General features: G+C 36.9%; 1 protein-coding gene and 1 long non-coding RNA gene across 3 annotated transcripts; one reads left to right on the top strand and one right to left on the bottom strand.

Annotated features, from left to right (window-relative positions):
- Positions 1-29,900: 29,900 nt before the first annotated feature.
- Positions 29,901-66,704, bottom strand: SLC39A12 (solute carrier family 39 member 12). 2 transcript variants are annotated; one of them, XM_083823603.1, is made up of 15 exons: positions 66,648-66,704; positions 65,797-65,973; positions 65,010-65,180; positions 63,528-63,880; positions 59,297-59,578; positions 55,712-55,919; positions 53,392-53,594; positions 48,758-48,929; positions 45,912-46,084; positions 44,464-44,616; positions 43,176-43,286; positions 40,466-40,529; positions 37,287-37,445; positions 35,672-35,859; positions 29,901-30,374 (listed from the first exon to the last, which is right to left on the bottom strand). In XM_083823603.1, exons 4-15 carry the CDS (start codon positions 63,795-63,797, stop codon positions 30,246-30,248), a joined length of 2,112 nt encoding a protein of 703 aa, XP_083679729.1. In that variant the 5' UTR covers positions 63,798-63,880; positions 65,010-65,180; positions 65,797-65,973; positions 66,648-66,704; the 3' UTR covers positions 29,901-30,245. The 2 variants fall into 2 exon arrangements, with proteins under 2 accessions (XP_083679729.1, XP_083679728.1); XM_083823602.1 differs by lacking the exon at positions 66,648-66,704 and having other exon boundaries at positions 65,010-66,260.
- A 179-nt stretch (positions 66,705-66,883) lies between these two features.
- Positions 66,884-71,701, top strand: LOC310893979. Its single transcript, XR_014579450.1, has 3 exons — positions 66,884-67,444; positions 68,766-68,838; positions 70,955-71,701. It is a non-coding gene; the product is annotated as an uncharacterized lncRNA (long non-coding RNA).
- The last annotated feature ends 388 nt before the right edge of the window (positions 71,702-72,089 follow it).

The raw sequence follows: 72,089 nt of genomic DNA, 5'->3' as shown, positions 1-72,089 counted from the left end.
TTCTAGTAAGTTTATTTCATTTTTCCTCCTGATATTCTACCTAACTGTTCTTTAGTAATAATTTTCATTTATTGCCTTGATGCAATGAGTGGCCACAGTTAACCTCAAAAAATAACTGTTCCACCCCTTCTGATTAGCAGTTGAACAGCATTCTCTAACCTTGAAATGTGCAGTGAAAATCCTTCAGCTGAACATATACCCGTGCTGTCATCTCTCTGCATGCTGTTTTTGGCCACATCTGCTCCAGGATAAGGGTCAACGTGTAAAAACAATATGCAGAGATCTCAAATTGCTAGTCTTTCTCAAGGGAAAAACAACCTGCTATGCCTAACCACTTCTCAGCAGACAATCACTCTGCTGCATTTCTCTTTTACACTTTTATCTGCAATGGAGAGGTGTTGTGCATGCTTATTTGGACTTTTCTAAACATGCAAATTTTAGGAGACCAGAAGAAAAAACAAGCTCTTTATCAAGGGGGAAAAAGAAAAGAACAAGAACAAAACCTTAGGCTGACAGAGAAGATACCCCCCCCCCAAAAAAAAAAATATGTTGTTGTTGTTTTTGTTTGAGATTAGATGTCCTTCCAGAGCAAGGAGCATTTCACTTCGCACATGTAACTGTCCTTTGCCACCAATACAAGAATGTCGGTGTCCAGCATTGTGTTCTTACCTATGCACGCATGTGTAGGATTGATATAATCTATAGCAATCACCTGAGTGTGTACAAATAGGCCTAGAAAGGTTTGCTGATATCTCTGTAAATGCAGCTAAAAGCTAAATTCTTAGGCCCAAGGGAGGTGATTAAAAACTTGCATATAGGCCTGTGAGCTTACAATGACTGCTATGAAACTACTAAAATGCTTGCAAATGAATGTGTGTTTAAAGCCCTGATACAGCAAATTCATCAGGAGCATCAGTTAAAAAGAAGTGCTGGCTACCAATACTCTGTGCTACTTTCTGCTTAAAATGCATTGTAGCTAGTAAATTCAATACTGTGAAAACACAAATTCAATTGGTTACCTGGATTTAATATCTCAGAACAGACACGGTCCATCTTCTCTGGCAATAAATTGCAAGCTGGCTGTCAGGAGTGCGAACTAAAGAGAGTCTCCTTATTTTTGTACTTTATCTTTCCCACAACAAGTCTGAACAAAAGCACTCAGCTAATCTCCAGACAAGCTTACTTATGAATCTATTATCAGTCTGTATCAAGACACAACACTGGCTGGCAGAATTTAATGAGCGGATCTGTCCTTCCAGCTTGCGTTCACTATGCTTTACTCTGTGGGATATAGGTGAGATGCAACAAAACCTTGATTGATATGGTTATGATATATTCTATGTATTTGGGGGAGAGGGAAGGGGGGAACATGACACGGGACAGTATTAGGAGGAGCAAGCTTTCTCCATGACGGAATATATGAGCAAGATACTGGCAAAAATGTTCTTAATGCACAGGAAGGCTCGCAATACTTGCAACAGCCACAACACCTACTAAGCACATATTTTTCAACCCTTTTCAAAACGTGACCAAAAAAGGCACGTTCCTGCTCGCTAGCTGTTCATTTTACAAAAGGCAATTTTGTTGTCGATGGGTTGTGTACGAAGCTCGTGTTTGATGAAGCACTTCTGCAGAAGTTGCTTGATTCCGTTGATATTTTCTTTCCTTTTTCTTTGCCCTCCTGTCATAACTAAGACCACGTATCTCCTTTGTATCTCCAGTCCTTACCAACTATGGTGTTCCTATTTATAGTGTTATTGCTCTCTTATTATTAAATACTTGAATCACAAGAGCACAAAAAGGCTTTATAACACTCTCACCCACAAATATGCTGAGCCCATGTGAGTTACTGACATGAGAGACAGCTTTTAATAGACCATGCGGACTGTGTCCAAGGACGGCATCCGAGCTCTTCTCAGCTCTGTAGTGTTGGCCTTTCCTCTACCCTTCATTGAGCCCCATGCTTAGCTTGGGTTTTTCTGTTTTAGGGAGGACTTTCTTTTTTGTTGTTGTTGTTCCCCACCCAACAATCACTAATTTGTGGCAGCAAAGCAGGACTTCATTCACAATGAATGGTGTAAGAAAAGACAATGACAGTCTCTAATCTATATGAGGATTGCAAAACCATCAACATGGCTGACAGTTAACTCATTGCTACCAAGGTTGTTGGCAGCGTTAATATGCCTCAGAGACTGCAGATTTATACTGCATGGATCTGAAGCACAGGTCACTGGTGGCACAGCTCCACGGTACCATCGAGCTGACTTCAATGCCTGGTGTTTGCCAGAAGTTGCTTCCCTCCCTCCTCGCCTTGGCTGTGCTAACCTGATCCTCCACTGCACACCATCGTGCTTCTCCCAGCATGGAGCACTCCATTCAGGAATTGAAATTAAAATATAGCAGAAAATGAATTACCTTTCCATAGGGTTAATTCTCTGCTGCTCTATCTTCATGAGCCATCGTACCGTCAGATAAGTGCAGCTGCTGGGTGGAGCGGGGGGGGCAGCAGGAGCACAGCACTCTGAGCAGGGCTGCAGGAATTCCTTCCTGGCAGCACACCAGCCCTGAGAACAGCTCAGCTATAAACATCAAGCTGCAAACAGGGTCAATTTTGAAAACATTACTGCAGAATAATGTTGGTTTGGCTTCTGAAAAGTAATTTTTGGTAAGCACTTTGAGTTTATGCAGCAAAATGAGGGGGAAGAAGGCAAGTCTTTAAGCTTTTGTTTGTTCCTCTATTTTTTCTCCTTTACTGCTAAGCCTCTTTTACTCAGCTGCCCCACTATCCTGACCAAAATTGAAGTTTTCTCATTTTGTGAGAGAGCAATTTTCAATAAATCTTTACCAGCCTTCGAGTTTCATAAGAAAAGTGATTCTGGAAAAGAAGGTATCAGCAGTCACATTAATGCCATAATGTATATTCTGTATTGGCCACAGTCAATTAGTTGCCATCAAACTCATCTTTACTTATGCATTTCCAAAGTAAAATGTTGAGAGAAACTTTTGTCTGCCAGAAACATGAAACAGTGCATAAGACTTTGCCATTCTCCCCTCTGATTCTGTGCTGTCCTGCTCCAACATCCTACATTAAATCAAGAGCACTCATTTAGTATGAGCCATACCAAGCCTGTTACATATTTTATTAGGATAACTGTCCTTAAAGTGTCCTTCAAAATCTTAAGAATTAAAGATTGGGCTGAGATGATAGTTTTTACTAGAACGTCGTAGAATCATAGAATCATTTAAGTTGGAAAAGACCTGCAAGATCATCTAGTCCAACTGTTAATCTAGCACTGCTAATCTACCACTAAACCATGTCCCTAAGCACTGCATCTACACATCTTTTGAATACCTCCAGGGGTAAGACTCAACCACTTCACTGGGCAGCCTGCTCCAATGCCTCACAATCCTTTCAGTGAAGAAATCTTTCCTAATATCCAAACTAAACCTCCCCTGGTGCAAATGAGGATATTTCCTCTTGTCCTATATCTTGTACTTATCACTATGGGATACCCTATGACTTCAGTAGAAAATAAAAATTACTAGAAGTTTAACAGTAGTCTTTTATTCCTTGTCACGTGAAAATAAAACAAACTGGTAAGCATCAAGCAGATTTGCTCTACATTTTGTAGCTTAATATATTTTTTTCAAACTATTTTGAAAGCATGTATTCTATAATACACTTTCAAATACTTTTCATGACACTTTTCTCAAATCTGAATGGTTTCTTAATATTATTAGATGCTAAAACAAAACAAAACAAAACAAAATCATTTTTTTTGTCTCCATTTTGTAGGAGAAACAGCTTGAAATAAATATAATACCTTCTTTTGAAACAACATTTTTTTTGTCCCATTATTGAATTGCACTAACAAAAGTAATGGGATGGATCAACTTTTAAAATTAGGATTCTATTAAGAATCAACACCTGATGTTGATTCTTAATCGTGTGTAAACCTGTACCACACATGACATTAAAAATCTAGCGAGACAGTACTACCCCTGCTGGGTACAACAGGAACTGCTGCTCATAGTGAAAGCCATTAAACCCATCCACATTCTTTGATTAGTTTCCTCAATGAATAATTCTCAAAAAGAGAGAAAAGAATAAGAGCCTTGAAGCATTGTTTATTCAGGGAGGGAGTGTTAGGTTATCTGTGTTCTGAAAAAGCATTCAACACAAAAATAAATCTTTAATTTTGCTTTAAAACGTCCCTTAATAGAAAACTTGTGTAGAACTTGCTTCTGTTTACATTCTTTATGATATTCTGTGGTGCAAATGGTCACTGAAGACGTGTTACTGCCAGGCTGAATTAACTTCTGTGTGTGAGTGGAAGTTAGAGCCAGATGGGCTTTCCCTTTTAGCAAAACAGGAAGAAAATCTAATTTCAAATAGTGATAGTGAGCAAAGTCTTGATAATCTCCTCCTCAAGAGTGGAAGATGATCATGGTCTTTGGTAATTAGTAAGTTTTCTGTACACTAAATGATTTTCTTCTGAGAACAAAATTAATTTGCGATGAAATTTTACAGCCTTTATTTGGGCAACATTCAAATCAACTTAATCCAGTTGTTTTCTTTCTTTTCTTTTTCTTTTCTTAAATATCCTGAGTGTGCATCTGTTTATTTACTCTCAACGTAAGAAGTCCTGAACTTGGAGTTGCTATAAGGAGAGTGTCAGTCATGTATTGCTAGACCAGCATGGTGGGACTGTGTCTGTTCAAGGAGTCATTGAAAACAGATATTTTTGAGTATCATACTAACCAAAGCCAAAATTAGGAAAGAATTTGTCAAATAAGACAAATCTTAACATTTTAGATTTGACACTCCCATTACCCTACCACAAAAATAAAAGGCTTTAAATCAGTTGTTGCAGATTTGATAGTAACATACATTAATCTATGTTTCCCCATGAGTGAATCACTGTGGAGCCCATGAAAGCTGAGAAACTCCATCATCAATGTCTTTTATTTTCTTTTAATGTGGTTTCAGTGAGATGGATATATTTAAGATCCCCAAAATAACTAGTCAGAGACAATTTTATAGCATAGCTTTCTTAAGTAATGCTTGACATTGATATTTCTTTAAATTAACCTAGTTTGAGTTACATGAAAGAGTTTTCTGAAGATTGATGAAGTCAAATATTTTCCAAATGAATCTTGTTGGCTTCCTAGCTGATCTTGCAGCAGGATCACCTGATCTTTCATTTGCTGGCATCCGGATTTGGCCAGAGAAACTTGGGTAGAACCCCAAAGTCAGCCATGTTCTAGAGGCTACGAAAAGCATGTTTGGATGCAATCCTGAAGCCTGGACCTACTGACTGCAGTGGAAATGTTCATGTTCACCCAAACACAGAAACATCAAAAAAGAGAACAGTTCATGTTTATCTATTAATTGGGCACTGGACATTTCTACAGTTTGAGTATTCCTGATTTGTGAATGAGCTGTATATAAATTAGTACCAAAAGGAATCTTGCAAATCATTCATGTTTCATTAGCTTCACAGAACTCTTCATGAGTTACGAGGTGTAATACACTAGTTTGTAATTGGATGCCAGAATCCAAAACAACGAGTTTTCTCTTCCATTGGATATACTTCAGTATGGCTTATAAACAGTAACACAATTCGTCCCTCATACAAGTATTCCAAAGCACTTTATACAAACTAATTAAATATTTACTGTAGCAAATATTTTGATATCTTCCAAAAGCTCATCTACTATTCAATGCACAGCAAAAATATGCTATCCTTTCTACAGGCTGACTCAAAGCATTCAGAATAGATAAAACATACTTGAAAAAAGCAACACTGTGTACTAGGGTAAGTTTCCTAACAATTGAATAATATATTGGTGAATGGTTACTTGCATAAGTAATATGGCCAATGTCATAAAAATTACTTATCAGTGTGAATCATATGACTAGCTGCTAAGGAATTTGCAGTTTCGTCCACTGTGAGGTTGTTCTCTTTGAGAAAAATCTCTACCATGTGCTTTTACCAAAAACAATATTGCTTAATTCAGTTTTGCTATATATGTCACCCAGCATAAAGGAAACAATGACAGTAGACACAGTGAGATAGTCAGGATAGAAATTTCAGCTTTTTGCAGCCAAACTATTGTTCATGAATCAACTCCTGGACTCCTGCTGTTTCAAATCCAGTACAGTAATATAAACCAAGGCTAATTTTTGTTTCTCACTCATATGTTGAGTGCAATAGTTCTCAAACCATTAAAGTGGCTATTTGATCATTCTTTTGGCAGAGGCAGCAATGTCCTAAAGCAGACAGCTGACGATGGTCACCCATTCAGCCTCTCCAACTTCAATTGCTGCATGGCTCTTCCAGGAGAAAGTATTGTTTTGACTTCAGTACTTGTTCAGCCACTACTATAAACTAAAAGAACCCCATAAGAACTTTCACCAGCATATGTATACAAGATGCAATCTTTTTTTTTCTTTCTTTTTCTAAATAAGCAAGCTTAAAGTTGCGATAAGGACTCTTACTCGCATTTCTTACCTGACAGTAATGCAAAAAGAGTGCATACCAATCTATAAGGCAGAAGGTGAAGATCACACAGGAGAAAGAAACTTCTTATATGCCTGTAGTTCAGAGATTTCAAAACCATGTGCTGCATATAAGTGCTCTTCATAAAGTGCTGCTATAAAAATGCATGCTACTCCACACCGTACTCTCAGTTCACTACATATCTGAGTCTCTGCTCTGTTTTTCTTGGATTGCACATATGCTATTGTGCAATAACAGTCTATAAACTCTATTTAATTAGCGTTCATGGTGCTGTTTGCAACTGCAATAAAAGTTTGTTTACCATAAGCCAGAATAGTGTTTATATATCTCTTCATTTGCATACCAAAATTCTGTGTTGTAAGAAAATTCACCAGTCTTCTACATTTGCTACCATGCTTCAATCAGAAAGAGAAAAACAACTTCAAGGTAAGTGTCTTACATGCACAAAGAGTATGTATTCCAGTACATTTAATTCTTTCATTACACTGAATTTCTGATTTTTCTAATTGTCTTGCACTGTATAATTTAAATGCAATCTTTTTTCAAGCATTTTTATTTTTGTTTTTTTAAACAAAATGAAACCATTCACAGATGTCAAATGTTGATTAGAAATAATAGTATAATAAGCCAGTTAAATTACAACTTACAGATCAGGAAACAGAAGTACAGAGCAGTTAAATGTTTCTAAGGTGAGCTCATTCCTGCATTTTAACCAAACCAGGCATTGAATAAATTAAAATGTCCTTAATGACAGGAATCAGATCTCCAGATTTTTGTCTTTTTGGAATATTTAACCATTAGATTAAAAACTAATATTTATTCTTCCCCTCATCCCTGGTCCCAAGGAGCCTTGTTTGCAGAAGAGACTATTCTTGATGGTTACAGGATTCTCCTGACAGATAAAGACTGTAGATCTAAGTACCTGTAGAGGTGTTTCTTAGAGGAAAAAAGTTACCTTACTCACAAGTCCAAACCTAAAAGGAAATATAGATTTGAGTTTAGTGCTTCTGAGACCACTTGGCACCCCAACAGGGTCTTTCAGGTTTGCATTTTAGTGTTGTGCAACCTCAATACACTTTAGATCACATTTTATGTGCATAGTCCAATTTTAGATCAGACTTTATCTTTAGAATTAGCTTAAATTGCAGAGATACTACATGACTTCTTTTAGAGGAAATCCATTATGATTGTCAAATAAAACAAAACAAAACAAAACAAAACAATCCATCTCCAAGCAGGAAAATAAGACAAAAAGCATGGAAAACATAAAACACAAACCTGATATTGCATGCCTTAGAATGTCCCTTTGTGTTTTTTTGGGGGTAATAAACCAGTTATCAGAATAGAAACCAAAATATCCTTAAAAACAGAAAGAAAACTCTATCAGTACAGTTACTGTATGTCTAGTTTGTCTGTGCACATATATATTTTTACTGACAAGCAACATAAATATTAAAATAAAGATTCCTTGTAAATGTAGTGTGCAAGTACCAACATTATATCTGCAAATATTTGAGAAAATAATTCCTTTTCCAGAAACAATTCTTAAAATAAAAAAAAAAAAGTCCAAGAGGTAAAATGATGTATTGCAAACCACCAATGCAAAGGAACATACTGTATTGACTAACATTTCCACATCTTACTAAGCATAAGCTTCCGTAAGCAAAATACTTAAGAATAACAGATACAACACTATGAAAGGGAAGACTGATGCATTGGAAGTACAATTTCATTACATTCAAAGTTAGGGATCAGATTTGGAGCCATATTCAACAAGTGTAAATGATAAATTCCTTTATAAAGAAGTTTATATAAAATGAAACAAAACAAAACACTTTTTTACAAGGGTTAGTTTCTTAAATTTATTTGCTGCCTAACTATTGTCATCACACAAATAGGTGGACTCAAACGTATTTAGAATAATTAGATGCAATTACTTGATCACTGTGCTTATTATTAAAAAAAAAAAAAAAAAAAGAGGACTAAGTTTGACTGGCCAACTTTATTAACAAAAGCATACAGTAAAACCCACCTGTAAACCTTAACCCAGGTTAAGCTCTTTGTGATCCAAAGCCCACTTTGGGGAATAAATTAAACAATTAATAATACTAATGATACTTATGATAATGATGATGAAATAATAATAATTAATATTATTATTAATAATAATAATGATAATGATAATAATAATATAATGTTTGTAAAGTAAAACTGTGCTTGCAAGACATGAAAAATGAAAGCCCGGACAGAAGTGATATTTCATAGAATCACAGAATCTTAGAATCAGGCATGTTGGAAAAGACTTCTAAGATCATCTAGTTCAACATTAAACCTAGTACTGACAAGTCCACCACTAAACCATGCTACTAAGTTCTACATCTACACATTTCTTGAAGACCTTCAGAATGGTGACTCAACCATTTCCCTGGGCAGCCTATTCCAATGCGATACAACCCTTTCAGTAAAGAAATTTCTCTTAATATCCAACCTAAACCTCCCCTGGTGCAACTTGAGGCTATTTCCTCTTGTAATATTGCGTGTTGCTTGGGAGAAGAGCCCAATCCTCACCCCACTACAACCTTTTTTAAGGTAACCGTATAGCACAGTAAGGTCTCCTCTGAGCCTTCTTTTCTCCAGGCTGAAAAACCCCTGCTCCCTCAGTCGCACCTTATAAGACTTGTTCATAAACCCTTCACCGGCTTCATTGCCCTTCTCTGGACATGCTCCAGCACCTCAATGTCCTTCCTGTAGTGAGGGACCCAAAACTGAACCCAGTACTCAAGGTGTAGCCTCACCAGATCAGAGTATAGGGGGATGATCACTTCCCTAGTCCCGCTGGCTACACTATTTCTGATACAAGCCAGGATGCTGTTGTCCCTTTTGGCCACCTGAGCACTCTGCTGGCTCATATTCAGCCAGGTATCAACCAATACCTCCATTTCCTTTCTGCTGGGGAGCTTTCCAGCCACACTCCTCCTGACCTGTAGCGTTGCATGGGTTTGTTGTGCCCCAAGTGCAGGACCCAGCACTTAGCCTTGTTGACCCTCTGTTGTGGTTTAACCCAGCCTGCAGCTAAGCACCACACAGCCGTTCACTCACCCTCCCCCTTCCCTCTCTGGGACGAGGGAGAGAAACGGGAAAGTGAAGCCTGTGGATTGAGATACAGACAGTTTATTAAGACAGGAAAATAATAATAATAATAATGATAATAGTACTACTAATAATGTGTACGGAACAAGTGATGCACAATGCAATTGCTCACCACCCGCTGACCGATGCCCAGCCTATCCCCGAGCAGCCGGCCCCCCCACCCCGGCCAGCCACCCCTATATATTGTTTAGCATGATGTCAGATGGTATGGAATACCCCTTCGGCCAGTTTGAGTCAGCTGTCCTGGGTCTGTCCCCTCCCAGCTCCTGCTGCACCCCCAGCCTGCCCGCTGGCAGGACAGAGCGAGAAGCTGAAAAGTCCTTGGCCTGGTGTAAACACTGCTCTGCAACAATTAAAACATCAGCATGTTATCAGCGCTCTTCTCATCCTAATCCAAAACACAGCACCCTACCAGCTACTAGGAGGAAAATTAACTCTGTCCTAACTGAAACCAGGACACCCTCATACAGTTGGCCTTAGCCCATCAGTCCGGCCTATTTAGATCCCTCTGCAAAGCCCTCCTACCTTCGAGCAGATTGCTGAGCAACACTCACACCTAACTTGGTGTTGTCTGCAAACTTATTGAGGGTGCACTCCATTCCTTCATCCAGATCATTGCTAAAGATATTGAAGAAAACTGGCCCCAGTACTGGGCCCTGAGGGACACTACATCCAATAAAGGATGAAGATTCTCCTTAGTCCTCCTTTTCTTGTTTATGTATTTATAAAAACATTTTTCATTGTCTTTAACAGCAGTAGCCAGATTGAGCTTCAGCTGGGCTTTGGCCCTTCTAATTTTCTCCTTGCACAGCCTCATGATACCTTTGTAGTACTCCTGAGTACTGCCCAACCCCCCCCCCCCCCCCCCCCCCCCTTTTCCAAGGGTCATAAACCCTCTTTTTCTCCCTGAGCTCTAGCCACAGCACTCTGTTCAGCCAGGCCAGTGCTCTTCCACACCGGCTCATTTTTTGACATGTGAGGACGGTCTGCTCCTATGCATTTAGGATTTCTTTCTCGAAGAGTGTCCAGCCTTCCTGGATACTTTTGCCTTTCAGGACTGCCTCCCAAGGGACTCTGTCAACCACTCTCCTTAACAGGGCAAAGTCTGCCCTCTGGACGTCCAAGGTGGTAGTTCTAACGTCAACACCACCCCTGACTTTTCCAAGAATTGAGAACTCTATTAATTCATGATCACTGTGACCAAGACAGCCTCCAACCTTCACGTCACCCACAAGTCCTTCTCTATTTACAAGCAAAAGGTCCAGTGGGGCACTGCCCTTTGTTGGCTCATTCACCAGCTGTGTCAGGAAGTTGTCTTCCACACACTCCAGAAACCTCCTAGATCATTTCCTCTCTGCTGTGTTGTATTTCCAGCAGGCATCTGGTAAGTTGAAGTCCCCACAAGACTTCAACAAGGGCTAGTGATTGTGAGACTTCTCCCAGCTGCTTGTAGAATATTTCAACTGCCTCTTTGGCCTGGTTAGGCAGTCTATAACAGATGCCCACCAGGACATCTGCCTCACTGGCCTTCCCCCGGATTCTTACCCATAAACATTCAACCCTTTCATCACCATTATTAATCTCAAGACAATCCAAACAGTCCCTAACACAGAGGGCTACTCCACTGCCTTTCCTTCCTAGCCTATCTCTTCTGGAGAGTTTGTAGCCATCCATTGGAGCCCTCCAATCATGCAAGCTATCCAACCTTGTTTCTGTGATGGAAACTATGTCATAGTTTTCCTGCTGCACAGTGGCTTCCAGCTCCTCCAGCTTGTTGCCTATGCTGTGTGCATTGGCGTAGATGCACTTCAGTTAGGGTAGCAATCCTGCCACATTTTCAGTGTAAGAAGCCCCAGTTCCTACATGACCATTCCCAGGCACTTTGGTGACTTCTAACCCATCAATGTCCCTTGTGCCTTTGCTGCTGCATTGCTGTTCATCCCCTACCACAGGGGCAGCAGACCGATGGACCTTGCTAGCACACCATCCTATAACCATTCTTATACCACCCCCAGGCGTGTCTCTGTCAAGCCTGGTTTTATCCCTTTCCCCCTTCAAATTGAGTTTAAATGAGATTTTGATGAAAAGTTATTGTTTTCTATAGAATATAAAACATTTTCCAAATAGTTTTAGTCTTTCTTTAACCATTCAAGCTAGCAACTGAATAATCATATTGTTAACATGTGAACCAATCCCAGTCTGACAACGTAGACCACATGATCTGTGAAATTTCTTTGTATTTTTGTCAATCAGAACCTACAGTTCTCCATGGCATCTGTGATTAACAGCTATCAGCCTTGTCAAGAGATATTTTCATAATCTCTGCATGGACTTATATTGATCTCTGTAAAAATACCCCAACATGCTATTAGTATTTTTAATAAATTACAACTTCAGATGGATTGCATCTTCACATTTCTAGGGAAAAAATGGAAAAAAAAACATAAATTGTTAAATATTTGTCAGTAAGTGGCTTTGCTGAAAGCAAATTGTTGCAAATTAGAAATCCAAATTATTTCATCACCTTCTTCCCTGTTTCAAAATGATTTTGAAACAGCACTGCTGATCCACAAAGATTTATGAAGCCAAGGGTAAATGAAAGCCTGCTGTGGAACAGCAGTTGTCCTATGACAAGACGATTTGGCTGTGTGAGGGAAGGTGTCTCACAAAGCCTCCTTGATCAGTAGAAGGAAGCCTGTACTGCAAACAGGCAAAGAGATCCAGCTCAGACAATAAAAAGCAATGGGGCACAGCCAGGGCTGTAAATCCTGCCCAAGCTGGTAGTGCTCAGGTGTCTGGCAGGGACTGCACTCTGTCCTGCTGCAAGTATGCTTCTTCTGTGCTGGCCAGCAATTTAAAAACCACCTCTGATTTATGGTTGTAGCCTGTGTGATCCCTGGCTGTGGTGACTACATACTACCTCTAACATTTCTGCTGTTTATTTTTCTTTTTGTTTTCGAGGGGAGTTGGTTTAACTGAAGATTGCTCCCTGTGGCTATGACTACATACATGGAAACTATGAGGCCAAAATGCCCGAAGTAAATACATCAGGATTTCATGAATGGGAAGTGATGCTTGTTAAAGAGTGTATTCTCTGGATATTATGAGTGAGTCTCACATGCAACTTCTGTTAGCACTAATCTGCATGCATTTAGAGCAAAAACAGATTAGACTCCTGTGGTGGTACTTTCCGGATTGTACTATAATCAAGAGAATCCATACAGAATTATCACGTTTCCTGCAGCCTAAAAATGCATGCAGCAAAATCAGTTCATACAAAAAGCCATGTAACTACAGCTATTGAAGCTGTTTAGGAAGTAATATACTGTACCAAAAAAGCAACTACCACATATACCACAAAGCAAGGACATCAGGACTGACTGCATTGATGATAAAGTTCCTGGAACATCTGACAATTAATCTTAGTTTGGAAAGATTTTTAAATGTTGGCTTACATGACTAATTCCCTTTCACTCCAGTGAAATATTATGCGTATGCCAAAAGACCTTTGCCTCTACAGCAAGAACTTTAAAAGGAAAACATACTTAGAGCTATACATCCCACTTAGAAAGGGCCAAAATGTCAAAAAGCTGCATTGTGCTGATATATATCATGGGGAAAAAAATAGCTATAAGGGGAACAGCATCAAAGAACAAGGCTCATTGACACAGGTTAGTTATGCTCCATTTAAGGGTTTGAAATTTATTTGACAGCTGCTTATACACACCCACCAAGTTGGTATGTTGAGTAACACCCAATCAAGTGCAGCGTGTCGGAAATACTGACCCAATAGCTGCTTAAACCATCAAACACAGAAGGAGACCTTACAGAGAGAAAATATAATTTGTTGCCTAATGAGTCTGGTCATTTTCTTGAGGTTAAATCCTGCAGTCAACTCAGTGGTGGCTCTTGCCTTTTCATCAAAGCAACAGTATCTCTGTTGCTCCATGTTTTTACATGCTGTTCCATGTCCATGTGCTCTGGTATTTAATCTGACTTTAATTTCTGTTATCAATGCTCTTTCACCAGTGTGTGTGTGTTATTACTAGAGCTTTAGAGAATTTTCATTGTGGTCATTTTAAATGTAGATGGGTTTTAGCACTCATAACCTTCTCAGATTAACTACAATGATGTGAACACATTTCTAACAACACTATGCTAATGAGCGAGAATGCTGCTATTAAAAAAACTACACACATTAACATTTCCAAAAATAACATTTCAGTGGTGTTACTCGTGAGCAACAAAACTTTCCTGAGAGACTTGTAACCATCATACCCATGTTGCCAGTGGTTGTGTTTCTAGCTGGTACTGATGGATGATCACACCATGCTGTAACAGGTGTAGAAATAACTTTTTGAAAAGGTGGTCTTTATTTCAGCTCCAAAAACTCAAATCAAGCTTAATAAATTATATCTAATTGAGTTGATCATATAAAAATATTACTAATTGAAAAAAAAAAAAAAACAACCTTTCTGTGACTTCAGCTGTCTTGGAATGACTACACCTTTACAAGTAGGCCAGCTGAATAAAATCTATTTGTGATATCTTGTTAATTCAACTGATAAACTCCTGTAGAGAGCTCTGAATTGAGACAGAGACCATCCAAGTTCTAACTATTTAAATAGTCATTTAGAATAATCAATTATTTTCAAATCCCTCATATATTCTATATAGATGAACTATTTTGGAATGGTTATCATAAATCTTCAAGAGAAAAGGAAAACATTAATGATATAAACATTCACTCTTTCTAAATAGTCATCTCCTTTACAGGTCATAGGGAATGTTTCAAGCTACTGTAGAATGCATGCTTTAAATATATGCTAGCATTGTAATTGGCTTTAAAGTGATGAGTCACTTGGATTCCAGCTAAAACAGATCAGTTTGTATAGCTGCCTGCTGGGGTAATGAGATAGGATACAGACACAAGCCACCTTTTGCCCCTTAGATTTTATCAGGAATGGTTTTTAAGTGCTCTTGTCACATTTCATATTAGCATGAGTGCAAGAAGGGATGCTGAAAATTAGGTCAGGTTCTCTGAGCATTACCAGATCAGTCACTCCAGAAAGGAGATCAGATTTTTAGAGCGTGATTGCTCCAGTGCTCTGGGCTTCTATGAAGTGATTAGGCAGAAAAATGTGTATTAAAATTACCATAAAATGAAGCTGGTTTAATCTGTATTAAAATTACCATAAAATGAAGCTGGTTTATTGCATTTCTCTATATTTGCTGGAACTATTGTTCTTCAGATAATTTATAACGTTTACTATTAGATAGCCCTTTTTGTGCAGTACCTTGAAAAACAGGTTGAGGTATTGAGTCTACATTGCTTGCCTTTATGGATGTAATAATGTCATACTACAATACTAAAGAATCAAAGTTTGACTTATAATCAACAAGCCTGAGTGACACATTCATCTCATTCCTACCTTCATACAACTTCCCTGTACAGTCACAACTGGTAGAAACTTGAAATCTGGGACGGTAAAGTAGCAGTGCCCTACCTGCCTGATCTGGGTACTCTAGGGAAATTCGTCACCCTCACCCCAATATTCTGTTATATTGAAGGTTGAAGGACAAAGCAGGAAATACTACAGGTACATTTACAGTTTTTTTTTTTGTTTTGTTTTGTTTTTGTTTGTTTGTTTTTGTTTTGTTTTGTTTTTTCCCCCATTTCTCTGTAGTAACTTCATGTGAATGCAGCTTAGCTTACTTAGGTTGTGATCCTCTAAGGAAAAAAAAAATCTTCAAAGATTTTGTACCAGCCATTATTTAAAATACGCAAACCCTAAAATAAGATTTTATCAGATAGATATTATTATTTCCTTACAAAAAAAAAAAAAAAGAGAGAGAGAGATTTGACATATCTATCTAAGATTCCAAACCTCTACATAATATTGGGTAGAAAACAAAAAATTTTCAGGATAATAACCTATTTGCCACACAGCTTCCAAATTTTCTCTTCCATTATCTTAAAAGCCTCAGGCAATTTGATCTTGCAAGGAATTCCCAAATGAAAAGCACAAATACAGTTAAAAGAAAAGAATGTTTTAAAAGGAGAAAAACTAAATATTACTTCAACATTTTTGAAGGTTTAAAGCCGTTTTCTCATTTGGTCTTGGCACAGTGCTTTATATGAAACAACAAATGTAAATATTTATTGCAAAGTCTGGCTCTGTATATCCAAAAATCCTGAGGATGACAGCCAAATGTCTTGTCAATTCATTGGGAGATCCCAAACAGAAACAGGCCTTCTTTGTTGTGATATCCAGTGCATAATAATGGAGTAAGTTCTCCTGCCAGAAAATAGCTATTAATTTTCTTTTCTACTATCTTGGATCTGGCCCACACCATAAATAAATGGTTAGCATGAAGTATACAGTATTCCTAAGAATGCATTTACTACCATTTTCATTAGCTCCAGATTTTCCAGACCGTAAATGTGTTCTGTGGGCAAACATGCAGTATACAGGTAGGGGTCACTTCACAAAAAATGTTAGTGTTTTCACTTGACTTGCGATATCAAATGTTGTTTGCTGTGAATTTATGAGCGCCATGTATTGAAGAAATTACAACATTTGAGAAGAAATTAAAACATTTGAGAAATAGATACTGGTTTCTCTATAGAAGCCATAGCATCAGCTTCTGGTTTATATTCTCTATATTTAATAGATGTCAGGAAACAATATCTGAAAAATTCCATGGTGAAATCAGAGGGGATTACAAACCAGTGAGATTATAATGGATTTTATGCTAAACCCTCTATACTGTCATGAAAAGGGTAGGGGTTATTCTTCTTATGGAAAGTGTTTTAAATATTTCACATTAAATAAATGTTTTGATATATTTATTAGGGATTTAAGTATTACTGAAACTTAACATTCCTTGGAGTACTTAGAATTGTTTGCAGTTCTGTAGTTGTTTACATCATATGAAAGAAATTATATTTCATTTTACCACAGCAAAATACGATTGAGTCTGAAGGTGACCAAAAGCTTTTCAAGACTAGCTGAAGGTTGAACATTTTGGAAAAAGAATAACAGGAGCAAACATTGATGCAGTAAACCAACTGAATGTCCTCCACTTTAACTTTTAACACCTTTGTGAAATGCTAACTAGTTGCAGTCACCTGGAAGATCTTTGAGAAAGTATGTGATTGAAGTATTAGAAGTACTTGAAACAACACAAAAATGCTCGTGTAGGTAACAAGTCACAGTCAGTGAATTCTGCAGGTAAAGAAGATTTTGCTTGTTAGAGAGCCATTTTCTCATGTGTAGTCTGCGTTATTAAACACCTTTTAGAATCATAGAGTCATAGAATCATAGAAACACAAGGTTGAAAAGGACCTATGAGATCATCCAGTCCAAGCGTCCACCTATCACCAATGATACCCACTAAGCTACTAAATCATATCTCATAGCACCTCATCCAGGCACTTCTTGAACACTGTGAGGGACGATGACTCCACCACCTCCCTGGACAGGCCGTTCCAGTGCCTGACCATTCTTTATGAGAAAAAGTTTTTCTTGATATCTAATCTAAATCTCCCCAGGCGCAACTTGTGGCCATTTCCTCGAGTCCTATCATTAGTTGTCTGAGAGAAGAGGCCGACCCCCTCCTCATCACAACCTCCTTTCAGGAAGTTGTAGAGTGCAATGAGGTCTCCCCTGAGCCTTCTCTTCTCCAGACTAAACAATCCCAACTCCCTCAGCCACTCCTTGTAAGACTTGTGCTCTAGAACCCTCACCAGTTTTGTTGCCCTTCTCTGGACATGCTCCAGGGCCTCAATGTCCTTCTTGTAGTGAGGGGCCCAAAACTGAACACAGTACTCAAGGTGCGGCCTCACCAGAGCCAAGTACAGGGGACAATCACTTCCCTAGTCCTGCTGACCACATTGTTTCTGATACAAGTCAGGATGTCATTGGCCTTCTTGGCCAATGTCTTAGTCTTTAGTCTTCTCATGTCCCATATTTTTACTGAGTACTGGTTATTTTCTGCACTGATGACATACTAAATAAGGCAAAAATGCTGCTTTAATTCCACTTACAGACATCTACAGGTCTTCTGAAGGGATCACAGTTGTACACATTATCTCATTGTACTATAATGATTCTCTTAAGTGGGTACAGATTTCTCATCTTATATTGGGACCCTGGAGGACACTGGGGGAGCCCTGTTCTCTGCCAGCTGTTTTTTTCTGTTGAAATGATCCCCTTGAGTCCATCCAGCGTTCTAGAATTGCTTTATACAGATGAAATTCAAAGACTTCACATAGAAGTCAGGCCTGAAACTGTTACAGGACTGATCCAGGCACTCTGAAAACTGTTCTAATCTAAAGGTCTGGGGTTTATAAAATTTGTATTAAATTAAAGTAAACAATTAAAATGCATTGAGATCACCTTTGAGATACATTAGTTTCACTATTATATTTCATTATTCATGTTTATCTTCAATTTCTTCCTGTTTTCTCTCAAGGCAATCTTTGAAATACTGGGGACTATTGCTTTAACTGAGGCTGCATTCACTCAGATAAAGAGACATCTTAGCAACTTGGCATTTTTAAGCGTAGGTTCCAGAGTTCTGAACAACTTTGGAAAGACAAGAAGTGCTATCCAAATAGAAAACTTTATCTGATGGGCACATTTGAGGATTAACAAAAGCATGGAAAGCTCACAGCACGGTTATAACTGTGCAGTGCAGGAAACTGAAGAAGTTTATTGATAGCAATTAAATTGTTAACTTTTGAAAATGTTATTTTTTGAATTTCAGATTTCCAAACAAGCGTATTAATGAACTGATTTTTGGTTCATTCTCTTATTTGCATAGCTTTGGTAGAAATGGATATCGCTGGAGTTGATAGTACGTACAATTTGCAATTTTTGTTTTTCAAAAAGGCTTACTTGTTTAAACTTTTAAACATAAAAATCTGTAGTTCTAATACTCTTTGTACAGCATAAACTGTACTAATTTTCAGGGTTGTGGACTGGTTGGGAGTGTTAGAAAAGACGAAATAACTATGCAGTCCATTTCATCTCTCATTCTCCTTTCTCTATAATCTATAGCAGTATACAGCGAATATTGTACACTGTGGGAGCTGTACAATGCTGGATGAAAAGGACAAAGGTGGGGGGAAAGTTCCTGTATGTCATGACCTTGGACCAAAAGCTTGCAACATTTGCTTTTGTTCTGGAATTCCAGAGCTCCTAAACTATTAAGATGTTTGGAGCAGGAGGAGTTAAGCAGAGTTCAGGCACCTAATTTAAAAGTTGCAGTCCTGGAGCATCCACTCAATTAATGAATAATCTCTGGAGGTACATAAGTGTAATGAATAACTAATTTGACTTGTAAGCTTCATAAAGTGGGTGAGTGGGTGTTGTTTTTTGTTTGTTGGTTTCTTTTTCTTTTCTTTTTTTTTCTTTTTCTGTCACTGTCTGAGCAAACCAGAAAGTATCTCTTAAGGATTCCAGATCTAGAAACTAAGCATTTTCTGTAAGGCCCAGTGAAGACATGCATCAAACTTGCCAAGTTTGAAGAGGCCTATGCATGAGCTGGCCTCTATAAATAAGTAAGTGTGGTCACTATCTTTTCTAGAGATAGTTAAGAGATCCCCTTCCTTATGCAAGGTGTCTAATGCCTTTGGGGAGAAGATGCCTGGAGAACTTTGCTGGGGATAATGGACTGTTGTTTTCATCAGGAGGTTGAAATCCCCATCTCTTACTCCTCAAAGGACTATGCTGCGCTACATCAAGCTCATTGGCCATTCTAAGGAATGGTGCTCCTATATTCCCATTAACACTCCATAAAGATTGATTTAAGGTAGTAGGCCAGAGAGAAGGCAATGAAGGAATATGACTAACATGGTACAAATTGGGAAGAGTGGTACTCCTAGGGGTTGTGCTGCCATTTAGAAACCTTGACAGGCTGGAGAAACGCGCAAAAAGGAATCTCATGAAGCTCAACAAAAGTAAATGCTAAATCCTGCCCCTGGGGAGAAATTACCTCATGCACAGGCTGGGGACTAGATGGAAAGCATCTTTGCAGCTTTACAGCAAAGTCTTTGGGGATGCTTTTGTACAACAAATTGGACATGAGCCAGAAATATGTCCTTGCAGCAAAGAAAGCCGAAAGCCTCCTGGGCTGCATTAGAAAGAGCATTCATTGCTAGCAGGTTGAGGGAGGTCACCCTTCCCTTCTGCTAATCAGTGCTGAGGCACACCTGGACTACTGTGTCCAGTACTGGGCTCCCCAAGAAAATAGACACATAGACACTCTGGAGCAAGGTCATAGAAGAGCCACATAGGTGGTTAAGGGCTTGGAGCATCTGCTGTACAAGGAGAAACTGAGAGGCTTTGGACTGTTCAGCCCAGAGAAGAGAAGGCTTCAGGGGATCTTATCCATGAATATGAGATTGGTGATTATTCCATTATATCTGGCAATGGTGTGGCCTCACCTTGAATTTTGCTTGGAGTTCTGGGCTTCACAATATAAAAAGGATGTTAAAGTACTTGAATGAATCCATAGTAGGACACCAAAGCTGGTAAAAGGACTAGAAGATCTGTCCTGTGAGGAGAAGCTGAGGTCACCTGGGTTGTCTGGTGTGGGGAAGAGGAGGCCGAGAGGCGGCCTCATGGCTCTGGGCAGCCTCCCAAGGAGGGGAGGCACAAAGGGAGGTGCCGGCCTCTGCTCCCTGGTGAGCGATGGCAGGGTGCGGAAAGGGCACAGAGCTTTGTGAGGGGAGGGCCAGGCTGGGCATGAGGAGAAATGTCAGTGTCATGAGGGTGGTCACACACTGGGACAGGCATCCTGGAGAGGCAGGTGGTGCCCCATGCCCATCCATTTTCAAGGGACGTTTGGACAATGTCCTCAGTAACATGTTTCAGCTTGTGGTCAGCCCTGAAGGGGTCAAGCAGTAGGACTTGATTTTTGTATCTGTCTTTCAACTGTCCTGTCCTGTCCTGTCCTGTCCTGTCCTATCCTATCCTATCCTATCCTATCCCATCCTATCCTAAACATGAAAGAGAAAAGGTGACGGAGCCAGACTCTTCTCAGTGGTATCTAGTGACAAGACATGTCATCCTGGAAATACACGAAATTTTATTTAAGCATAAGTAAAAAAATCATTTTTACTATGAAGGTAACTGAATACACGTTGCCCAGAGAGGGTATACAGTCATCATTCTCAAAAATTCTCAAAATTGAACTGGACAAAGCCTTGGGTAACTTGCTGTAGCTGAGAATGCTCTGAGCAAGCGGATTGGACTAGTCAACCTCCAGACCTGACTCCGCTTTGGTTCTCAGGTGTCCAGACTTGTGTCTAGATTCGTCTCTAGACTCTAGTCTGCTCCAAGAACAGTTTCTGTTTGTTATGTTGCATACTCCTCAGAGAAAATGCATAAGAAGTCTCTGGTATTGGGACTAGAATCCCCCTAACTGGTGAGCATTCTAATTTGTCATGCTGATTTATAAAATTTGGCAGAAAGACCTCCTTGAGACAGCCTCTAGAAAAGAAGAGTAACTTTGTTCAGATCTTTGAAAGATAAGATGTATATCCTCAGGAGAGATTTATATCCAGTTTACTAGATCCAGACCTCAGCTGATAGGATAATATGACTGAAAAGTCATGGAAAAATCTGTTCTGGGGAGGAGTTTCCCTCTTCATTAGATTTTCCCTGAAAGAGCTTGATCAATTCCCTTATCATTTAGGTAGGTAATAAGAAAAACTGTATAATTAGAGTGATAACAGTATATGAGCATGTCGCCAACAGGTAAAGAAAAGCAATGTAGTGCCAAAATCATTACGCTGTCACTCATGATAATTATTTAGTAGACACGTAGTCACAGAGATATCCAGCACTGCTTTTCTCTTTCATTGCAAGAGGTTCTTCCTAGAGCTAAAAGTCACAAGGACCCTTTTACAATATAAGGTGTAATACCATGCATTTAGAACTTTACTTTCAACTTTCTTTCTCTCTCTCTCTCTCTCTCTCTCTCTCTTTTTCCTTTCTCTTTCTCTTTCCTTCCTTCTCTTTTTTTCTTTCTTTCTTTCTTTCTTTCTTTCTTTCTTTCTTTCTTTCTTTCTTTCTTTCTTTCTTTCTTTCTTTCTTTCTTTCTTTCTTTCTTTCTTTCTTTCTTTCTTTCTTTCTTTCTTTCTTTCTTCCATTTGGAGAAGATTAATTAAGGAAGAACTATTTGCACCAGCCTATCTGTCACCAGAAAGCAATAACATAAGGCAGGCAAAATTACACTGGTAGACTTACTGGAAGGGTATTACATGATCAGGTTAAACTTAACAAATTGAGTTTGCTTCTATTTTGCTAAAAATCAGTTCCACAATGGATTAGCTAACAAAATGTCATTGTAGTGACTGAAGGATGCAAACCAGATATAGGTTTGTTGAGCGTGTTCGTAGAAGAGATGTTTATATCTTACATTTTAAATAGACATAGGGGATAAATGAACATGCAATGTGTTTTCCATCAAACATACTGCCTAGGAACTTTCAGTGCTCAAGAAACCGTGCTGGCTGTCGGCTGTATTTCAGATGATCTCCTTATCATGTAGATCACAGCAATAGAGGCTCTCTGCAGACTTATGGTTTTTATTTATTTATTTTGTTGTTGTTGTTGTTACAAAGACATGAAAAAGTGCATGTTTGCTTTTGTTTCAAATAGTATAAAGCAGAAATTATCACTTTTAGTAATGTTTCACCAGTAAAAAAAAAAATGACCTGAGAACTCAGAAGTGGTTTATGCATTTACACACTATAATTCTCAGTAATTCTGGCTGGTTATTAAAATCATTAGAGAGTGAACTCTGAATCTGAGGCTATTTTATAAACATATGTACAGCAAACGTGAATGTCTCTTCTGCCAAGGCTTTCTGTTTCTTACCATGCAAACCACTACCTTTGCTGAGGAACAAACTTGACAATTTGTTGTCAAATGCAGCCACTTCTGACATAAGTAGGGCATAAATAAGTGCAGAAGAAAGGAAGGGGACTTTTTACTATTAAAATATCCATTTTGAACATACAGACAAGTAGTTCTTGAGTAAACTACGGACCTACAGGTTTGTTCTTACTGTCTTGAATCTGGGATACCTTTTGTGTTGTGAATCCTGGAGAAAGATATGAAATATATCATATATGAGAGATACATGAGAATCAAACAGTCTAACTCTTGTTAAGGCTATGGTTTACATTCATGCCAGAACTGTAAGCTGCAAGACTGTATTGTAGGTTCATTAGTAGCTACTTCAGGTCATCAGCAATTTTCAGTTCACATTGCTCAAATCAGATGGCTATCCATTATTACAAACTGTTTTTCTATGTCTTCATATGTAATGCTAGCATGCAGTAAAAGTGAAAGTGGTTAGTTATTGTTTTGCAGAAAAATAAAAAAAAAGATTAGGCACATGTCCAGTGTCAGCTTATGTCTCAGCTGGGAAGCAATGACTTCAAAAAACAGTGATTGAAGAAGTGCAGGAGATCCGATCATTTGAATTCTGGTGTAAACTTACTGCTGAATACCACTGCTGGTATTTGTACCATTAATTAACTCTTTTTATTTTTCTTTTGTTAGGTATGCTCAGAAAGCTGGAATGTGTTTTCTGATATCAACAGAAAGCAGGTAGGCACTTCCTTAGAATTCAGAGCATCCTTTCGGAGGTCCCTCCAGCCCATAATCCTACACATGCTATAATTATGAAATGTCTGGAAAAAGATCTAACAAATTAGGTTTTGTCCACCAATACTGAAACTTAACACATAGCAGAGCTTATTCTGGGGGGAAGGGAGTCAAGGAGAAGAAGGGAAAGAAAGAAAGAAAGAAAAAAAAAGACACCATAGCCCTTGAGTGAAGTGCATGTAATTATTTCTAAAAAAACACATCTCCATAAAGGAGACTCAAGGTCGAGGGTGGAGGGTTATTTAAGTACAATACAACCTAAGAATTTTGATGGCATATTAAAATATTACGTGCTAGAAAAGAATTTTCAACAGTCATGTGCTTTCTTAGTACACTCTAATAATGCCACATAACACTATGCCAGACAGTCAGCTACTCTGTTGTCTAGACAAACGGCATATTCATGTTAATTACAAGCACAACAAGCCAAATTAAAAAGTAGGGGGTTTGGTAGTAGGAAATGTTAGAAGATGGACTATGCTTTCATAAGTTTTTTCATTTCTCATTACTTCAGATGGAATTGAAATCTTGCTCATGAAATTGTACTGATTTAATCAACTATGAATATGTATTTTCCAAAATATATGGCTATGAACATATGGATCATATTTTCAATGCATGTCTCAAGTTTGAGAGTTATTAAAAGTCATCTGTTTTGTAATATTTAAACTATTTCCAGTGTTGAAACTCTACTTCTTAGACACGATATTTTCAAGCAACATTTGTAGAGAATTGTGTGGGTTTAATGTTTGCCAAAGAGAATGAACTACAGTGCGGAGGAGCTGATTTGCTTTATATATTTGTTGTTTCTTTCGGCATTTACCCTATCAACTACAAGAACTTTCTCCCTAGACGTTTCCTTGTTCTGGCTTTTCTGGTATGTATCTGTTTTGCCCTGTTTGTCTCCAAGTGGAAAAGGAGATGCTTTGCATTTGTACACGATGATGAATCACGATGCAATTTAGAGTGCATCACCACTTGTATTCATTTCTTCACCAAATTAAAGAAGCAGACTTATTTTCCATTGCATCTTTCTTCTGAAGCCTTATTCAAGGTGCACTAGAAATTATCATTAGTGAGGTCTAGGAGACTGACAGAATGATTCTAATATTCATTGGACTCCTTATGTGTATAGTACTTCCAGAATTAATTGCATTCTTCCTTTAGCTCAGCTGTGGATGTCATTTTCTATCTATGCTGCTATGCTGTCCTGGACATATTAAACAGATGTATACTGTCCAGTTATGCCCTTCTGAACTTGCTGATGATTACAGTTACTTGCTTTTGAACTGTTGTATCATGCATATAGATGACTTCTGTGCGTGAACTTCACAAATGCAATGCCCATACCCTTTTGGATTAGGACAGCATCCAGAAAGTAGGTCTGCTCTTGCTCCAGAGCTAAAACTAAACATTTGCACAGAAATATGAAGATGACTTTGAAGTCCTGAAATTAGGACACAGTACAGTTGCTATCGATAAAACCACCCAAGACCACCAAGACTAAACCAACACACTTCAGCATGGATACAAAAGAAGGACTTGTCCTTATGTCTAGTGCTCATAGCAGTGTCTCTCGAATAAGAAGAATAAAATTGCTGGCACCATGGTGTAGATAATAATCTCTACTTCTGCATAGGTCTCAGTGAAATTTCCAGTGTTGTGTTGCTCTTTCTGAACTTCAGAAGTCACAAGTATTTGCAACACATAACTCCAAAACCATCAGTATGGATGTTGAAAGAGAATGACAGGTAAGAGCACATATATAGGACTAGTTTATGGATTGTGATATTTGCATACCAGAGACAAGCAGGTGATATGGCAAATTCTAGAAAGTCCTTGCCAGAGAAGCCAAAAAGAGTTTTTGTGAGAGGTGGTGTGCTGGTGGATATCGTGTCTGGTAGGCAATGACAGAGACACCTGGGATACTCTGAAACAGTAGTCTGGCCGGGACATGGGTGCTGCTTGCCCACCACCTACCTTGGTGAGGGCAACCTGGGCACCTACCCAACAGACCAGTTGTCCTGATGATTCCACTTCAGTGTAGAGGCCATGAAAAGAGAGCAGAAATTACTGTGGTTTTAAATTAAGACTCAGATGTGTCACAATAATCGCCTACTCTAGTCACTTATACCCACCTCCTCTCTGTCATGGGATAGGCCAGGATAGTCTCTGTTGGCCCCTGGGAGAAGGATGAGGAAGGGTTCCCAAGCCAGCTTCAGTGGGATGAAAATGATGTCACATACAGACATGTCTACAGCACTGGATCACTGGGGTGCTGTGGAGTGCACAGCCCGAGCCTACACTCACAGGGTTATCAGCCAGATCGCTTTCACGATATCCTTGGCATCCAAAGCCAAGACTACTAGTACCGTCTGAGAATTTGCCCTGAAGTGAGCCCCTTCAGGACGCCGCAGAGACAGCTATAAAACCTTTGATCCTTTCTCTGCAGCCGTCAAAATGCCCGCTGCGGTATGGGGGAGCTGCAGGAAGGCCTCTCGGAGAGAGCTGTGGAGCTACCCTGCCTGCTCTGTCTCCTGTCATCTCTGCAGAGGAAGCAGCGCCAGCCCTCTGCGATTCCCGCACCCCCACCAGCTCCAGGATGTTGTTCTGCGCTGCCGGCGATGGGAGCTTGGCAGTGACTTCAATACAATGGGGCTGCTATACAGCGTCTCCTGTTGTGCTCCGGACCGTTATCAGAGACATAAAAGGAAGAAGGCACTTCTTACATTCCCCTGCATGACCCGCGGCAGCAGTGCTGCATGTGGATCTTCTGCTTCTCTGGGGAGAACGGAATGAAGGTGGCCCTAGTAAAATAAATTACAGGAGTTTTTGTTTTGATTAAAGCCATTGTGTAACTACTGCTTGTATTTTCTGCAGTCACATTCCTAAGGCCGCAATCACAATAGAAGGCAGCTTATTTTTAAGATAAGACTTGACAACAGGTTACGGTAAAGCAAGAGAAGCTAATAACATTGACAAAGTAATCCCTAATTATAAAATTATCAGCCCTAATCCTCACTTTGGTGTAAACCTGTTCTTGGTTTCCAGATGCAGGCCAAACATTGTTACAATGATAATACACATTCTCCAATGCAATGGCAAAGTGAAAGAAAAACAATCCAAATATATTTGCTAAGGGTGGGTTGCTGTATCAAAACCAACCATGTTCTCCTACATTAAAAAGGCATTTTTTTTGTCTCTGGATAAATGCCACCTTCCTGTTTAAAGCATAAAATACAACAGCAGAATAGATGGCAGTATTTAAAACATGCAGATGAGCTCCAGAAACTTTCTAAGGGCATTGGGATAGCTGGCTGCAAAGAAGGTACTATTTATCTTAAGAGTCACTGGGTAATGTGTAACATATACAAAAAAAAAAAGAGATGTACAAAGTCAAATCTCTTATGCTTAGGATCCCTTATAGTTTGGAGTTGGAAGCGTTTTTTATGAGGCCTTCTACCACTTAACTTCCAGGAAAAGATACTGTAGCAAACAAATTCTTTCAACCTTCCTTTTTCTCTCATTTTCTGTGTATGTAGGAAAGCAATTTTTTTTTTCATCATGAAAGTGTCTGAAAACTAAGAATAGATGAAAGAGAGAAATACTAACCCTCTTCTTGCAGAAAAAATCCTGTATCTATAGATTCATATATTTTAGGGTTTCAAAGGAACATTATGATTATCTAGTCAGAACTGCCTGACAGGCTGTAAAACCTCACCAAGTAATCTCTCCATCAAGCACATAACATCTGTTTGAGTAATTGCATACCTCTTAGAGAGATACCCAGCCATGATTTAGAGGCTGCAAGTGATGAAGTTCTGCAGCCCTTACTCAGGATTTGACTCAATGAAAACATTGGCATATTATGCTCTCTGTCTGTTAGGTTTGGAGGAACAGAAAGAAATATCTGGCTTTAAATAGAGCCTTGTTTGAAATCTGTATGAATAAACTCTACAGCATTTAAAACAAACAAAAAGAGAATGCATCGTAGGAATACTTTTGTACCACCTTCCCTCTTGCAAGGACACAAAACCATATTCTTCCCTCTTTTTTCTTGGGCTTTCCAGAGAACGTTGACAAAAAGATGAATCCTTCAGATTTAAACTGATCTAGTTTTCAAATTCAGTGACCTATAAAATAGTTTCCAATACCCTGTAAAATGCATCGTTCCTGAAATACAGTCTAGTTTTGCCTTATGTCTGGTAATGCTCCATCTTCAGTATCCAATTTTAAACATACTAATGCCAGGAGAATTAAAGCAGAGTAACCAACTTTAAGCAGAAGCAAAAGTTCTCTCATAGGTACTGTAAGAATTCAAACGTCTATGGGCTAATGAGACTGGGTATTCAGACTTGGTACCAAGTCAAAATGGTGACTGAATTGCTCACGTACTGATAAACACCACGGAAACACAACAACTCTGCAGCAGAAATAGAGTAACTGGCATTCTGATTGATGCATTTGTGCATGAGGTGGAAGCTGTATGAATACACTTGCTTGTTTAGTGTGATGAAAAAAATCTGATAAATATATATGTAGCCAAAAGATAGTATTTTCTGAATGGATTGATGCAAATGCAGTGTGCTCACAGATCATGTCAGGATGTGAACCTATGCTTGTATGCAACTTTAAAGAACACACTGCCAGAAATTACTTGCCCTCTCTCTGACACATTGATGATAAAAAAATATTTCAGAATATAATAATATTGCCAAAACATGATCATGTCGGTAATCTTGTTTCCTGTTGTAGTGAGCATTAAGCATATATAAACAAAGCACAGTAGCTCTGCTCTTTGAAATAACAAGTTTCCAATATTCATTTGCACCATCTGATACAAGAATAGATTTTGCTTACGTCCAGTGGTGTCCTTCTATTGCTTGAATTGACTGCCACAGCTGAAGGTCATTGAATTTGTGCCAATACAAACAGATGAAATACTGGAAAAACATTAAAAAAAAAATCTTACCTTCCTAAAAACAAGCACAAACTCCTGAAAAACGAAACCTTTGAAAAGAGAAGCATCAGCTAGGACTTCTCAGCTGACTAGGCAGCTTTCAAAGTTAAACCCACAGAAAAAAGCAGTCATAATATTTGCACATCTACATAAAACAGGTTTGTATTTTACTTTGGGACTTTAAACAGCTTGGTTCATTTCCCTAGCCAGATAGAAACTTCCTGTGTGACCTTGGATAAATTGTTTGTGACAAGGTTTTTGAAGGTATGTATATGTACACTTAGATGTGCATTGGGGTATTTGCTAGAGATTCCCATAATTTACAGGCACTGAAAATGAGTACATAGCTACCTTTAAAATGATCTAAGGGTGGCCTGTGGAGGACCAGGAGTCCACAAGCCCATGAACCTAGGCTGTTCTAAACAATAAAAATCACACTTATTTTCATTTTAAATTTTGATGTTAAGGTAGTATGGTGCCCATGAAGCCTTTGAGAACTGACACTGCTCTAATATAGAGTCTGATCTCTGTAATATGGGAATAATTGTACCTTCAGTAGAAGTTGTGAAATATATGCACAAAACATTCTGAGAGTCGAAAAGTATCATAATGTAGCTGTTTTTCAAAGTTAATTAAGACAAGGAAGAAAAGTATGCACCTGTTTGCATAACGAATATAAGTTCGTTCTGTAACTTGCTCTCCTTATTAACACACATGAGAGAAGGGAGAAAAAATGCGCCTCAACTCTCCTATAAAAGCATAAATTAGGTAGGGGAGTATTCCTTTTGCCAAAAAATGACAGCATCTTGGTAATAGAAATCACAGAGCTGAGTGCTGCTCAGTACCTCCTGGAAGCTGCTCAGCACCTCAGAATCAGGACATAATCTGTATATTTGTTTCAGGCTTGATTCTGTAACACAAAATTAAATGAGTCATCTGTAACTTACGCAGAATTCCCATGAAATCAAGAGGACTAATTACACAAAAATCACTCAGTTAGAAGGAGTCAGACCCTAAGAGAGCAAAACTATATACACTTTAGACAACTGAAAAAGTTCTTTGCACAATGCACATCGCATTTGTATGAATAAGCTAATTGCTGGCTGGAAGGCACTATTGGAGTTTATTAAACATGATGGCTCAAAAGCAACATCTGGCTCAAGGAATCCCTTGATTTGAGAAGGCTGGAAGGGATATTGGGGAAGAAATCCTTTCAACTTTTCTTATAATCTTTCTCAAACATCTGTCAGGAGTGGGAGCAGAAGGTGGTTACTATGACAATTATTATGGTCCAGTGCTTGACTGTCACAATTCCATCATATGTATGACAAACTATGCGACAGTCAGAAAAGCACTTACACTCATCATTTTTTACCTACTACAGTGGACCAGTGATTTACGACTAAGAAGGATCATTATGCTGGCAAAATAAATAATGAAGATACTATAAAGAGATTGCTGTATGCATTTAACAGTTTAGTTTTGTTATACTTTTTAGTTTTATGTAAATACATTTATTCCTATGAGGCAACAAACTTTTCTGTTTCAAATTATTCAAATATGGTTAGTCCACTTTAATTATTGCATATAAAAGTGTTTTATTCTTTCTTCAATCAGACTGGCAGAGATCACTTAGAGCATTCAACTAGAACAGTCTCAATAAAAAACTAATCAAAAGCTCCTGTGAGTTTGAGCATGGGATCTGGTAAACTCAGTAACAAATAAAACATAATTCTAAACATTCATGTCTACAAAAAAAAAAAATCATCTGAACAATAAGTTAATAAAGTAAAATAGTTATCTACTGTTCAGATATAAAAATCCCAACAGCTTAATTTATATATCACTGTAACAGACATGACAAAACTGTGAATAATGCTATCCACTGTTGTAAGTGGTACTTCAAGATTTCTGATGGAAAACTCATATTTTAATTTTCTGTTCATATATAGCCAAAAGTAAGAGGCAGAGCCAGCCTAATAGTAATCCAAGGTTCTGTAGGAGAAACATCAACCAGGGTCGCCGTGTCTGAATATGAGTCATTTCAGGAAGCTAAAAAAAGAATAAAACACCAGAATGAGAGCCAGATATATTCATCTCTGGGAAAAAAAGTCTTATGGGAAAACAAGACAAACTTCATTAAAAAAAGAGTTTCAAAATACTGTGTTTCTGAATATAGCTATTAATCTGTTGCATGTTCTGTACATTGTAATGACACAGATCTTGACTGTGAAATATTTAAATTAATAGAATTCTACCCATTTTGGTTCTTTTACTAATACCAAAAAGAAATATAAATGAGATTCCAAGATTTCTTAACTTCTCAATAGTTTTTAGTAATTTTATACAGCTGTCTGTAAGGAAATGCTTATTTAGTAAAATTAGTGATTCCCTTTTGTGGAAATAAACTAGTTTGAGTTATTTTGTTTCTGTACTATATATAGGGTCAATCCTGCTCTTTCTGAAATAACTGGCAGCACTCCTATTTACTTGGGCTTTGGTAAGTACATAAGTAGAAAACAGTTGTTTTTTTTTTTAATATGCTGGAAAGTAAATACCTTTAATATTTTTCTGTGAAAGTTTTAAATCAAGTAAAAGAGCAGCAGCTGTTTATAATCATATTAGAAGCTACTTACATGTTGACCTTCCACCCTACGTGATCTTTTATCGAAGTTTTAAACAAAATGTATGTCTCAATAGAGCCTGTGAAAATAATGCCTTAGGCTCAGACTCTTAGTATTCATGCATTGTGTATTGTGGACACCAGGGGAGATACTAACAACTGCTGCTATTTTCGCATCCATTTTGGAAATAAAGATAGAGTAACTGCCTGGCACTGCACTTTTTAATTTTTATTTTGTTGGTGTTGTTTGTTTGTTTTTGTCTATTTTTTTGAGAACTTCAAAACAAATTAAAATATGCAAAAAATTGAGTGAGTTGTCCTGGCACTTTCCCATTGCTTTGCCTTCCTGCTCCACTCACAGCCTATGCTGGAATGAAGCCACTTATTTTGTTTGCTCTTTTAGAGCCTCCTCACACACGCTGTAACAGCATCAGCCGCTGGGAGACAGTGGAGTGGTGCTGAGCAAGGAGGCTGATGGGGCACATTTACACCTATTTGCTGTTATGCTCGTCCTTCCCTCTGTCGGAGTGGGGTCTCTGGGTCTGCTTCTTTGGCACTCCTCTTTCTTCGACAGTTGATATGGGCCCAAATGAAGGCTTTAGAGTGAAAAATCTGCCCACACTTTAACATTTTGCATAAAAATAACAGGCAAACCCAGAAGCCTTAAATCTTTGCAACTACTGGGCAGCAGTTTAAATTATGGTACAAATCTGCATTTTAAAAACTCGTGCAGTTATATTTAACTTATATTTAAGGGGCTTCAGAAGCATTTAACCTAGAGCAAATGTAAACACCTCAGAATTCTGATGTAAATCAAAATCTGAACTGTCATCTTGTAAGTGTTCAGAGCATGTGGTTTTTGTTTTGTATATAAATAAAAACGGTTAATTACAGCTTAGGCCTGAATCCAGGCTTTCAGTCCAGACCTTTGTTCTTTCTAATTTATCTTTATAATCAGTCTATTTTATCTTCTTCCCCAGCACATAGATGAACAAGTTCTCTGACCATGTACAAGAGAAAACTTTTCCCCCTTCCACTGCAAAAGCCACTATTTTCTCTTATTGGTGTCACTGTTGACTTATGGTATACACATGACAAAATAGGTTGCTAAGAAAGATTTAAAAAGGAATTCTCTGCAGGCAGTACCATTCCTGTGTCCAGTGCAGATCTCTACTCCCTCTACTTAACCTATATGCTTCTTAAAAAATGCACAGATTATTTTTATAGCTTTACCTAGTGTGACATCCCTGCTTATCTCTTTGAAAATAAAAGCTAACTGCTGCCACAGTATCAGTTATGGTTCCCCTACTCTTTGTGAACTTGCATGCACAGAATGCGTGTGGCACAGCAGGGAAATGCTTCCAGTTGGGAAGCATAAGGCTATTCCATTGGCAGATGCGCAACACCAGAATTTAACAGCACCATAACCAAGCTGTTGGATGCCATCACACTTGCTAATGCTTGAAGTCTGTTGGAGGCCAAAGAGTTACTGTTAACTGAAGGACTACTCTACTCTTACTTCAGCTTATATTTTTATCATGAGTACAGGAAGAATTAGTAAGCACCATGCTGACTGAAGGTATGAGGGCTCTAAGCCATGGGCTGGTTAAACACATGTTCTACCAAGCTGGGGCACATATGGTATGGCTGTGCTGTTGTGCCACAACAGTACAATAAGCCTCTTTAAAAATACCCCTTTGTCTCCAAAATCCAAAAGATAAGTTTAAGGTTAGTCAGAGAAAACTTTAGTTAGGTGCCTCAGGCAGGGAGTGGTTGGCTAGCTCACATTTCTTTGATACCTTTATTCTCTTTCTTGCATCTATCTTCCACCTTCCAAATTAGACAGTAATTTTTTTTGGTCAGTAACCATATAAGCCTATAGGATTTGATCTCCCAGTCCTTAGGGTTTAATACAATACAGGTGAATTCATAAATATTTATCCATAATGGTTACTTCATAGATACTCATTCAAAAGGCTGATTAAGGATTTGCAGGTTTGTTTCTCAAGAGGAAAAGAGGACGTTTTATCAAAGAAACAATTCATTAGGAGTGAGTTGGTCTGTTCCGCTCCATGTATCGATGTCTCAAGTTTTATTTCAGATTAAATGAATGTTAAAGAAAAGATATGCTTTTGATGAAAGGATCTTTGGAAATAGTGCAATGATATGATTATAGTTATGACCTCTAAACAGAAGGCAAGCACAAAAATCTCACTATACTTTTCATAAAAAGCTGCTTTTCAGGGGATTTAATTTTGGTTAAAAAGAATCTAAAGACATGATATTATGGGTTTTCACTTACATGCATATCTTGAAGCCAACAATCAGTTCACATTGTAATATTTCACCTGTGCATACACATTTGCAAATCAAAATATTCCTCCCTTCTACCTTCCCTAATTGCTATGAAGATGAAAAATTTTGCAAAATTCCTTGGGGAAAAATGATGAAGGCTATAAATCATTTTATCCATTGTCCTTCCCCTCAGATTTTTAAAATGATTAGTCTATGCTGCTTATTAATGGAGCTAGAATGCCATTTTTAGGAATGAAAAAATATTTAGTTGAGCACAAAAGTAGTTTTGTACCAGCTTGATTGTGCAGCAAGCTCACAGTGCTGTCTTGTGACTGAACCTCCCTCTCATATCCCTCAATGTTCCACAATGCAGAGATCAGTGAAACTGTTCAGTCTTATTTAACTAACACAGGAAGTATGTGAAAGTCCATAAAACAAATTCTGAAAATTATAGTTATGCTTTGCACACCCTTAGGTATTTGTACACCTTTGGAAGGAACATTGATGATTGCTGTTTGTTGATGAGAATGCAACAGAGAATGAAAGTTATTTGCATGCAGAAAATTGAAAAACATATAAAGCATGGCTGATTATCTTTTGAGATATACTATACAAACACATGAAATTTTTCAGATCAATAGATTCCTGCCATGCTACAGGAATTTTTTGAAATAAAATAATATCTGTGATACTTAGCACTTGCACTTTTGGCAAACAGATGAGCAACCCAATGGCAGTTCTTTTGACAAAATGCAGAGAAAAACTGATCGGAAGCCCTACTGTTCATAGCAGGGAGGTGAGGGAAGTAAGATCTTTCTCTTTCTCTCTTTCTCCTCCTCACATCAAGAACAAGGTTACAGTGTTGAGCTGAGAACAAGAAAAAATGTGCACCCTCTTTCTGCATAAATTTGTGTATTTTCTTGGGCTTTACATCTGGCACATTGCTTTGAAGACTTGGGAAAAAATGTGGTGTTGTTCTAGGAGCTTGATCCTCCTGATCCTTCTCTGAAGGAAAGATATGACTAAGTCCTTAACCATGTTAATAAATCCGTGCCTATTATTCAATAGGAAGGCAGCCTCACCTCCAAATTTCTCTGTGTCAGAAGAAGATACACAATGGTATCTTGGTACACAATGTTCTTGTCTGTTATTCACTACCTCAGTCAGGACGGTTGAAACATCCACAATCCTCAGGCATTCCCTCATAAACTCTTAGGAGCATTTTATATTCACATTACTTATGTTACAGTAGGAAAAAATGGACTATAAAGCACCCAAGGTCTAAGGCCAATGATTACAAGTAGATTTTTTAATGGGTTATAATACTAACGTGGCATATGAGGTTTCAAGTATAATTCCTGAACCTGGCAAATGATATCATAGGCATGAGGTGAGGGGTGGTAGTAAACAAAACAGAGACAGCCAGATTTGGGAAAGGCGTGGTAACAGTTTATGAGGAGAGAAACCTTTTTTTTTTTTTTTTCAACCTCTGGACCTAATGACTCGATGTACTCAGTCTTTGTTCAGAAGCTTGAAAACAATTTTATCTTAACATACATTAGTTAAAGAGCCATGTGACACTTAAAATTATAATAATCTAGCAAGGTAATTAAGTTCTGTGTTATTATGAGTGTAACGTTTAGGCATCTCTTCAATAAATTATGTGTCCTGAGACATGAGTGACTCCACTCTGTTCTTCCACAGCCCTTAGGCCTCTCTCTCCCAGTTCTCTCTCCCAATTTTTTTTTGTCTTCAGATTTTATTTTTATATAGTTAGATCATTGCTATTGAACTGGGATTATAAAAAATGATGGAAAATATGAAAAAAATAGACAATATAATAGGTTTTTAATTGCTTAGGAACTCATCCAAACCTCTCTGAGATAGAAAGGCAGGCCACAGAGAGCACAGGATAAGCATCTTGCATCTTAGTTCAGAAACTGCAAATTCATGTTGAAATAATGGATGAAGAATATACAGAGAAAAAAAAAAGTAACAAGAAAAATGTAACCAAATATAACCAAATTATTCAAGATTTAAAAACAAAAACAAACAAACAAAAAGCAAAAAAAACCCTGCAGGTTCAATTTTTTTTAATGTTATTTTAAGTTATCTTTAAGCAATTCTTCCAGACCTAAATATATATTGATTTATATCAATGTATAAATCCTCTTTTAAAAGTCCTCTATGCCTTTCTCATATGTTATTCTCTTTATAGCCTTTATTTCACCTTTTTATTACTAATCACACCTGTAATGGCAGTTACACCAAATAAAACCAGGCCATTGATCTAAGCACTGTACACATACATGGCAGGTGTGTTCTTCCCAAGAAGCCTATATGAATATTTTTTCCCTCTAAGTTCATCTGACACTCATCTGTAATGTGGATATGTTAAAAAGAAAGTATAACAATAGGCAGAATTTCTCACCATTTCTGCTAAAGATAAATACAAGAACATCCCAGCGGTAACTGTAAAAATCCAGTTTTGAATGCATGGGTCAGTTGAAACAGAAAGGCCAATATAAAGCCCTAAGAATGCTGTTAGTGCACTTATAAAATTCATCAAAATTGCAATCTTTGTGGGGAGCCCAGTACTTAGCAGCACAGCAAAATCTCCTGCACAGAGAAAAAAGAAGACAGAAAAATCATTATTTAGCTGATAAATGTATTTCTAGGATTCTTTGTAATAAAACATGAAGTAAAATAATTAAGATATGTACAAAGAAGACAGTGAAGGATGGAGGACTGCCCTTAGATTTCTATAGAATTGGTTATAAACTCAACCTGTATCAAAAAAATAATAATAATAATTTGTATTTGTTTAGCTGTTCCTAAAGATAGCATACAGTATACAGGAGTGGCTTCTGTTAGTTCTCGATGTTCTGTGATATTTCCAACTTGGATACATGCAAAAGTGAAGTCACATGCTTTCCCAGAGTTTCTAAATCTTTCTTGATTGGGAACTTGCCAGTTAAAATCATGTGAGTATATTTACAAGGTCTTTGAGTGCTTTACAGGTGCTGCAAGTCAGAAAAAACTATTTCTGTCTGATTCCAGATTGAGGTCAATTGCACTGGTTTTAGATTTTTTAAACTGTACATCAGAATCCTATCACATATTTTTCCTTCTAAAATAAATGATCTTATAAGAGGCCCACAGCAATAGATTGTAAAAATTCTTCTCTATCCATGTGGAAATATGACTTAGACACTGTGGTACCATTGCACCAGAATTAAAGTCTGGCTTTGGAGTTAGGTATTCAGTACTTTTACATTTTCTTTGAAATTTAAACAAGAGTTACCAGTTTTACAAGATTTCCCCATCCCACCTTTTTGTTTGGGGAAGTTTTCTACAGAGACAGCAAAAGAAATCTCCAGAAGGAAGGAGGGAGGGAGGGAGGGAGGGAGGGAGGGAGGAAGCTGAACCTAAAGTTCTCAACTCAGTCTTGCCATTATATGTATGTTAATCATCACAACGTCAGGAACAACTTCAGCCATACTGAAAGATTTACAATAAGGCGATAATTGGGGAATTTTTTCAATAGAACTATCTTACTGTCCTGTCTGCTTGTAAAATAGGTCATACATCTTCTTTTATTATCTTGTTATTCTTGATTAGTAGCAGGAATGAGGGTAGCCCGAAGGTTGCATTGTTAAATAGCTCTGCTGCATATTAAAACTCGGATAGGCCATTGTGTCAGGAATGCTTGTTCTTGCACACATGGCTCTTTCTCACAACTTACTATTTTTTTTGTTTCTATACACATGAGAATAAAGGGCCACTCTGATCTGACACCATTTACATCTGAAGAAGGTGAGATGAGATGGTAGCCAATATTTATGGCAGAAGTCTCCTTTTTGTGAAGGGGAAAGAGAAGTACATAACCTCTTCATATACCCATCTGATACGTTCCACCTCACCCATTAAAGTTCATGATGTTATAAGCAATTTCTACTGACGTCATACAGGAAAGAATTCTGTGGAAAAGTTGTAACTACAAAGCCAATCAGGAAATAGGAAAAATACACATATATATTTCTTACCCATTTCATGAGGAATTTCATGGCATAAAATAGCAATAGTCGTTGTCACACCTGTTTCTGTTGAGGATGAGAAAGCTGCTCCTATTACCAAGCCATCAGCAAAATTGTGAAGACTGTCACCTACCAGAACCATTATTGCTAACAAGCTAATTTTCTTACCTAGGAAAAAGGAAAAAGAATCAAATAACAAAAAAAGCCCAGAAGTTTAAACATAAAAAAGTATTGTAATTTTTGCTAGGTTAAAATTTATTTATTTATTTATGAATTCACATATAACATCATGAAAAGTCACAACAGTTAGAAGACAATAGTGCTTGTCTGTTCTGTCCTTGAAATTATACTTCCTTCAATACACTTGAAATGAAAAAGGAGATTGTAGAATAATTTAGAGATTAAAATACCAGGAAGATTTTTTTTTTAACTTTTTTTTTTTTAGGTCAACTCTTTACACAAAAAGCTAGAGTTCAGTTTGATTCCAATTTTATGATAAACCCTAAGTGTTTCCATACTCTTTTTTTGGTTGATGAAATTCACACAAGTTTTCCTGCATCCTAGATTATTTTTTTCCTTAAAACTGGGAGGTTTTCCACCATCACTCTCAGAATTGCACAGTGCAATGACGATGAAGTCTCATGCAGCTGATCATTTTGATACTGTAAAGCATTTTAATAATGAGTTATATTTTCAGGGTCTGTTTTTTATGAGATTGTATTAAGTGGAAAAATAGAGATGAAAGGCAATAAGCCCCAGAGTGTCACTATTAGCTCAGTGTCACAGCATGTTCATTTCTAACTTTTGTTCCAATCAATTAATAGCAGTTATGCTCATAGTATTCCTGTCTACAGCATCACTCTTGGACGCAGATGGCTGTTTTTCCTTCCCATACTGTTCTGTGAGCTTAGTGTGGAACAGCACATTTGATGCTCATGACATCAAACCAGACTTCTTGAGAGGAACGGCGCTACTGGTGATACAAGTACTGAAATCAAGCTAGGGAATTGGACAGTCTCTCTGTCTAGCCTGTAATCCAGACAGCTGGGTAGCATGCTGAGCAGATTCATGACGAGGGATTTTTTCTCTTCAAGTAGCAATGAAGCTCAATATTTAGGCTCAATGTCTAGGCTTTGCAACATATTTCATAGGCTCCGCTATTTTATACACAATCGTAAAAGCAGGGCATTAGAAAATGCCTCTCAGGAAACTTATCCACCTTACCTCTATGCAGAATAGACAGCACACTTTGCAGAGGGTTGCTTTTATGATTGAAAAAGCAGGCTCACAATTTGGACCTTAAGCATCATGTTTTTTCCTGGCCCCACACAGACATAATATGACAGTCTAAGGAGGTATGCAGAACCATCTGAGTATTGTTATTACATGGTTTTACTTCAGTAATGTTTTTCCAGAGATGACCATTTTATAGTGATGGGAGAGATGTTTTTCTTACACAAACTGGCTAGAACTGAAGCTTTCAGACTATTATAAAAAATAATAACAAAAATAAAATAAAAAGAAAAAAGAAAAGCCAACACACTGCACATAAAAGCCTAACAACTGTATTCAGAAAATCCTGCCCAGTTGCCTGGGAGCTCTGCGGGTTCAGAAAAATTGGCAGGCTTGTTAGATTTTCCTGCCAGCTTACAGAGCCAGACATGGATGTCCCCAGTTTGCACAGTTCTTTCTAAACACTATAGGCAGTTTATAATCAATAGTGCAGAACATGAGTTACAGAGAAGTAATAGATTGCTGCACTACATTAAGTTTGTGACTTGTAATAAGCACTGGTGAAGTCGAAATCAGGGTCTGCCCTGAGATATTATTAGTCTCTTTTACTCAAGTAGGTGATTGTTGAAAAAGACGTAGTATAATTACTAGAACCCATTCCAGTGTGTTGTCTATAATATAACAAAGGGGTCAGGTTAACATGATGGAGCAATTGCAAATGTAAGCATCGTGAACTTACTTGACTGAAAGTTAAGAAGATTCACATATAAACAAATCTGAATGATTTTCTTCATTTACTTTCAGCCTATTTTAAAGCAACTTTGCTACTAGCAATTAACTCCCCTGAATTATGTTGCTGCAACTGTAACTATTAACTATCAAATTACTACCGTAACTATTTCTACAAAGCCTCTTCTTAAACAATCCTAACTTTATTTTCTCTGCTTAAATAAGAGGATTGATACTCATAGCAAATTCTCTTCCATAATTTTCATAAAGCTAATAGGTGCAGGACTACCACCAATGTTTTTAAAGTTTTGAATAAGAGTTTAAAGCAAATACTTATCGATACCACCAAAGCAAAGAATATAAGAATTACTTTGAAGCTCTCTGAAGAACACAGGTTGTCCTAAAACGGAGCCAGAGAGCCAGCCTGAGTGCAGAATTCTATACATGTAATAAATCGCTTCTGGTTTAAAGGGGCTATTGCTTTACCATGTAAAAGAAGAAGGAAACAGGATTATACTAGTATAATGAGCAGAAAAAGAAAAAAAGAAAAAAAAAGAAAAAGGAAAGGAAAGGAAAGGAAAGGAAAGGAAAGGAAAGGAAAGGAAAGGAAAGGAAAGGAAAGGAAAGGAAAGGAAAGGAAAGGAAAGGAAAGGAAAGGAAAGGAAAGGAAAGGAAAGGAAAGGAAAGGAAAGGAAAGGAAAGGAAAGGAAAGGAAAGGAAAGGAAAGGAAAGGAAAGGAAAGGAAAGGAAAGGAAAGGAAAGGAAAGGAAAGGAAAGGAAAGGAAAGGAAAGGAAAGGAAAGGAAAGGAAAGGAAAGGAAAGGAAAGGAAAGGAAAGGAAAGGAAAGGAAAGGAAAGGAAAGGAAAACACAATAATTACACTACCTTTAAAAGTAAAGGCCCTATCAAAATTTGCAATTATAAATATTTGGTTTATATTAAATTTTGAATGTTTCTTTTTAAGCAAAGGATTTAGAAAAAATAGTTTGGAACAATGAGTAAACAAACACTAAAGCATGGGCATTATAAGATTAATGAACTTCACAATTACAGAGTTGGCAGCTGTAAAGGTCTTTAAGAAGAGATTTAATTATGTAGCCAAGCACCATCAGATGTGGTGATGTAGCACATAGCAAACACTGAACTAAGCCAACTTCACACTTTTAATTCCATCTTAGGTCTTAAGACTTCTCTTATTGCTTGCCTAGCCTTTTTATTGATACTAACTTTTTGTGTTGATCACCTTATTGTCTGGAGGAACTTCAGTAGACTCAGAATCTTCTGGGCTTCTCTAATAAAAAGGAAAAGATGATCAGTGTTAAGGGGCTCTTCCAGCTGCTGCTACAAATATAGGAAAATATCAAATATATTCATGCATTTTGATATAAAGATAGCTGCTGCTTTTTGCATAGATACAATTAAGATTATTTATTGAGTGCTGGCAGTGTGATTGATGCTGCAGAAACATAAAAAAGAAACCTCCCTTGATCAGAAAAGATTACAGTCTAATTGAGGTAAGAAGAAAGACATTCATAGGCACTGTTGTAACCCCCAAAAATCACATTTCTGCTTGAATACACAAAAATCCAAGCCAAATGCAGAACTAAAAAGAACATAATAATTCCAACTTTATCTTTCAATTTTGTCATAACAGGATGATTGTAGTTTCCTGGTGGATAGTGTGTCTATAGGATTTCCAAGGAAAAATGTGTATATACCAGAATATCCTTGGTGTTCCATGTTCTTCACATTTGCTCTGTGAAAACACAAGACTAAAAAAGATGATCATAGGTAGGTTTCACAATAGCTGCAAGTACTGTAGCTGAGTCCTCCTTCCCTGCTCTTCCTGTTGCTTGTAAGGCTTTTCATTTTAAAAGCAGAAAACGCAGCATATGCAATTATTAAACTGTAGTCCATCAGGATGTGTTTTGTTTACATTGAGACTGAAAACTGTTCTGTCAAACAGAACTCTTGAAACACTTCCAGAAAATAGGAAAAAAAAATAAAGGCGGGGGGGGGTGGTACTTTTTTTTTTCCCCTTCATAGTGGCACAACCTCCAGTGCCCTGCCTCTTGGCCTTTCAGTTTGGCTCTGTCTTGGCACCGGGCTTCCCTGGCCAGGCATAATAGCTCATGAGTACAGTCCACTGTGAGGAATGAAAATTAGCCTTATTTCACATGAGGAAAGAGCCAGTAGTTTTGTCCTTACCCCAGACAGTTAATCTGATGCATCAGCCCTAATGTTTAATTAACAGAGACTGAGAGACTGCAACTGTCGGAAGAGAAGTAAGAAGGTGAGGAATCTCTCTCTCTGACCGCTTAGCTTACTGGGGCTTTTTTTTCTGACTAGAGAAATTATTAGAGATTTGTATAAGGGTGAGATACACCAAAAATTATTTGTCTGAAACTAGAAAAAAAAAAAAAAAAAAAGAATTTCTAATCACTATCCTCTCTCTTCACCCATCTGCCCCCCCCCCCCCCCAAAAAAAAAAAAACAACTTATTAAGGCTACTATGGCAGCCAGTGAAGAGTCAACAACTCTTTGTTGAAGTGAAGTGAAGTGAAGAGTGCTTTGTTAGGGTCAGCAAGCAGCACTCCAAAAACTATAGCTGGGGTGCGTACTGGCTGCAAAACAGGACATGTTTCTTGGCTGGTATTAGCTTGATTGAGAAGTGGGATTTGTGCTGTAGAGGCATGAGGAGGGAAAGGAAAGGATTTGTTTTTTAAATTCTAGATTTTAAAGGAAAAATAAAAGTCTTCAATTCCCATGATTGCAGCCAGTCGTATGAATTCCAGTAATTGTTCCACTTCTCCTATAATATTTATCCACATGCCACTTCTTTGAACTCTGAGTCAAAACTGCAAGACTAATCACTGACCTGAAGGATTTATAAGCTTTTCTTAGTCGATCAGTGTTTTTCTTACTGTTACTCACATGGTTCTGAAAAATTGGCTGCTCTTGCACAAACTAGCTAAGTCAGGCTAGTTCATGTGATATACATAACTTAAAGTTGATCTTGCAGCTGAAAGGAATGACTAGATTGTTCATTACCATAAACAGGAAGCTATGACAGGGCTCACAAATTAGTAAACATTCTTCTCTAGGACGTTTGCTCTGCATTCACTTGACAATTTCCCAACCATGTTTCAGAGATATGAGACTCCTACCCATCACAAGTGCTTTGTTAAAATAGAGTTCACGCTATGGATGATCTTTGACTTAAATAAGCAGAAACCTATGCATCTAAGTATTACAAATAAGCTGAAGAGGTTGGTTGGAAAAAGAGAAAACAGGTTAAAAGGTATGAGTCACTCTACTTTGCAAAGATACATCTGTCCATACACTCTCCACAGATGGAGAGGAAATTACGTAATTTCTTATAGGCAAGCACTCTTCCCAGATATCCAGCTTGTTTGTATTACTCTTCAAATTTGTGGAAAAATATTCAAGAACATTCCAAGATTTCCTCTGTTCAGTAATTATAAACTTAGCTCTCACTGCAGAAAATCCTGAAGTTTTTCCCGTGGGAGAGTCTGCCCTTATATACTTTGAATATTAAATATTTTATATATTTTTATATTTTTTATATTTTATATTTGAATATATTAAAATACTCGCATATTTTGAAAAGAAGAGAGGAGTGAAATCTTCAAGAATTTGGTACAAATTCTCAACAAAAGGTAGTATGGGAAGTGTATTCTTATATTAATCTGAAACACAAGAGAAGTCATTGGAAAATTTTGTTTGAAAAGTATCTGTAAAAGCTTATTATAAGCTTCAAAATCTATAGATTCCTGACAATCATGTCATATAATAAAAGACAAATCAATAAAGACTGAAAAATAATACTGATTATTACATTTATTTGGTTCATTTTTTTGAGGAGCAGAGAAAGAAGAATATAAAATCAGGGAAGTATTTCACATTGGTAACCTACCAACTGTATGGTTGAAGTAGATTTGCCTCTGCCTGAATGTTCATTTAATTCAGATTCCACTGGAAGATCATGGGAATGTTCCCAGTGCCCATTAACTAAAGAAAAGCCCTGCTGAATGAAGACGCTTTGCAATTAGTTCTGAAACTCAGTGAACACAGGTGCAGTCTTTCTCAGCCGTTTATGAAAGTTTGGCATTTATAAGAATTATTTTTTCAAAACAACTATTAAAAAAAGATTGTTGGTTGGCATCAGCATTTCCTAATGTTTATTTGGTTAAAAAAAAAAAAATTAAAAAAAAAAATTGAATCAGATAAATCATAAATGACCATAATGTTTTGTTGAAATTTATTTCATCTTAAAGCTGAAGATTAAAATTGTTTAAATGTTTATACATTTTAAATATTTTTATACGTTTAAAAAAAATTGTGGGATGATGATACATAATTCTCTCCAAGTATGTAACGTAAGTAAACATTTTTTTACCAAACCGAATATCACTATTATCAAAACATTCTCATTCTATTAATTTTGCATAATATTCTTATGGATAACTCGAAGATAGTGGGATCAGGGACTCAGAATTAAATGTCTAAATCGGGCCAGTCATTAAACACTCTCTGTAAAACAAAACAAGCAAAGGCTTAGCCTTCTTAAGAGACATTAAGACAGTCTCCCATGCTGAGAAACTTAACGAGCCATCACACAGTGTTACATTATATCCTTGTGCATAGTTATATTTTCAGACATCAGCCACACTGAAATAAAATAATAGAATTACTATAAGCATGGAACTGAGCAGGGAGGTATTATTAATATAAGATTGTGTCCTACTGACCACAACATTTATATTGGATTCTCAAAAACATTGGGATAGGGGTCAAAAACCGTTTGGAAAATTTAAGATATCATTCTTTAAAGCATCTTGTGCTTCCATCTATGTCTTTCTCCTCTTCAAGCCTAGACTAGAGTAAATGATTGTCATTACTGTTTCATATGGACATAGACTCTTCCCCTGTTCCACTGCTAGCCATAAGGTATGCTTACAGAACACATTCAATTAACGGTTTCTTTTTTGTTACAAATATATGGAGCACATTCATGGAGCATAAAAAATCTATGGAGCAAAGCAAAATAGAAATTGAAGGTCAGTCCGGTAGGAATAGTTTAGAAAGCTTCATTTCACTCATACAAGTGATAATTGCTTTCCACAGTCATCTTAACACTTTGGAAACTGTAAAATCTCTAAATGGAAAAGATTTGTAAAAGGATAAAATGTACAAAACTATACCTGATCACGTGGTGTTACCAAAAGAAAGAAACACTTTTCTATCAGAAAAAATCCATGAATTCCTCCAATTATTCCCAAAAGTTTCCATATATATTCTTTCCCCTCATAGAAATGTTCTACCTCTTGTACTTCATGTTTATGCAAACCAAGAGTCTAAAAAAAGAGATAAAGTAAAACATTTAAAATCAAAGTGCTTTTCCTAGAATAATGATCATGTGTTAATTCAATTTCTTCCCCAAATTTTCCACCTCTTTAAATTGTGCTTTGAGCTAATCAGCTGAATAGTAGGTGGATTACATGAATTATCATGAGCTTCTACTACACTTCATCATCTTTCAGTGTTGAAAGCTGCATTATTTTCAGAAACAGTTTTATGAAATCGTCTTTTATACATTTTTGAGTATGTATTTTTGGAGTATATTGATCTTTACAGTCTAAAAAGTTACTTGCATCGTCTTCAGATGCAAACTTCATTCTGAAAATAATCTATAAGGCTTTCTGCTGGTGAGCATGCTTCCATTTTTTCCCCAGTAGAAGGGTGTAGTAGCCTTTCTTTGCATCTCTTCTGCAAGGAGGCACTTTAAAAGCTACTGGATATATCACTTTAAAATGGTGAAGACTACTTTCAAACTCAAAAGGTGTTTATTAAAAGAAATTACTTGTCTGATGTTCACTGAGAATTGCCTTCCTCCAACCACTCGCTCAGTCCATCTTCCAGAGATCATGTATAGAGTACAAAGAACATTTTGACCAGAATCTTGAGTGAAGGTGTGAAGATCTCTTTACATGACCAGTGGAAGTCTCCTTATAACAGTTGTGTCATATCAGAGGAGATTCAGTCAAAAATAGATGAATACACAATGGAAAATGTGGTTTTTTCTTTCATGCTATCCTATTCTTAGAATTTATTCTATGAATTTAGGAAAAAATTGTACCATTCATGTTATTACAGTTTAAGGCAGCAGTATTAACTTGGCTGAGAGCCCCTGGATCTCTGGAAGTATTTGCAGAGGAACTGTTGATGCCTTGTAGAACATTTGAACAATTTCTCCCAAAATGTATTAAAGAATCTCTCTCAGGATAGTATTTCATACTCGTCTGGAGAACCTGACTTGCACACAACTTGTGGGTTATCTGAAAAGTGTTTTTTTTTTTTTTTTTGTGTGTGAAAATAGATACCTTATTTTCTCTGTATTAATCATTTATTGAATTCTGCTTCTTACTACTTGGAATTTCTCTCTGAACTACAAATTGTAGATGTAATTTGAATGTTGATAGTTGATTCATAGATTTCATGGAAAGCTTTATTTTTAATCAGATTAGCATTAGCCAGGTTTAAATGAAACTTTCCTCTGTGTGTGAATGTGTGTGCATGTGTGTGACTGTGTGTGTATGTGTGTGCGTGCTTGTGGGAAGATCTTAAAAACATAAATATTTGTATTACCTACCTGAGGAATAAGGTGTAGCAATGCATCTCCAGAAAGTGTCCCAACAGCCAAACCAACAAACAGCTGTAAAATGAGTGTATAGATTTCTTGACAGGAGTTAAATAAAATGAGGGTTGTACCAAACATAGATCCAATAGTAATAAGTAAAACTGCAACAGTGCTGTAACCATATTCTGTAGGGAAAAAGAAACAAAATAAACCAAGGAAACCTTTAACCATTCAGTATCTGTATTTGTGTTTGTATTTGAGTCTTTGTTTTGTATTTGTTTTTGCTTTTGAAGCTATGTTTTGCCACCTCTGTCTACAAGCACACAGAGAAGTAAATCAATGTGCTACATCAATTCTGCTAGTCATGTGTGATACAGATGACAGAGTTGGAAGCCTAAAAAAAATTAATTTTTTTTCAGACTTTACAGGTAATACATTCTAATATCTTCAAATTTCAGGCCTTAAGAGGCAAGTAGAGTGTGACTGTGCAGATTAGAGACACTTAAAGCAGCACAGTGAATGCTGGTCTGCATTTGTTCCCTGTCTCAACAGATTTGTGCTTGTTATCTTATGTCATCACCTGTGTATTTTTATAGTCAACACCACATTATTAACCAAACTATATTCAGTAAACAGACTGAGGCCTAAAACCTCAAATGAATGTAGGCATTTTGTTTAGGATCTAAGCATAAAACTTCTGGTCCGAATGTTGTTTACTAGTGTGTTGTGAGCATTTATTCCTTTAGTTATTGCATCAGGACCAGCAACCTATTTTTCCCAGGTTACTGGGATTTTTGAAAGGTTTCTCTTATAATTCTTGAAAGTTATATGCTGCTCACATTTCCAGCCTTTTGCACAACATGAATCCTGATTAATCTGTATGGGAGTCTTATGATGGAGGTAAAACTGATGAAAAACAGACATAAAGGAACTAATGCCAAAATATTCCAAAGCGTCACTTAATGTTTCACACTTTAATAGCACTGCAAGTGCTCAGCACCTCATAAAATCAGACAGTAAATTTCACAGATTATAGTAGGTTATAGTAGGTTATAGTAGATACTCATGAAAGGTCAGGCCTTGGTGACTTATCCAAAACAGCATAGCCTGTCAGTAAAATAGAACTGCGAATAAAATTAATGAGACTATGCTCAGGTCATTAGGTCACATGTACGTCAAACATGAAGCCCTTTGTTTGTCTGTCTCAAGCCAGAAAATCTCTGTGGTCATGGAAACCTTCCTTAACCAAACAGCATGGGGAAAAGGGCTGTAGAAAGAGCTCTTACTCCTTCCACTATGTGTTTGAATAGTTCAGTTTTTCTCATCTACACAGATCTCTCACCTCTATGAGATTACTAAAATATTGGTGATTAGGCTGATAGTCTTAGAGTTGGGAGACTCTCACTCTAACTGTGAATCTGCTATGAACCTTGTATATGACCTGGATAAGTTCTTTACTTTGTCCCTTGATTCCCCATCTGAAAAATGGGCATATAAAACCAGTTAAGATTGCAAGGTGTTCAGGTAATGGGAAAAAAGATAACAAGAAAGAAGGACTGTCACCTCCTGGGGAGATTTAATGATTCACCCTATTTTGCATGTTTCTTACTCCTGTAACTATTCTTGGGATATACATGAATATCTTCCATGCCCTTATCTAATCTATTTTAATTCATGCTCATAAATTCAATTAATCTGCACACCATGGAATGATAGCTCAGCTCATTCCCATAAACTAACTGATGTGTCCAGCTTAAAGAACAGATATAATTTAGTGTTTGATAATGATGTTCCATAAGGATCATTGGCCAGCTAGGATATGAGAAAAGTTTACTAGTTCCTAATGGATCTAGTCATCTAGAGTTAGCAATGTAGGATAAAGGTAACAAAGGCACTGAGTTGTAGCCTACAAAACTTTTCTAGGAGCATCAAAAGAGATGCTCTCAGTGCAGGGGATTATTGTTACTCATTCCCTATTGCTCATCCCTGGCTCCCAAATCCCCTTCCAGAAATTAATGTTCCCTGCCATTGCACCAGCATACCTATGCATACCTAACCACTTCCCAAACTGTTACCCATTAAGAAAAATAAAATAAAATCATGATCTCAGATCAGATTCAGACTAGGGAATAGTCTGAATAGGGAGTAGAGGAGAAGCTGTATCAGCAAAACTGGTATCATGATTCCATATCCCTCGAAGCAGTGGCATGTGAGGGCTATGACTGCAACTGGAAACAATCCGATTACACACTAATTCAGTTCTTTTTCTAGTTCTATCACACAACTTCTGCTGCCCACGTGATTGGCTTTCTTGTAGTTTTTCTTTTCACGACAGTATCCCCAAAGTTTCTCTGCTGTAAAATATCACAGTATGAAAATTCAGCAATGTGCACACAGAACTTATCTATATTAAGCATTTGCCACATCACTGTATAAAATGCCAGCTAATGTTACATTAAAGCTATATATAAAATTAGTGTAATGATTCCAGTATACACTTGGTGGAAATTGTGCAAAGCCACTGCCCAGCAACCCACTGATGAGGGCCTCCTGTGGCTCATCTGCAGTCCTCTTTGAAATGGGGAAAAAAAAAATCACCACCAAGCCTATCACACGTTAAAAAAGAATTCTGTCTAATATAAAATTGAAACCTTTGGATTCCTTCACTTCTCAATATAGTGTTATTATCTGATATGTATGCTATGAAATCAGAGTGAGAAATTACAGAGAACATAGATCTCATCCTGTTTTGGTTTAAGGTTAATAATGACTGAAATCTCTCCAAAAGCTAAGCCCCTGCACCCCTTCACCTGAGTTCGAACAACACTATATATACTGATAACAACAATGTAACTCACTTTCCAAAATTGTTGGTGGAAGCTTTGGCTGCTTGGATTCTGAAAGCTGACATGAACAACTTAATAGTTGCTGAATGATAGCTGGACTGATTTGCTTGAAGTGCTCCTTAGAAATGGATGAAGAACTATTTTTTAAAAATATCTTCACAAGTTGATTGGCAGAGAAACAAACCTATGTAAAAAGTATACAAAATTACTGAATATGTCACATACATTTGCATTTAATGCTGAGGTGAAATATGCAATTGTTGAAGGACAGAGGGTTATACAACCTAGAAAAACTTGTTTTCCATATACGCTGTTCGGGTTAAATTATTTCAATAACTTCAATTGCTTCTAATTCTTCTTTTTCCCAATTTAAACTTGATACTATTTTATATTTCAGATAGACCAGAATCTTTGGTATGAAGCACAATTTCTACTGAAGCCTATTAATAGCATCTGAGGATCTGACACAATAGTATCTCTAAATGTTTTATTACTGTACATGCTAACAAAAATATTTTAATGCTAACACAAATCATGTTATTTGCTATTAGTGTAAAATTGAATGTCTTGCTCTGTATCAAGGCAGTACTGAATTTTGTCCAAGCTGCATGCTTGTATTTTTAGTAAGGTATGGGACTAAGCTGGTTTTCAAATTGTTTTAACAATGGCATATCACTTCAGGGTCAGTACACTAGATGCTACATACTCTAGATTTGATTTAAAGACTAAATTTTATTATTAGAGGCACACAAGAACTTAATCTACTTTTTGTTCTTTTCATAAAGTCTCTGTCAAAACTGGAAGTTTTCTTGTGAAGATTAATTTTGAAATATTTTCATGAAGAATTGTTTTTTCATCTACAAGTTGAAACTCCTGGTTAAAACATGAGCAGTTAACATTAAAATAGTTCCAGTGAAAATTTCTTTAAGAACTTTTAGAAAGAAGTCCAGATCAAATGTTATCTCACTTACAGGAAAAGTCTTCATTTCTTAATGTCATCTATTTTGTTTCTTTCACTTAAAATTGTCTGCAAATGAGAATCAAGCAATCCCTAAATATTATTTTTCTAGTCACTGGAACTTGTAAGATGCTTAGATAATTTTTTGTTTGGTTGGTTAGTGGGTTTTGTTTATTTGTTTTTAGGGACAATTATTATTTTAATAATAATAATAATAATAATAATAATAAATGTGATTATCCTTTCTTTCAAATAACCTAATTAGAAAGCCAAGTCTTCCTGCCTTTGTTCATCCATTAGTAAAGTAAAATACGTCTTGTTGCTCACTAAGTTGAATGAATTGAATACCCCATTCAGATCTTCAGGTCAGTAGGTGATCTTGCTGCCCGGATTTATTCTGTCCTGCCTTCAAGCACAAGGACAGCAGGAAGAGAATTAGAGAATTCAGGAACTACTATATTAGAAGAATAGTTCAGTTTGTCTGTTCTAGATGGTTTTTGACTAAAAGTGTGCAACACCAATGAGTCATATCAACACTTGGAAGATTAGGAGATTATGAACAGCATCCCTCAAAGGTCAATACTGGTATAATTTAATGCCTTCATCAATGACCTGAGCGATGGAACAGAGTGCATCATACACACTCATGAAACCCTGTTGAGACAAGTAGTCAATATGGTGACAGGTATGGCTGCCATTCAAAAGGATCTTGACACGCTAAAAGCTGACAAGCCCTTCATGAAGATCAGCAAGTACAACCTAATGGCACCTCAAACAGAAAAAAAAAAAAATGCATCAGTAAAGGTTGGGGAAATCTAACTGTACGGGAGCTCAGCAGAAAAAGTCCCTGGGGTCCTGACCAGCAACTTGAACGAGTCACCAGTGGGCCCTTGTGGCAATGAAGGCTAACTGCATATTGGGCTGCGTTAGCAAGAGTGTAGCCAACAGGTAGTGGAGAATGATTGTTGCCTTCTATGCAGCACGGGTGAGTTCACATATGGACTATTCCCAGTCTAATAACCAGCAGAAGGAGAAAGATATTGGCAAATGGGGGAAGGCCACCAGGACAGCCAGGGAGCGGCAGCAAGGAGAGGCTGAGGACGCTGGGTTTGTTCACTTTGTAGAAGAGTTGGCATGCAGGAGATCTTCACCTACTTAATGGGGGTTATAGGGTAGATGGAGAGACAGTCTTCTCAGAGGTGTACAGCAAAAGGGTGAGAGGAAATAGGTATTAGATGCAGCAGGTGAAATTCCAATTCTTATTTAAATTTAAAAAAAAAAAAAAAAGGCAATAAAGCACTGGTGCAGGTTTCCCAGAAACCATCATTGGAGACATTTGGAATTCAACTGGACATGGCCCTGTGAAACCTGATTTGACTTTGATGTTGACCCTGTTTTGAGAAGGTTAGAGGAACCTATGATCATAAATCTTCATGTGATTTTATGATGATGAATTTTAAATGAAAAAAGCAAAATCTCATCTGGAAAATACACGCACACACACAAATAATCCTTAATACTCATTTAGTAAAGTGTTCTTGTGAGTCTTGGGGCATAAGGACCTGCAGCTTTTCCAGTTACCAGCCTTTTAAGCTTTATAACATAGGGAGCAAGACATAGAGAGAGTGATAGTGAAGAAAAAAGAAAACAGAATTTGCATAGTCATATGAAAAGCTGGCTACCTGGATGGACGGATTTGGTTCCACCCCAAAATGTTTGTTTAATGAGGAATCATAAATGAATCCGCAGCTATTGTGATATAGTTTAACGGAACTTAATATTATTGCTCTTATTAGATCTTCTACTACTTATTTGTTTTAAATGCATTTTTTTAAATCATCATTGTCTCTACAGATTTTAAAAGAAAGCAGTTACCTTTTTTTTTTTTGCAATGATGTTTCAGAATATAATTCCTATCTAAAAATCAAATTACAGATCTTAATCTAGTTAGCAAACACAAGCTGTAAACCAGTCAATGCCTCATATGTAGCAGCATCTGTTAATCATGGAGCACAATGGCTATCACAGATATGTCCAGAAAGCAAGAGACAAAATTAGCAACAACACTGAGACAAAAAGCTCTCTGATAGAATGATATGTCAAAGAAAATAGATATAGCTAAAAAGAAGAGGAATGGAATAAAAAATAAAAGCTAGGAGTCAATAAAGAGGAGAAATTCTCTTCTGTCCAGATGTTCCTTTGTGATTTCTCAGCATCTGTACAGAATATTTGTCTCTCAGTTTGACTCCCAAGCCTCAGATAACTCCCTTGCACAATTATCTTTCGATTTACAGTCAATCTCAGAAGTTCAAGAAATCAAAACTTGTGTTTTATAAATTCTTCTATTACTGGAGAATGATTTTGCTTCTTGTACAAATATTATTACTGATATCTGAGATTTATAACTTAAAATTAATAGGAAACAGACTTAAAGTGGCCTTCATTTAAAGTTATTTTGAGACCCCATTAAATAATTCATGTCAGCTCATCAGCATGATTCTGTTTTGTGGTCACCTGGAATGAAATCACTATATTGAAAGGATATTTACTCCCAAATACAATAAAATTATGCAGATAAACATCTATCAGAATGGCATTTAACCAGATGCCATTTGTCTCAGTCCCACATCATAAATGACCATTCAGCAAAAGATAATTGCAAGTCTCCAGGGAGAAGAAAAATTGCCTTTGAGTTAAGCTAAAGTGTAAAGAGTTAAAAACAATGGAAACATATTCTTTGAAGCATATATTTCAAATGTATACTTCCAAATATATACAGAGCTTATACTTTGAAATCTCCCATTTCTGTCTAAAGAATGTCTTTCAGTCTAAAGGATGGAAGTAAATTACCATCTTAATCACTGTTATAAACAACAATTATTTATTATTTAATTTTTAGGATAAGGATGATGTCATCTGTAATGAACCACTGTCCTTCAAACTCCTCAAAGAGGGTACTGGTTGGCAGCTAAAGTTCTGTCTTACAGACTTCACACATTTTCTAAAGGGGGCTTCTGGACACCATAGGTGAATAACAAAAGTGTTTGGAAATATACTTCAGTTTACAAAAGCATTTTTTTAAAAAAAAATCATATAGAACCAGGGGAGGTTTAGGTTGGATATTAGAAAGAACTTCTTTACTGAAAGGGTTGTTAGGCTTTGGAATAGGCTGCCCAGGGAAGTGGTTGAGTCACCATCCCTGGAGGTCTTTAAAAGACGTTGAGATGTAGACCTTAGTGATATGGTTTAGTGGAGGATTTGTTAGTGTTAGGTCAGAGGTTGGACTAGGTGATCTTGGAGGTCTCTTCCAACCTAGATGATTCTGTGATATATTTCACTTAGTACATAACCACTTTTCTTTCTACAAAGGGGCCCTATAAATTCTGAGACATAAGAATGAAAAAGACAAGTGAAAACATTGAAGCCACAGTCCTCTGTCTTGAAGGAGCAGCTGATTCTGTCTAATACTGATCATTCTCTTAGCCCCTCCCAACAGTTTACAGCTTATATTCATTACATAGTCAGCATAAAGATCTTCTGCCTATTAATATTTAAACAAATATAAATAATTAAAAATATAATTTGGTATCTATATGACTTTCTGAAATTCATAATTAAAAAAAAAATCTTGAACTTTTACCACTGAAATTATGTGACTAATACTATAAAAACATAAAAATAAAATAACCTGATCCCAGTCTGTGTTACTTTCGTGATCTTCAGAATAACCTTTCAGGTAGTCTTCTTTTGTATAATTTTCTTTGACTGAAATATTTCTGGTTCCAATATCTCTACCTGTCATACTATAACGTCTTTTTTTGTGACTGTGGAATTGTCCATTTACAGTGCAGGTCTTTCTGGCTGTAAGCACATTCAGGAGTTGTTCTAGATCTGGTTATTTATCAAAAAAAAAAAAAAAAAGGAAATGTTACTATGGGAAAATGCACATTTAAACAGACAAAACCTAACATAGTTGTTAAAATTTTGTTAATATTAATTCAGTTCCTCATTCTAATATTTTTCTCTCCTCAGTTTGGTACTGCATGTAATTTCAGTTTAACACTTCTAGAAATTCAAGCCACTACATATTCAGCATTTCCTTCTTTGCAGTACCACACTGATGATATTTTGCCTACGGCTATCTTAGGGGAAAAGAGATGTGACTGAAAGGCAGTTCATATTCCTCTACCAAAGACATAACTGAGTGCAATGGATGTGTCTGCTAATGAAATGCTTAGTTTTATGAGGAGCATGATCCATCATTCCTTATTTTTCCCTTCCATTATTTTCAGTCTGGTTACTTTCCTTCCCCCCTTCATTTTCAAGATGAAGTCATTATGATTGTTTCTGTAAATCCAAGTTTGTCCATTAAGAACATAAGCAGTCCACAAAATTTCAAAGGAATTTAGATCAATGAGATTAAAAATGTTTCCATGTGATAATCTGAATAATAACATTAAAAAATAGAGGAAAGAGCAAATGATATAATCTTAATAGTAAATCTTATAAAAAGGCTTGTGCTCAGTTATCTGTCTACTTTCTTTGTCTTAAACAAACAGTTCTGAACACAGCTCAAGCTACATTTTTTTTCTAAATTTAGTCAACTCTAATTTGTTGTGTTTTTTTTTTTTTTCCCACGCTGCCAATTTCTTGCTTTTTCCTCCAGTTTCTATTATGAATTTAAATAAATTTAAAGGAACAATTTAATTAGCTTAGGCTTAAAATATACTTAAACAGTAACAAACCAGTTAAGAGTATTTTTCAGCTTCTCTGAATGACATTCTAACTCTACTAACCATAAAGGAAGTCTTTCTATTGTCTTCACTGGGGACTGGATTTTACCATATATAGCTATTTAGAAGCACTGTACCCAGCTGGCTCCATCCTTTCTTGTGAGTCAACTATTTTATAAGATCTACATTGGCAATTTTAAAGGAATGGTTTTGCTGCGAAACTAGTTTATGCAAATGCAATCTAGGTTTAGGACTGAGGACTCTGCTCTTTGCTTTATGATTTACTTATGTGATTCAGTATAGTTCTTTGCACTCTAAGAGTGGTAAAACGTTTACCTATGCTTAATTCAACTTTTTAAGCTGTTTTAACACTTATTTAATGTAACTTTTAAAAAGTGTTTTGAATATCTTGTAAGTGTTGCTTTTAGTAATTACCACAAAGAAAAGTAGGTATCTTATAATAGCCTTCTAAATCCATAGTAGGCCCGAGTTGATGGTTTTGCTTTTTAAACTGCTAAGCATCCAGAATCTTTTACAGGACTTAGTAGCAGCTACTGAGAGCTCAATGCTTCTATGATTTTATTTTATTTTATTGGACCACTTAGAAATCTCAAATGCATCTATTTATTTATGGTCAAGTAGCATTTCTAATATGTCTAGCAATAGAACTCCTGAAGAAAATGGGTCCTCACATCAGAAGGCAGGTAGGGAAACACAAACCATAAAGATGTTTTAAGTTACAGTAGGCAGATATCAGATATATATATATCAGGCAGCTATATATTTGCTCAAAGAAGAGTGGACTGCATCTACTACTTCTCTTCTGGGGGTATGTCTGCGGTGAAGTGTGAGAGACTAAAGTGCCTAATCTGGCTACCATACATGAATTATCCCCTCTACCCCAAGATTAATCTTGTGATATAGTTACAGCAGCATAATGAACTGCATAAAGAAACAATGTAAATGAAGCCTCAGAAAACTCTGCCCTCACAGCTAGGCTGCCACCCTCGGAGTTCACACTACACTGAGAAACTAACTCATAAATTCTGATGACAGTACTTACTTAATAACCAAAGTAACAATATTTTATATCTCCCAGAGGATTATCAAAGAGTTTATTTTCTAAATTTAGATGGGTCTACTTAACAGCTATAAATTGAAATGGCATTTGATGAAAAGGCTAAAATGAAATGCAGAAAGTCCTTTAGGCATTTAAACATAGTTTACATAAAATGTGTGTTGCGAAAGGCACCTAAAGATGAATAAATAGCTTACCTGTCACTTGAAGCTCAGTGGTACTGTTTAAAGAATTGAAAATATATTTCATAAAAAATTCTGGAGAGGGCAAACTTGCTTTCCCCATACAGACTCCTTGGAGAGCCAGAGTAATGATTAAAGCAGCCAGGCGTGGAAGAGAATTTTCATCAGCACCATCTCTGTCCATTATATCAGCATTTTTCTGCAGAGTACTCACATCAACACACTGAAATTAGGACAAAACAGCGTGAAGACAGCCCTGGTCACCTCCATTTAAATAATAAGAGTGACAGGAGAAGAAACCGGAGAGAACATTTTCACTAGCAGCCAGCGGGAAAAAAAAAAAAAAAAAAAAAAATTAAAGCTGCAGTTGACAGCAGGACAGCAAATAAGAAACAGAGAACAGTTTCAGGAGAATGGGGATAAAATAAAAAAAAGGCTTGAAAAAAAGTTTTGTTACGTGAGGGAGAAGAAGTATAGCCCATCATTCAGGTTGTTTTTCTTTAGCAGTATTTTCATGTTGTTTCTGCTATTCCTATGTCATCCTTAATTGCTTCCACAACTAACTCCAGAAAGTGGTGGGAAAGGGAGAAATTTTTGTTGAGGTGTAAGTCATTTACTCAAAAAATGTAATTTCAACTCTATATCAGACTTCAGAAAGAATTTTCTTAGTGATTTTCATTCCCTATTTATTAAATGAAATCAATAATTTGTTATGGGGCACTTATCTAGGGCAATATGGAAAGCCATTAGTCTGCAGATAAAAGGTGATTTCCCTGCTGCATGATCAAAGGGGTGCAGTAGACAGTCATATACAACACCTATGTGTGTGGGTGTGTGCAGGTCTGAAGTGAGGGAGCAGGCTACAGCTCTCTTATTTACCTGGAAATGTATCCCTGTTTTCCTCTATTTCTGCCTTTCTTGTTTACTTTCACTGCAAATGCTTTGGGTTTGAGAGAAACAACAAAAATGGAGTGAAAATTATAAAAGTTGATTTATCTTTTTCCATATAAATTAAATTGAAGAGTCAGCTAAATGAGCCAATACAGTGTTCACTTATTTTACATATACCCATCTGTCTATATATATGCCTTAAACACTGTGGAGAGGAGGCTAGCATTTTTCTCCTGTCCTTCCATTACACATTTTAATTTCCAGAACCTGAAATTTCATCTCTCATTTGAAATTTTCACCTTGGCAGGGTTGAGAGGTGGGCCTGTGTGAACCTCATGAGGTTCAACAAGGCCAAGTGCAAGGTCCTGCACCTGGGCTGGGGCAATCCCAATCACAAATACTGGCTGGATGGAGAATGGATTGAGAGCAGCCCCGAGGAGAAGGACCTGGGGGTGTTGGTTGATGAGAAGCTCAACATGAGCTGGCAACGTGCGCTTGCAGCCCAGAAAGCCAACTGTATCCTGGGGTGCATCAAAAGCAGCATGGCCACGTTTGGGCAAGGGACAGGATTTTGCCCCTCTGCTCTGCTCTTGTGAGACCCCACCTGGAGTGCTGCATTCAGCCCTGGGGTCCCCAGCATAAGGACATGGAGCTGTTAGAGCAGGTCCAGAGGAGGGCCATGAGGATGATCAGAGGGCTCGAGCACCTCTCCTATGAACACAGGATGAGGGAGCTGGGGTTGTTCGGCCTGGAGAAGAAAAAGCTCCGGTGAGACCTTACAGCAGCCTTCCAGTACCTAAAGGGAGCCTACAGGAAAGCTGGGGAGGGACTCTTTGTCATGGAGTGTAGGGATAGGACAGAGAGTAGTGGTTTTAAACTAAAAGAGGGGAGATTTAGATTAGATATAAAGAAGAAAATCTTCACTCAAGGGGTGGTGAGGCACTGGCACAGGCTGCCCAGAGAAGCTGTGGATGCCTCATCCCTGGAGGCCAGACTGGACGGGGCTTTGAGCAACCTGGTCTGGTGGGAGGTGTCCCTGCCCATGGCAGGGGTTGGAACTGAGTGATCTTTAAGGTCTCTTCCAACCCAAACCATGACTCTGTGATAAATAATATATTAGCTGTTATGACTGAGGATATTTTCTGTGAAGACAAAACCATATAAAGAGGCTCTAAAAATGCCTTTCTTCTGTCGCTGTCTTGCATCATTGGCCTTTCCCATTACACAAGTGTTGTGATTCTAAGCATTAGATAGCCTATAATGTTTTGAGTACCTTTCATTAAAACAAACAAACAAACAAACTCTTCCCCCTTCCCCCCCTTCCTCCCGCCCCCCCCCCCCCCTTCCCCTCATACCAGTGAGTGGTAAAGTCTCAGATACAGAAGAGACTTAATAATTGAATATACTGCCAGCACAAACAAATAGACCACACAGTAAAGCACTTCATGGATTGTTGTTCTATCTTGACATGCCAAATACCCACCAATGTCTCTTTACAGTTGCCCAGATACCATTGGATTTTTTTGGGAAATCAGCACGTTCACCAAGACTTAGAACCAAAAGTACGGGTCAATGAATAATTTATGATGGGAAACGATTACACAAAGAATACAGAAAAAGGGACCGGAGGCCTTCAACATCCTGCTGCACAGCTAGGACTCCTCACCATCTTCCGCTCACATAAGAAACTCCTACTACAGTATGACATATATTAAAATTCAAAAAAAAAAAAAAAAAAGTAAATTCAAAGTTTGCAATTTTAATTTCCAGATTTAACTATATATCATGAGCAGATCTAAGGGGCTTCTCACAGCAGGTCAACTTGTACTTTAAGAGTTATCTAATCGGGCAAAACCTTATTTTATTGCCCTTTACAAAGAAAACAGGTTTTTTTTTAGATTGTGAAATCATGAATATTATCTTATTATTTTATAGGTCCTCCTTGAGATAAGGAATAATAAATAGTGTTGAGAAAACTTGGTGCCTGTTTCCTGACTTTAAAAGGATGTTTTCATTTTAATATACTCAATAGACTACTTTAAAAATAAAATAAAATAAAAATAAAAATTAACATTTAAGCTTATCTGTATCAGTCTTTCTGTAAGGCATATTCATTCCTGCAGATAATTAGATGTGTGTCCCAACTAAAGGAGGCCATAAGATCTTTGGATAGATTCCTCATTCCACCTTACTGTGGATTGGCATGGAAGTAAAGGTTCTGGCAAGGATCTCATCACAGCAGACTGATTTATCATTTTTATTATACTGCAAGACCAGTTTTAGAACTGCTCTGGTTTATACCATTTAGGTACAATCATTGGTAACATACCTATGCTGGCAAATACAACAGGTAAGAAAGCATTTCTGTCCTTGAGGCCAAGTGCAAGATTTTGCAGCTATGCAGCTACACTCTTTATAGCTGCCTTAAGCGAAGCAATTGTTTCTAAATTATCTACTGGGAATGGTCCCTAACATGCTACTTCCCTAACCACTTCTCAGCAGAATCTGTGGAAGTGTTAGGTAGCACATGACAAAAGCAAGTCAAGAAGGCTAGCATTGAGCAACATGTACAACAAAAGACCAACATTTAGCCTGTGATCTCACACTGCTATTTACCAGTAGTCTGGAGAGCCATCATATAGACATGACATCTGAACTAGCTTACAGGCTTATCAGTAGCAAATATGAAGTTATTTTATATTTCTTTACCTGGGTTTCAGGAGTTTTAAAATGTAGCTTTACTGCAGCTAATGTCTCTTCTGTTTCATTCCGTGAAAAATAATAACAGTCTTCATCATGCCTTAAACTGAGCATACTCTGTAGGTAAAACTTATAATCCTTATTACTCAAGCTGACTTCTGAAGAACACACATCTTTGTGATGAAGAATGTAGTAGAGGAGAATAAGAGAAATTCTCTCAAATACTTCTTCACTGAGATGGTCTTCTAAGCCTCCACCAGCTATTAGTAACACAGCATCTGGTTCGAGGCACTGCAAAAAAAATTAAAATAAATGGAAATTCAATTCAAGTAACACATTGCCAGTCATCTGCAAATTTGATTAGTGAGGGTAATAGGAGAATTCATCTCTTAAATATAAGGGATCAAACCTAAGACTATGCAGATGCAGGCTGATGGATATACAGTAGGAGGGCATGTGTAAGTCATTGCAGTTCTATTGCTGCAAGATCATGCCTTGTGTCTTTTTCCAGAGCCCCTTCTATTTTTAAGAAACATTAAGCATCCAAGGGATTTAAGATTTACTACAAAACAGAAAGAATTTTGATCAAAACTTCACTGTGGAGAATTGAAAGTCTTCTACTGGCTTCAACAGATTTTACTCCTGGTTATAAATATATTAGATAAGGTCTACTGCTTAAGCATATTTTCACCTCTGCATGCTATATGCATTTCTGTTATGAGACGAAGACCATATCTGCACTGTAGTTAATTCAAGGTATGTGAACAGAAGTTACATCATATTCAGTGCGCTGTTAAGAGATTTAACTGATCTACAATCATATCTATATCTTTATTTTTTCTCAGTGAATCCTGATAATTGGAACAATTCAGTTCAGTGCAGAAAGTCATCTCAACATCATTTAGTCCTCTAAATGGATTTCAAGAAGGACTGAACTGATACACTCACTATGCAGGCTTTCTATCTGAGCAGTCATAGATTCAAAATATAAATATATGTATGTAAAACTCCATTGTTCTTGATGCAACAACATTTTTCCAGAAATTTTTGCCAGCTCAAACTAAAGTTAGTCTTTAAAACTAGGCCAGAAGACCAACAGGGCTCTAAATCAGGCTACAGGAAATGAGATAGTGAATTCCAGAATAAAGAGTCTTTCTTGAAGAGATCCTGTAACTATTGTCATTCATTCTGTAGCTAACTTATTTATTTATTTTTCCCAACTGGCTCTTTCCAACCATTTTATAGCCGTGCCAGCTAATCTCAACCACCGTGGCAGAGCAGACAGACTGTACGTTTGTGAGAAGACACTACAACATGTGAAGGTATCACAGAAGGACCATAATAACACTCAAATAAATTCATGAGTCCTAGACAGAACCCATTTTGTCAGACTAAATTGTTTATGGCTACAAGCATGATGTGTTCAGCAGTGTGGCTCACCTTGTATGTTAGTTCATTTTCCTACACAGAAGCAGAGTAGAATCAAACACACATTGTCGTATTCAGAAGCCAATGTTCCCTGGAGGAATTGAGAGAGCTGCCACATTTTAATAGAAATAATTCCAGCAAAAATTGTCACAAATAATCTAAAAAAAGAGAACTGTGGATGGTAATCTCCAAATTAAATATTTATACTCACAGGTAAAATAGATTAAAATATGTTCCACTGTGCCCTGCCTAAATTGTTTATCAAGATCTAGAAGTTGAACTTTTTCAAGTATATGTCTCTAAACATTAGTATTTGGGCTAGGAAAAAATAGCTATTCTGTCTTCTATCTGTAAAGACCTCAAGTTAGTTAACTAACCTTTTCAAATACCCAACAGTAGTAGAGTAAATATCCTGCATGTAGTGGAAAGATTTTCAAAGGTTTCTATAGCATTTCAAAACCCAGTAGGGATAAAGTTTAATAAAGCAAGGCTTTTGTTTGCTCTTGCAAGGGAGATAACTGAAAAGGAAATTGCTTATTAGAAGGAATCAGGTGCATTGTAAAAGATGCTGTTATTCCATAGTATATGGTCAGCCCATAAAAGGTAATTGTTAAGGAGATACCAGGAGAAAATAAATCGGTTCATCACATCTAATTTTGCTGTCAGAAATATTTTATAGGCATAACCCCCTCCTGCATGGTCTTGGTTTAGAAAAACTTATTTGCCGCAAAGAAAAAAAAAAAAAAGAGCCCAACTTTGAAACTGGGAACCATGAGCTGACTTTCTTTTTTTGAGACCAGAATTTATCAACAAAAAAAACAAAACAACAACAACAACAACAACAAACAAACAAACAAAAAAACCACCTTACAATTGCAGGAAATATATGCCCTTTGTGTGCTTAGGAGATAAAGGACTGTTACATGTTCAAGAGCTGTCAGCCCCTATCTAAAGAGTCTTGGGAGCCAATATGTAACGACAAGACAGAAAAGGGTCTAAAAAGTGTTAAACTTCATTAATTTTAGATATCCATTGGGGACATCACTAACAAGGAAAAAAATCTAAACCCAAAGTCATCTGGTATGACGAGGATCCTGGATTTAGAAGGGAAAGTATAGTCTGAAATCAATTAGTTATTCCCAACAAGCATGAGAAAGAAAATGCCAACGTGAGGTGGGGCATTCTGTTTCAAATTTTGGAGATCTTGAAAGACAGGACTTCTCACACAGCTTTTGCTATCTTGGCTTACCCAATGTTGTTAAATCATATTGGAAGACTTCAACACAACTCCATGTGGGTTGCATGTGACTAAAGATTCCGTCTCTCTCTCATGGTTTTTCTGTTGTGAACTGTGTTCATGTGGCACTGCAGGATGTGTGCAGTATTACTGATACATCCAACACAGAAGTACTGGAAATGGTGAAAGTCTTCATGTTTTTCCCACACCAATTTTCCAAGATGAAGCCTAAAGAGCATGGAAGTCCTAACCAAAGTAAGCCCCAGAAAAGTTTCACTTCGATTTCTTCCATTCAGGGACACAGTGGTTATGCTCTCCGCAAAAAGATCGCAAATAGAAGAAAATCTATGGCAATCCAAAGAAGCAATACAAAGAGGGAGAACAAGAAAACCTAGACCCCTGTTTTGTGAAGTTTAGAGACATCTATATCCATTACCACTTAATACTTTCTCAGATTTTGATCTGGGTCCATATTTATGTAAACTGAGGAAAAACTCCTGCATCATTTCTTTTATAACAAATACCCATAGGGAATAACTGACACCTACATTGTTTATGTATGAAATTTCACATTGGGGTTCATATAAAAAAGGAGAGCATTTGAAGGAAGAGACAATTAAGTGAGTAGTTGTCTTCTGCACAGGAGAAAAATATCTCCATTTCATCGGCTTGTCTGATTGCCAAGAACAGTATATTCTCAAAGCAATCACCATTATGAGCATCCTTGTAATTCTGATGTAAATAGACAGTCAGCTGTATGTAGGTCACTGAACCAAGCCAGAGCTAGAGTAATGTTCATCAAAGCCAAGACTGACCAAGCCCTTTGTACTTCCTTTCAGTTAAGTCGCTCACTTGTCACTGTCTCCCTCCTACCAGAACCTATGATCTTATTGCTTTTGTTCCTTTTCTTTTCAAATCAGGAATCCGTTCTGAAAATAGTCTCAATTCAACTAGACAGCCAAACGTTCTGTGAAACTGTACCTTGGACTATTTCCAGTTTCAATTTGGATTTTCAGATTCATTGTTCTGTCTTTGATTTCCCTTGACCTGAACTGCTTACCAAAACTTCCCCTGAATCTTCAACGTTTCAGTGAATTGGCAGATGAATCTGTGAGAATCCTGTCTGGGTTTTATTTTTATGAACTAAATCTACAACAACAACAGAAAGTGACAGAACTGGTGCCCAGTTTTTGCCTATGTCTTTCCACAGTGGAAATCTGTACCCCATATTCAAGCTCATGACTTTATAGTTAGATAAGAGTTAAAATAGAAAACCTTTGCTGGAAAATAAAGTCTTGAAAACTTTAAAGGAAAATTATTACTGTTATGTGACTGAACCATGGGCTTTTTAAGGCATACTTGTCGTGTCTGGAATATCTCTTCTTTACAAGATCAAACAATTAACATTAATAATTTACAATGAAACAATTAAAATGGGGACTATCAATTTTTGGCTGCAACAATGAGTCTTTTACATGTTTAGATTTTGTATTTAGGAGGGTTTCACTCTAATAAAGAATTTTAGAACTCACTGACGATCCTGTAAAGATATCCCTCATTAATTGAAGCACTAACCAGATTACAATCCTCTTGCATGCCATAAATCCGCTGTGGGCACTCAGCTCTCTCCAGTAACATTTTGATCAGTTCTCGTGAGTGGTTCATGTGGAGCTCAGTGTTGTCAGCTGAAAGAACGCGTAAAACTTCCATCAGATAGCCTCGGCTGGGAGCATAGCTGCCATCCTGCCCATGCTCTTTCCCAAGCTGTCCTTCAGCAATGAGCACGCTGAATATGAAAGCAGAACAAACCACCCCAAGAGCTGGATGCTTGGTCAGAGAACACATCTCCTCTTCCTGCAGTGCGTGATATGCACTGAATGTTGGACTGTTGTTTGCACTTCACAGCTTAAACTTGAAACCTGAGGAATCTGAATAGTAAAGGGGAAAAAAACCCCAACCCCTTAATTAGTGTGAATGCAATATGTTTGAAAGGATTTATTAATTGGTTGGCTAAGCTGATTTGCAGTGACAAGCTGTTTTTGAACAACAGGGAGCCTGTAAGGGCTTTGCAGCCCGGAACAGCAGGAAACTAAGACAACCATGGCCTTAAAATTTCTGTAGAATTACCAATAAGAGGTTGACTCAAACTGCCCTTCCCTCCTCATAAAAGTAAAGTGTGTGGTTTTCATTTCAGTGTTATGTTATTGCATTCACTAATAATCCTCTTCAGTAAGAACAGGAAAATACTGTAGCTTTCACTTTCATTCCGTTATGAAACAGGTTTTTAATAGCAAAATAGCTGTAAATAAAGATTACTAGTCTAATTCTGATACAACTGCATAGTAATTATATTACAAAGCAGCGATATAGAGCAGGTTTTATTTTCAAAACACTTTATCAACGTTATCAAACTCCAGCTATACAACACAAAACTAGAATGAACAGGATGTACTTAAAGGTTAGTGCTATTTTATGGTCAGAGGAAAGTTTCAAGACTGACGTCGTAATTTCATTCATAGAACTCAGTGAACAAACAAGAAAAACACATCAGAAGCAACAAGTTCAACTTTTGAAAACTCTAGATACAAAAGACACTTTGTACTGTAAATCTGTCTTGACACTATCTTTCCTAATATATCATTACCTTTGCTTTAATAACAATCTATCCCAATATGGAAGAAACATAAAAAGAGTTTCACTTCTGTTCTCCACAAAGACATTTTCACTCCCTTGATGCTGGTAGCAATATACATTTGCAGATGGTAATGCACATGTGTTAAACTGCCACACACACGATCAGCATCTTTTAAATACAATACGATACATGTGTGCTTTATTTTAAAGGAAACTCTACTAAATCAGTATTTAAAAAGAAAAAAAAAAAACCTGCTGAATTCAAACCGGCATTAACTCACTAACTAAATGTTAGTATATTTTAGACGCTAGGAAATCTTTTGATATATCTATATTTAGTTATAGTTATACGTTACTGTTAGCATTTATGAATACGTATCATTGTTATGGGGATACATTGATTTCTAAACATTATTTCCTTACCTTCTGAAGGGAAAAAGAATGCTTGTGTATCTAGCTTTGTGGCCTTTTGAATCCTCTGAAGTATTTAGCTGCTGGAAGTCCAATGTTTTTAAAATTCTTGATGGTGCTCTGGAAGCTGGAGAGGATTAGTTTATTGCTGCCTTGAAAAGTTTTCAGTTGCTATGGAGAGAGCTGCTCTTAAGGTAACAATGGAGGTGGATAGGAATTAGTACATGTTCTTCTTGGCAAGTTCTAAGCATCACATTATTAAATGTATTTCACATACTTTGGTAGTTATCAGTTTATGTAAACAGTCCCTGCTTTATTGTAGCAAACAAGATGTATAAAATATATTGAAGAATCTTTCACTACAATGAATAATACATGCAAGCACCCTAGCTGTTCTCTATTTTACCACATTATCGGAGCAATTTCATAATGCACCTGAATTTCTTCTTCAATCAGAACTTTCTGTCTTTTTGCAAATACCAGAACAGAATAGAAACTGAAATCTCTTCAAGCACCTCCATTAAGAAAATGCTAGTTTCTGGGGGGAAACACTTTCCATCGAGAACAGGCTCTTTCATCCCTACTCATTCTGTACCAAAACTGCACCAATTAAAAAAGGGTAACTCAGACTCTGGTGAAAAGAAAAAAACGCATATTCAGGTTTTCCTGAGGGATGCTGTTGCAAAGTTGACATATATGTCGCCATGCTGTTACAATGTCATTGCACTCGAAGTTAGTGAAAACTCATGACTGACAGATTTCCACAGCAACAAGTACAGCAGTCATATCATTCTCCCACCTTCCAAACCTTCAGCGTGGTAATGAAGAATTAGAATCAAATTTGTCTCTTCAAGTCCTGTGAAACAGTAAGCCTGCCTACCTTACTAGTAATAGAAATGCTGTAATTCTCTTTAAAGCCATGTTGACAAAATCTTGAGTTCTAAAATGCTGCTAATGTTTCTTCCAAGGTGGTCATCTGAAAGGGAACAGTCCTGTATTAGTAAAGCTGAGAGCTGGCAACGGACACTGCCAACAAAAATAAAAGAAACCAACTACAGCAGCTTGAGTGAAGTGCAAAATGTAAACAAATGTTCTCAAAAATACAAAGTACAAGTACATGGAACTATGCACAAACTCTTCTGTGATCAAAGCTGAGCATTTTAAGAATCACTATTAGTTACTCAAGTACATAAACCCCCAGACATCAGTATTAAAATACTTTTTATTTTACCTTCCCAAATTCCTTTCCTTTTTTTTTTTTAATATGAATGACTGAAAAGCAGAAACACATAAGACATATCTCCTCTAGCCTTTATGTAATTTGCTCTGTGAAACAAAGCTAACTACATCCACATTTGTTCCACTAATAAAAATAGTTCCTCAGATAATGAGGGAATAGCTTCCAGCATTTAATTCTCTGGATTGCTCAATCTTGAAACAAACATAGAATAGGTTTATTCGTATATAATTTGGTGGTTTGTATGTAATTACTAATTGAAACAAAGAATTTATTCTGTCCAATTAATGTGTATAAACAGGGGGTGAATTGCTTTAATTTGAGAGAAGCTGACATTTAAAAAACACACATTTGATGATTTATAACTATTGAAAGCTGCTGAGAGAAGATTTACATAATAACACTGGCAATACCTTACACATTAACATTTATATTACAGAGTGATGGTAAAAGGAAATGTTCATTATTACATATCATATCCATTAAAAAACAACAAATAACAATTGGTAGAGGGTACTATGACTGATTTCAAAGGAGAATTCACTTCCCTTTTTAAGGCTAAGTGTTGCAAATCTTTGTCTCTGGCTTGTAAATGAGTTCTTCAGAGGTGGTAAAGTTACTGATGGGGACCCAAGCTTCCACCTCTGCTTTTACCCCTTGACAAGGCATTGCCTCTGCTTTCTGTCATAAGCTGTCATCAAAAAATTTTTCTGTCAGCACAACACTTGGAGGACTACTTTTAAAGTAATTTCTAAAACCAATTGCTAACTCCTCTTTTGAAACCTTTCTGTAATAGCATTGTTCCCCTACAACCCACCCATGCTGACACCATTCACCTGATAAAAGGGGATATTGATAACAACAGAACCATGTAGATGCCTATTATAAGATTGCTGAGATAGAGAGATTCAATGATACAGTTTAATGACTCAAAACCTCACAAAGCACCTCTCATTAACATCATTCTCTCATCTGTTATAACAGTCTCTGCCATTTTGGCTTAAAAGTGATTGCATGTCTTTTGGTGATTTCTAATGGGGGGGAGGGTGAGAAAGTCTGCACAACGCTCATAATCCAATAAGACTCTGCTTGTTGTAGAATGATAATGTGTATGGAAGAAAAAGCCCTCAGGTACTGCAGAACTGGGGTAACTCAAATCCACATAGCCTGCCATTCTAACACGACAACAGATTATATATCAGAACCAGAGGTACGGTAAACTTCCTGATTAAATAAGCAAATGAAATGTGTTTATTTGTTTTGTTTTGTTTTGTGTTTAAATCTATTCTACACTTAGTTAACAACCTTTGCATGCTCAAGCAAGGACACGAGGTCAAGAATTTTCAGAGATAAACCACTATTTTAAATCAATTTGAACATATACCATGGAGGCATACTTGCAAGAGTAACTGATTGCTGACAGACACTGCTGAGTGTTGGAGGAAAGTGAGTAACAGAAAAGAGTGAAAAAAAATAGGAACTTCTCAGAATTTGTATTTTATTTCATGTTTGGTATCATGATCTCAGACAACTCTAGAACAAATCATCTTCACATACAAATGCAATCTTTTATGACTTTTAGTGAGTAGGAGTGAAGGCAATGTCCCCATAGCATACCAGACACAGAACATAAGTACATGCAGCAAGCTGTCTTTGGTTACAGGATTTTTATTTACTTGATTTTCACTTTAAGTGAGCCAACACGACTTACCGCACCTTGCCTTGTTGTTTCTCCCACCTACGCACCTGCTGCGAGAACAAAAGCAAGTTGCCCATTCACAAATGCCATGAATAACTGCACTCTGCAATTTATTGGTTTTCAAAGGATCAGTGAATAAATTATGTGGGAATAGGAAAACTCTTTAGAGGACTCACTCAGAGATGACAAGGACATTCCTATGAGTTCTATCAACCAGGCAAACCACTTAATTTTATTTTTTTATTTTTTTTGTACAACAGAATGGGAGACAATGCAAACATCATTTTTGCAAGACCCCTGCTGAACTTCACAGCTTACTGAGAAATGCAGCCGTATAACTCTTATTCTTTAACTACTGTATAACTTGTTTTGATGGACTAAGCAAATGTATTTTTTGCCCTTTTACTAATCACAGAAATTTTGGCAAATAGAAGAGAATCCTGTAGTACTGAAAATTTCCTCCATGTTATTAATGTGAAGTGTGCACATTACTGTAATTACAGCCATAGGCAGCATATTGACATACGAAAAGACTATATTTTGCATGTAATTTATGTAGAATTTCTTTATATAAAATATCCTTGCCAAAGAATTAATGCCTCAGTGCTGTAATAAAAAATGTCAGTACTTTAAAATTACTACAGTCTATTCAGCTTCATTGGCCTCACATGCTAATCCTCACAATATCACATATATTGAGCATCAATGAATTAAAATAAATGAATGCTCTTGAAATGAACAGAGCTAGACGTTAATATAGTTTTATATATTAATATATGTCTCTGGAACAAGCCTTGTATTGCTTCAGGATTGCAAAATTCACCTGTTACAGACAGTTTCCTGAGCAAGAATTGCGAATCTATTTATACTAGAAGAAGGGAACTCATGGATTATTTCTATTATAGGTAAGTGAAGCTTCACGTTTTGAGAAAAATACCTTCCAAATTATTTTTTTCACATACTGAAGAATTAATCTGTGACGTTTATTGATTTAAGATGTTCCTGTCCTGGTATGAAAGCTTTTATATGGCTTAACAAAATATTCATTTATATGGAAAATGCAATCTAAATGCCCTCATCTTACAAGGAACTTCTCCCTCATACAACTTTTCCATTGATGATTTTCTGGTCAGGAAAAAAAAAAAAAAAAAAGAAAAAGAAAAGGCTACAGGAACTTGGTCCACGGAGATAAGAGTATCTGGGATGATGACCCAAATTTTTTCTGAGTTTGGAAGCCTTCCCTACATTGCTAAGGTTATGACTGTTCAATGAATTCCTCTAACAATGTTCCACCATTGCTCACAACCTTATGAATTTCTGCCTTCTCTATAAATTTTGCCCTCGGCTGTTTTATACTTTTTCAGTGCTGAGAGAAATATTGAATGGCATTGGATCAAAAAGACCCTCCTGAAAACCTGTTTTCCTAACTCACCATTCACTATTTGTTTAACTGAGTCAATATTGCTTTATGGGATCCCACAAAGTAATTTTTAATTGCAGAATCATTCAGGAATCAGGTGAAAGCCTTATGGAAGCCTTGGCTTCTGCCTTGTTAACTCTTTCATTCAAATTTATAATCCTATAAGGGAATTATCACAGTTTGTTTTTCCAGATTTTTTTACCCATAAAATCATCTTGACTAATATTAACTATTTTACCATCTTTAAACTCCTTACTGACTGCATTCTACAGTGTCCTTCCCTGCTGTTGGCTGGGATTGATGTCTGGTGAAATGGCTTACAGTTACCCACTCATCCTGTTTACTCCTTTTAAAATATTGAAAACATTTAAGATTTTCTTCCATTCTTTGAAATTTCCCCATGCTTCTGGACATGTTACCATATTTGTTAAAAGTCAACATTAATGGTTCATAGTGCTTTATGACCAGTGCTGCTGGTTAAGAGTATGCTATCCTGTCTGGCAGATGCAGAAATATTTAACTGAAATAATTGTTTGGTTATGATAGAGTAGAAAGTACCTTCATATCAGTATAAGGCACTACTCTATTTCTTTTGAAAGGTAGAATATCAATATACTTATATGTACTTTACATACACTTTTAAACAGGCTTATCTAAACCTTACACCTGGCTAGAATTTACTTTGGCTTTGATATACCTCTTCATACTTACTACTGATTACTTTGATTTCATACTGATTACTTTGGTTTTGATATAGTATTAAACCTTTCTTTGTCCTTAACCTTAGCATTTGATAGGCTTTTTTTTCTTCTTTCATATTTGTGCTCTTCTTTTTTCTCTTTTTATCATAAATGATGACTGTGTTTATTTACTTGTTTTCATTGTCATCAACCATTCTTTTTTCCATCTTATTTTATACATTATTTGATGGCATTATATTTATACTGTTCTGTACAGAAGTACAACTGGAAGAGGAGAAGACACAGTACAAATTACCTTACAGTATTCAAAAAATGATAAAGCAAAATATGTGATTGTTTTTTGAAATTTTTTGTTACGATTTTGATTGCATTCTCCCATACAAAATACTTTTTAAGACAAATTTGCCTTTTTTAATGATTGCAGAATTTTTGCTATTTCTGTTTAATACAGCCTTCTTAGTTATCAATAATCACTCTCATTTTATTTTTAAAAAACTCATCTAGTTTTGCTCGGTGTTGTTTCCAGCATCACAGAAAGCACCTTTTTTAAGTACTGCATGCACACACACACACAGAACCACATGAGTCTGGAAAATCATAAATGCAAAGTGTAATCTCACTTTTCACAATTTAGCTGAGCTTAAGATGTGTATTTATTAACCATCAGATACAGTTACTTAAAATTAACAACATACAATCTGCAGCACAGTGTAAAGTTCAAAGTAGCCTAGTAGAACGAGTCAGTGCCTGGCAGTTGCTAGCTGGAAAAAGAAAGCGTGTGGATTAGTATGCAGAGCATTAGCGCATTGAGGTTAAATTTTTAATTAACTCCTTATAAAGAGGTCTGGTTTTCTTTTTACCTAGAGTTTTCTTTTTTTTTTCTTTATTTTTTTTTTCCAGAAATCCTCACAAGAACTGAAGAGGAAGCTGATGCAAATTTATTTAACATCAAGAAAACTAAGGTTCCTTTTAAACCAGTGGCAAGGTTTACAAAGGGAGGTGGGAGTTCTGGGTTTAAGAACCCACACTCTGCATGTACCTTCAGACGAAAGTCTAGAGAATGGATGCATCCAATGTTCTGGATTTCCTCCCTGTCTTCTGAGTGATGAATCTCCTTGCATCGTTTCTCTTCATCCTTTCGAGTGACATGGAACTGTCCTACTAGAAAATCTTATATATTAAAGGGAATAAGCATAGACAAAGAGATTGACTGTCTGCAAGCTGCGATAACTGGCTATGTATTAGTTTGCTCTCTTACTGCAGAAAAAAATATGAGATACACCCTCCAAAGACTGTCTTTATTGACACTGTGAGAGAGGGAATTATATGCACACAAGAGAGAAAAAAAAATACTCCATGATCCCTCTTGGCATGTTCCTTTATATTATCTTTTCTTTAACACATCCATAAAGCTGAATCAAATCTTTCAGAATGAAAATATGTAGGTGTATGTCAATTAACCATTTTTTTAAAAAACATCAAACTTTACAGTAAAGCTGCCACCCTTACCATGCTTGCTACTCTTTTGTCTTTGATCTGAATGTTTTCCAAAAAAAGCTAATATGCTGTTCAGGAGCCTTTGTATTATATGCATAAAGCCCATTAACTCTTTCATCTTTTTGTAAAAATTAAAAAATAATAATAATAAAAAACTACATTTTTTACATATATATATATGAGTATAGTCTCAATTATTTACCTTTTTTCCTTATTGTATTTTCCTAATTCTGTTTCCATTTTTTCCTCATTTAAAGGGGGGGGGGGGGGGTTGTTTCTTTTCTCAGTGTGATTTCCCACATTGAAAAAGGAAGTGATGCTTAAGCAGTAAAGATCTATGCGTGTAAGCAGGATTAGCCTTATTTAAATTTGGTGTATGTAGAAGTCTGTATCTGGGCTAGTCATTGGAAGAAACAGATCTAAGACAAATTTTATCTGGCCTATTCTGAAAGTCTACTTTTGGGAGAGAGGAACTGCACTCTGGAGTCAGAGATTGTATTTATATATTTTTATATAAATTATATATAATTTATTATAT

This window comes from Anser anser, assembly GCF_964211835.1.
Source record: "Anser anser genome assembly, chromosome: 2".
NCBI classification, from domain to species: Eukaryota; Metazoa; Chordata; class Aves; order Anseriformes; family Anatidae; genus Anser; species Anser anser.
This window is presented reverse-complemented; position numbering and strand designations above follow the sequence as displayed.

Bases quoted from the DNA above. Each gene is read 5' to 3' on its own strand.
- SLC39A12 (XM_083823603.1), bottom strand. From the start codon at position 63,797: ATGTGTTCTCTGACCAAGCATCCAGCTCTTGGGGTGGTTTGTTCTGCT. The intron at 59,579-63,527 runs GTTAGTGCTTCA...TTTTTTTTGCAG, and splicing joins TGCAAGAGGATTGTAATCTG to TGCCTCGAACCAGATGCTGT. The intron at 48,930-53,391 runs GTTATTTTATTT...CTTTTTACATAG, and splicing joins GTAACACAGACTGGGATCAG to GTTTGTTTCTCTGCCAATCA.